The 72,089-nt window shown below is 46.8% G+C and overlaps 2 protein-coding genes across 5 annotated transcripts; one reads left to right on the top strand and one right to left on the bottom strand.

Moving 5' to 3' along the window:
* Nucleotides 1-27,274: 27,274 nt before the first annotated feature.
* Nucleotides 27,275-49,198, bottom strand: ZNF317 (zinc finger protein 317). Of its 4 annotated transcripts, XM_054250734.2 has the most exons (9): nt 49,000-49,198; nt 38,990-39,326; nt 38,749-38,862; nt 34,968-35,084; nt 34,274-34,410; nt 33,628-33,754; nt 32,970-33,065; nt 31,822-31,904; nt 27,275-30,693 (listed from the first exon to the last, which is right to left on the bottom strand). In XM_054250734.2, the coding sequence occupies exons 4-9, from the start codon at nt 34,990-34,992 to the stop codon at nt 29,374-29,376; spliced, it is 1,788 nt and encodes a 595-aa protein (XP_054106709.1). In that variant the 5' UTR covers nt 34,993-35,084; nt 38,749-38,862; nt 38,990-39,326; nt 49,000-49,198; the 3' UTR covers nt 27,275-29,373. The 4 variants fall into 4 exon arrangements, with proteins under 4 accessions (XP_054106709.1, XP_017823465.3, XP_035140021.2 ...); XM_017967976.4 differs by lacking the exon at nt 38,749-38,862; XM_035284130.3 differs by lacking the exon at nt 38,749-38,862 and having other exon boundaries at nt 38,990-39,194.
* Nucleotides 49,199-61,322: 12,124 nt separating this feature from the next.
* On the top strand, nt 61,323-62,261 carry OR7G3 (olfactory receptor family 7 subfamily G member 3). Its single transcript, XM_008987171.5, has one exon. The coding sequence runs from the start codon at nt 61,323-61,325 to the stop codon at nt 62,259-62,261; it is 939 nt and encodes a 312-aa protein (XP_008985419.4).
* The last annotated feature ends 9,828 nt before the right edge of the window (nt 62,262-72,089 follow it).

Below are 72,089 nucleotides of genomic sequence, written 5' to 3'. Positions count from 1 at the left end.
CAGGTACATCTCAGGTGCATTTTGAAAGTTTCCAACTTTCTGAATAGGACTGGAACCCAAGACCCTGATTTTATGTCTCCTTGAGAAGGTGGAGAGCTGTAAGGAAATCCAGGGACAGGGGCAAGGGAGAGATGCGCGCTGAGAGTTCCTGTGCCACTCTTTCTGGGATCTTTGATATGATCTCAGCTGCCCTTTCTACACTTGATACAGTGAACGTGGCACCCACTGGTCTAGCTGTGGTCTACCAGGAACCCTCAAAGGGAGAAGCAAAGTTAGCAGAGGGCATCTACCAGGAGTGACAGGCATTTTTCTTCTTCTTCTTCTTCTTTTTTTTTTTGAGATGGAGTCTCACTCTGTTGCCCAGGCTGGAGTGCAATGGTGTGATCTCAGCTCACTGCAACCTCCTCCTCCTGGGTTCGAGTGATTTACCACGTCTCAGCCTCCCAGGTAGCTGGAAGTACAGGCATGTGCCACCGTGCTCAGCTAATTTTTTGTATTTTTAGTAGAGACAGGATTTCACCATGTTTGCCAGGTTGGTTTCAAACTCCTGAGCTCAGGTGATCCACCCACCTTGGTCTCATATATATTTTTTTGAGATGGAGTCTCCCTCTGTCACCCAGGCTGGAGTGCAGTGGCATAATCGTGGCTCACTGCAGCCTCTGCCTCCCAGTTTCAAGTGATTCTCCTGCCTCAGCCTCCTGAGTAGGTGGGATCACAGGCTTACCACCACACCAGGCTAATTTTTATATTTTTAGTAGAGACAGGGATTCGCCATGTTGACCATGCTGGTCTCAAACTCCTGGCCTCAAATGATCCGCCCACCTCAGCCTCCCAAAGTGCTCCTTCAGATTCTCTCCTCAGACCCTGAGACCCTCCCCTCAGACCCTCCGATTTTCTCCTCAGAACCTCTCCTCATACCTTCAGACCCTCTCCTGAGACCATGCCTCAGAACCACACCCCCTCCTCTGAGACCCTCTCCTCAGACCCTCTCCTCAGTCCCTTAGATCCTCCTCTCAGCCCGAGATCCTCTCATCATACTCTCCGAAGACTCAGACCCTCCCATCTGATTGTCCCCTAGGACCCTTTCTTAAGACCTTCAGACCCTCACCTTAGATTCTCTCCTCAGATTTTCTGATCCTCTCCTCAGACCGTCAGATTCTCTCCCCAGACCCACAGACCCTCCTCTCAGACACTGTCCTTAGACCCTCAGACCCTCCTCTCCCATCCTCTCTTCAGACCCTGAGACACTCCTATCAGATCCTCTCCTGAGACCAACAGAACCACCTCTCGACCCTCTCCTCAGACCCTCCCTTCAGACCCTCTCCTCAGACCCTCCCTTCAGACCCTCCCCTCAGACCCTCTCCTCAGACCCTCCCTTCAGACCCTCCCCTCAGACCCTCTCCTCAGACCCTCTCCTCAGACCCTCTCCTCAGACTCTCCCTTCAGACCCTCCCTTCAGACCTTCCCCTCAGACCCTCTCCTCAGACCCTCTCCTCAGACCCTCCCTTCAGACCCTCCCCTCAGACCCTCTCCTCAGACCCTCTCCTCAGACCCTCCCTTCAGACCCTCCCCTCAGACCCTCTCCTCAGACCCTCTCCTCAGACCCACAGACCCTCTCCTCAGACCCACAGACCCTCCCCTCAGACCCTCTCCTCAGACCCTCCCTTCAGACCCTCTCCTCAGACCCTCCCTTCAGACCCTCTCCTCAGACCCTCTACTCTCCCCTCAGACCCTCTCCTCAGACCCACAGACCCTCTCCTCAGACCCACAGACCCTCCCCTCAGACCCTCAGACCCTCTCCTCAGACCCACAGACCCTCTCCTCAGACCCACAGACCCTCCCCTCAGACCCTCAGACCCTCCCCTCAGACCCACAGACCCTCCCCTCAGACCCTCTCCTCAGACCCACAGACCCTCCCCTCAGACCCACAGACCCTCCCCTCAGACCCTCTCCTCAGACCCTCTCCTCAGACCCTCAGACCCTCTCCTCAGACCCTCTCCTCAGACCCACAGACCCTCCCCTCAGACCCTCTCCTCAGACCCTCTCCTCAGACCCTCAGACCCTCTCCTCAGACCCTCTCCTCACACCCTCAGACCCTCCCCTCAGACCCACAGACCCTCTCCTGAGACCCTCTCCTCAGACCCACAGACCCTCTCCTCAGACCCTCCCCTCAGACCCACAGACCCTCCCCTCAGACCCTCTCCTCAGACCCTCTCCTCAGACCCTCAGACCCTCTCCTCAGACCCTCTCTTCAGACCCACAGACCCTCCCCTCAGACCCACAGACCCTCTCCTGAGACCCTCTCCTCAGACCCACAGACCCTCTCCTCAGACCCTCCCCTCAGACCCACAGACCCTCTCCTCAGACCCTCCCCTCAGACCCACAGACCCTCTCCTCAGACCCTCAGACCCTCCCTGTCTGGTGGTGGACCCTTGGGCCTCTCTTAGCCCCCCACCCCCACCCAGGGCCCAGCCACATGGAAGGTATTTTACTTTCACATGTGGAAAGTCCCTCTCCGCTTATATGGGAAGTTCCCATCTTGCCCTGCCCGGCTTCCCGGCTCAGCTCTCCGAGACCCCGACTGGCGCAACTCCAGCTACCTCCCACCCAGCGACCACCCAACCAATCACCACCCGCCCCATCAGCTCTCCCCCAACTTCCCGTCCGGCAGTTTAAACAGACCAACCGCTACCCGCCACCTCGGCTCTCCCTCTCCCTCAGCTCCACTACCCCTATAAAAACCGCAAGACCGTCCCCTCAGACCCTCCCCTCAGACCCTCCCTTCAGACCCTCTCCTCAGACCCTCCCTTCAGACCCTCCCCTCAGACCCTCTCCACAAACCCTCTCCTCAGACCCTCTCCTCACACCCTCAGACCCTCTCCTCACACCCTCAGACCCTCTCCTCACACCCTAAGACCCTCTCCTCAGACCCTCAGACCCTCTCCTCAGACCCTCAGACCCTCTCCTCACACCCTCAGACCCTCTCCTCAGACCCTCTCCTCAGACCCTCAGACCCTCTCCTCACACCCTCAGACCCTCTCAGACCCTCAGACCCTCTCCTCACACCCTCAGACCCTCTCCTCACACCCTCAGACCCTCTCCTCACACCCTCAGACCCTCTCCTCACACCCTCAGACCCTCTCCTCAGACCCTCTCCTCACACCCTCAGACCCTCTCCTCACACCCTCAGACCCTCTCCTCACACCCTCAGACCCTCTCCTCACACCCTCAGACCCTCTCCTCACACCCTCAGACCCTCTCCTCACACCCTCAGACCCTCTCCTCACACCCTCAGACCCTCTCCTCACACCCTCAGACCCTCTCCTCACACCCTCAGACCCTCTCCTCACACCCTCAGACCCTCTCCTCAGACCCTCTCCTCACACCCTCAGACCCTCTCCTCACACCCTCAGACCCTCTCCTCACACCCTCAGACCCTCTCCTCACACCCTCAGACCCTCTCCTCACACCCTCAGACCCTCTCCTCACACCCTCACACCCTCACACCCTCAGACCCTCAGACCCTCTCCTCACACCCTCAGACCCTCTCCTCACACCCTCAGACCCTCTCCTCACACCCTCAGACCCTCTCCTCACACCCTCAGACCCTCTCCTCACACCCTCAGACCCTCTCAGACCCTCAGACCCTCTCCTCACACCCTCAGACCCTCTCCTCACACCCTCAGACCCTCTCCTCACACCCTCAGACCCTCTCCTCACACCCTCAGACCCTCTCCTCAGACCCTCTCCTCACACCCTCAGACCCTCTCCTCACACCCTCAGACCCTCTCCTCACACCCTCAGACCCTCTCCTCACACCCTCAGACCCTCTCCTCACACCCTCAGACCCTCTCCTCACACCCTCAGACCCTCTCCTCACACCCTCAGACCCTCTCCTCAGACCCTCAGACCCTCTCCTCACACCCTCAGACCCTCTCCTCACACCCTCAGACCCTCTCCTCACACCCTCAGACCCTCTCCTCACACCCTCAGACCCTCTCCTCACACCCTCAGACCCTCTCCTCACACCCTCTCCTCAGACCCTCAGACCCTCTCCTCAGACCCTCAGACCCTCTCCTCAGACCCTCTCCTCACACCCTCAGACCCTCTCCTCACACCCTCAGACCCTCTCCTCACACCCTCAGACCCTCTCCTCACACCCTCAGACCCTCTCCTCACACCCTCAGACCCTCTCCTCACACCCTCAGACCCTCTCCTCACACCCTCAGACCCTCTCCTCACACCCTCAGACCCTCTCCTCACACCCTCAGACCCTCTCCTCAGACCCTCAGACCCTCTCCTCACACCCTCAGACCCTCTCCTCAGACCCTCAGACCCTCTCCTCACACCCTCAGACCCTCTCCTCACACCCTCAGACCCTCTCCTCACACCCTCAGACCCTCTCCTCAGACCCTCAGACCCTCTCCTCACACCCTCAGACCCTCTCCTCACACCCTCAGACCCTCTCCTCACACCCTCAGACCCTCTCCTCACACCCTCAGACCCTCTCCTCACACCCTCAGACCCTCTCCTCAGACCCTCAGACCCTCTCCTCACACCCTCAGACCCTCTCCTCACACCCTCAGACCCTCTCCTCACACCCTCAGACCCTCTCCTCACACCCTCTCCTCAGACCCTCAGACCCTCTCCTCAGACCCTCAGACCCTCTCCTCAGACCCTCAGACCCTCTCCTCAGACCCTCTCCTCACACCCTCAGACCCTCTCCTCACACCCTCAGACCCTCTCCTCACACCCTCAGACCCTCTCCTCACACCCTCAGACCCTCTCCTCACACCCTCAGACCCTCTCCTCACACCCTCAGACCCTCTCCTCACACCCTCAGACCCTCTCCTCAGACCCTCTCCTCACACCCTCAGACCCTCTCCTCACACCCTCAGACCCTCTCCTCACACCCTCAGACCCTCTCCTCACACCCTCAGACCCTCTCCTCACACCCTCAGACCCTCTCCTCACACCCTCAGACCCTCTCCTCACACCCTCAGACCCTCTCCTCACACCCTCAGACCCTCTCCTCACACCCTCAGACCCTCTCCTCAGACCCTCAGACCCTCTCCTCACACCCTCAGACCCTCTCCTCAGACCCTCAGACCCTCTCCTCACACCCTCAGACCCTCTCCTCACACCCTCAGACCCTCTCCTCACACCCTCAGACCCTCTCCTCACACCCTCAGACCCTCTCCTCAGACCCTCAGACCCTCTCCTCAGACCCTCAGACCCTCTCCTCAGACCCTCTCCTCACACCATCAGACCCTCTCCTCACACCCTCAGACCCTCTCCTCACACCCTCAGACCCTCTCCTCACACCCTCAGACCCTCTCCTCACACCCTCAGACCCTCTCCTCACACCCTCAGACCCTCTCCTCACACCCTCAGACCCTCTCCTCACACCCTCAGACCCTCTCCTCACACCCTCAGACCCTCTCCTCACACCCTCAGACCCTCTCCTCACACCCTCAGACCCTCTCCTCACACCCTCAGACCCTCTCCTCAGACCCTCAGACCCTCTCCTCACACCCTCAGACCCTCTCCTCAGACCCTCTCCTCACACCCTCAGACCCTCTCCTCAGACCCTCAGACCCTCTCCTCACACCCTCAGACCCTCTCCTCACACCCTCAGACCCTCTCCTCACACCCTCAGACCCTCTCCTCACACCCTCAGACCCTCTCCTCACACCCTCAGACCCTCTCCTCACACCCTCAGACCCTCTCCTCACACCCTCAGACCCTCTCCTCACACCCTCAGACCCTCTCCTCACACCCTCAGACCCTCTCCTCACACCCTCAGACCCTCTCCTCACACCCTCAGACCCTCTCCTCAGACCCTCTCCTCACACCCTCAGACCCTCTCCTCACACCCTCAGACCCTCTCCTCACACCCTCAGACCCTCTCCTCACACCCTCTCCTCAGACCCTCAGACCCTCTCCTCAGACCCTCAGACCCTCTCCTCAGACCCTCAGACCCTCTCCTCAGACCCTCTCCTCACACCCTCAGACCCTCTCCTCACACCCTCAGACCCTCTCCTCACACCCTCAGACCCTCTCCTCACACCCTCAGACCCTCTCCTCACACCCTCAGACCCTCTCCTCACACCCTCAGACCCTCTCCTCACACCCTCAGACCCTCTCCTCAGACCCTCTCCTCAGACCCTCAGACCCTCTCCTCAGACCCTCAGACCCTCTCCTCACACCCTCAGACCCTCTCCTCACACCCTCAGACCCTCTCCTCAGACCCTCAGACCCTCTCCTCACACCCTCAGACCCTCTCCTCACACCCTCAGACCCTCTCCTCAGACCCTCAGACCCTCTCCTCACACCGTCAGACCCTCTCCTCACACCCTCAGACCCTCTCCTCAGACCCTCAGACCCTCTCCTCACACCCTCAGACCCTCTCCTCAGACCCTCAGACCCTCTCCTCACACCCTCAGACCCTCTCCTCACACCCTCAGACCCTCTCCTCACACCCTCAGACCCTCTCCTCACACCCTCAGACCCTCTCCTCAGACCCTCAGACCCTCTCCTCAGACCCTCAGACCCTCTCCTCACACCCTCAGACCCTCTCCTCACACCCTCAGACCCTCTCCTCAGACCCTCAGACCCTCTCCTCAGACCCTCAGACCCTCTCCTCACACCCTCAGACCCTCTCCTCAGACCCTCAGACCCTCTCCTCACACCCTCAGACCCTCTCCTCACACCCTCAGACCCTCTCCTCAGACCCTCAGACCCTCTCCTCACACCCTCAGACCCTCTCCTCACACCCTCAGACCCTCTCCTCACACCCTCAGACCCTCTCCTCAGACCCTCAGACCCTCTCCTCAGACCCTCAGACCCTCTCCTCACACCCTCAGACCCTCTCCTCACACCCTCAGACCCTCTCCTCAGACCCTCAGACCCTCTCCTCAGACCCTCAGACCCTCTCCTCAGACCCTCAGACCCTCTCCTCAGACCCTCTCCTCAGACCCTCAGACCCTCTCCTCAGACCCTCTCCTCACACTCTCAGACCCTCTCCTCAGACCCTCAGACCCTCTCCTCACACCCTCAGACCCTCTCCTCACACCCTCAGACCCTCTCCTCAGACCCTCTCCTCACACCATCAGACCCTCTCCTCACACCCTCAGACCCTCTCCTCACACCCTCAGACCCTCTCCTCACACCCTCAGACCCTCTCCTCACACCCTCAGACCCTCTCCTCACACCCTCAGACCCTCTCCTCACACCCTCAGACCCTCTCCTCACACCCTCAGACCCTCTCCTCACACCCTCAGACCCTCTCCTCACACCCTCAGACCCTCTCCTCACACCCTCAGACCCTCTCCTCACACCCTCAGACCCTCTCCTCAGACCCTCAGACCCTCTCCTCACACCCTCAGACCCTCTCCTCAGACCCTCTCCTCACACCCTCAGACCCTCTCCTCAGACCCTCAGACCCTCTCCTCACACCCTCAGACCCTCTCCTCACACCCTCAGACCCTCTCCTCACACCCTCAGACCCTCTCCTCACACCCTCAGACCCTCTCCTCACACCCTCAGACCCTCTCCTCACACCCTCAGACCCTCTCCTCACACCCTCAGACCCTCTCCTCACACCCTCAGACCCTCTCCTCACACCCTCAGACCCTCTCCTCACACCCTCAGACCCTCTCCTCACACCCTCAGACCCTCTCCTCAGACCCTCTCCTCACACCCTCAGACCCTCTCCTCACACCCTCAGACCCTCTCCTCACACCCTCAGACCCTCTCCTCACACCCTCTCCTCAGACCCTCAGACCCTCTCCTCAGACCCTCAGACCCTCTCCTCAGACCCTCAGACCCTCTCCTCAGACCCTCTCCTCACACCCTCAGACCCTCTCCTCACACCCTCAGACCCTCTCCTCACACCCTCAGACCCTCTCCTCACACCCTCAGACCCTCTCCTCACACCCTCAGACCCTCTCCTCACACCCTCAGACCCTCTCCTCAGACCCTCTCCTCAGACCCTCAGACCCTCTCCTCAGACCCTCAGACCCTCTCCTCACACCCTCAGACCCTCTCCTCACACCCTCAGACCCTCTCCTCAGACCCTCAGACCCTCTCCTCACACCCTCAGACCCTCTCCTCACACCCTCAGACCCTCTCCTCAGACCCTCAGACCCTCTCCTCACACCGTCAGACCCTCTCCTCACACCCTCAGACCCTCTCCTCAGACCCTCAGACCCTCTCCTCACACCCTCAGACCCTCTCCTCAGACCCTCAGACCCTCTCCTCACACCCTCAGACCCTCTCCTCACACCCTCAGACCCTCTCCTCAGACCCTCAGACCCTCTCCTCAGACCCTCAGACCCTCTCCTCACACCCTCAGACCCTCTCCTCACACCCTCAGACCCTCTCCTCAGACCCTCAGACCCTCTCCTCAGACCCTCAGACCCTCTCCTCACACCCTCAGACCCTCTCCTCAGACCCTCAGACCCTCTCCTCACACCCTCAGACCCTCTCCTCACACCCTCAGACCCTCTCCTCAGACCCTCAGACCCTCTCCTCACACCCTCAGACCCTCTCCTCACACCCTCAGACCCTCTCCTCACACCCTCAGACCCTCTCCTCAGACCCTCAGACCCTCTCCTCAGACCCTCAGACCCTCTCCTCAGACCCTCAGACCCTCTCCTCACACCCTCAGACCCTCTCCTCAGACCCTCAGACCCTCTCCTCAGACCCTCAGACCCTCTCCTCAGACCCTCTCCTCACACCCTCAGACCCTCTCCTCAGACCCTCTCCTCACACCCTCAGACCCTCTCCTCAGACCCTCTCCTCACACCCTCAGACCCTCTCCTCAGACCCTCTCCTCAGACCCTCTCCTCAGACCCTCAGACCCTCTCCTCAGACCCTCAGACCCTCTCCTCAGACCCTCAGACCCTCTCCTCAGACCCTCTCCTCAGACCCTCAGACCCTCTCCTCAGACCCTCTCCTCACACCCTCAGACCCTCTCCTCAGACCCTCAGACCCTCTCCTCACACCCTCAGACCCTCTCCTCACACCCTCAGACCCTCTCCTCAGACCCTCAGACCCTCTCCTCAGACCCTCAGACCCTCTCCTCACACCCTCAGACCCTCTCCTCAGACCCTCAGACCCTCTCCTCAGACCCTCAGACCCTCTCCTCACACCCTCAGACCCTCTCCTCACACCCTCAGACCCTCTCCTCAGACCCTCAGACCCTCTCCTCACACCCTCAGACCCTCTCCTCACACCCTCAGACCCTCTCCTCACACCCTCAGACCCTCTCCTCAGACCCTCAGACCCTCTCCTCAGACCCTCAGACCCTCTCCTCACACCCTCAGACCCTCTCCTCACACCCTCAGACCCTCTCCTCACACCCTCAGACCCTCTCCTCACACCCTCAGACCCTCTCCTCAGACCCTCAGACCCTCTCCTCAGACCCTCAGACCCTCTCCTCACACCCTCAGACCCTCTCCTCACACCCTCAGACCCTCTCCTCAGACCCTCAGACCCTCTCCTCAGACCCTCAGACCCTCTCCTCACACCCTCAGACCCTCTCCTCACACCCTCAGACCCTCTCCTCAGACCCTCTCCTCACACCCTCAGACCCTCTCCTCACACCCTCAGACCCTCTCCTCACACCCTCAGACCCTCTCCTCACACCCTCAGACCCTCTCCTCACACCCTCAGACCCTCTCCTCACACCCTCAGACCCTCTCCTCACACCCTCAGACCCTCTCCTCACACCCTCAGACCCTCTCCTCAGACCCTCAGACCCTCTCCTCAGACCCTCAGACCCTCTCCTCAGACCCTCTCCTCAGACCCTCAGACCCTCTCCTCAGACCCTCTCCTCACACCCTCAGACCCTCTCCTCAGACCCTCTCCTCACACCCTCAGACCCTCTCCTCACACCCTCAGACCCTCTCCTCAGACCCTCAGACCCTCTCCTCAGACCCTCAGACCCTCTCCTCAGACCCTCAGACCCTCTCCTCAGACCCTCTCCTCAGACCCTCAGACCCTCTCCTCAGACCCTCTCCTCACACCCTCAGACCCTCTCCTCAGACCCTCAGACCCTCTCCTCACACCCTCAGACCCTCTCCTCACACCCTCAGACCCTCTCCTCAGACCCTCAGACCCTCTCCTCACACCCTCAGACCCTCTCCTCACACCCTCAGACCCTCTCCTCAGACCCTCAGACCCTCTCCTCACACCCTCAGACCCTCTCCTCAGACCCTCTCCTCAGACCCTCTCCTCAGACCCTCAGACCCTCTCCTCAGACCCTCAGACCCTCTCCTCAGACCCTCAGACCCTCTCCTCAGACCCTCTCCTCAGACCCTCAGACCCTCTCCTCAGACCCTCTCCTCACACCCTCAGACCCTCTCCTCACACCCTCAGACCCTCTCCTCAGACCCTCTCCTCACACCCTCTCCTCAGACCCTCAGACCCTCTCCTCAGACCCTCAGACCCTCTCCTCAGACCCTCAGACCCTCTCCTCAGACCCTCAGACCCTCTCCTCACACCCTCAGACCCTCTCCTCACACCCTCAGACCCTCTCCTCAGACCCTTAGACCCTCTCCTCACACCCTCAGACCCTCTCCTCACACCCTCAGACCCTCTCCTCAGACCCTCAGACCCTCTCCTCACACCCTCAGACCCTCTCCTCAGACCCTCTCCTCACACCCTCAGACCCTCTCCTCAGACCCTCTCCTCACACCCTCTCCTCAGACCCTCAGACCCTCTCCTCAGACCCACAGACCCTCTCCTCAGACCCTCAGACCCTCTCCTCACACCCTCTGACCCTCTCCTCAGACCCTCAGACCCTCTCCTCAGACCCTCAGACCCTCTCCTCACACCCTCAGACCCTCTCCTCACACCCTCAGACCCTCTCCTCACACCCTCAGACCCTCTCCTCACACCCTCAGACCCTCTCCTCACACCCTCAGACCCTCTCCTCACACCCTCAGACCCTCTCCTCAGACCCTCAGACCCTCTCCTCAGACCCTCAGACCCTCTCCTCACACCCTCAGACCCTCTCCTCACACCCTCAGACCCTCTCCTCAGACCCTCAGACCCTCTCCTCAGACCCTCAGACCCTCTCCTCACACCCTCAGACCCTCTCCTCACACCCTCAGACCCTCTCCTCAGACCCTCAGACCCTCTCCTCACACCCTCAGACCCTCTCCTCAGACCCTCAGACCCTCTCCTCAGACCCTCAGACCCTCTCCTCACACCCTCAGACCCTCTCCTCAGACCCTCTCCTCACACCCTCAGACCCTCTCCTCACACCCTCAGACCCTCTCCTCAGACCCTCAGACCCTCTCCTCAGACCCTCAGACCCTCTCCTCACACCCTCAGACCCTCTCCTCACACCCTCAGACCCTCTCCTCAGACCCTCAGACCCTCTCCTCAGACCCTCAGACCCTCTCCTCAGACCCTCAGACCCTCTCCTCAGACCCTCTCCTCAGACCCTCAGACCCTCTCCTCAGACCCTCTCCTCACACTCTCAGACCCTCTCCTCAGACCCTCAGACCCTCTCCTCACACCCTCAGACCCTCTCCTCACACCCTCAGACCCTCTCCTCACACCCTCAGACCCTCTCCTCACACCCTCAGACCCTCTCCTCACACCCTCAGACCCTCTCCTCACACCCTCAGACCCTCTCCTCACACCCTCAGACCCTCTCCTCACACCCTCAGACCCTCTCCTCACACCCTCAGACCCTCTCCTCACACCCTCAGACCCTCTCCTCAGACCCTCAGACCCTCTCCTCAGACCCTCAGACCCTCTCCTCAGACCCTCTCCTCAGACCCTCAGACCCTCTCCTCAGACCCTCTCCTCACACCCTCAGACCCTCTCCTCAGACCCTCTCCTCACACCCTCAGACCCTCTCCTCACACCCTCAGACCCTCTCCTCACACCCTCAGACCCTCTCCTCAGACCCTCTCCTCAGACCCTCTCCTCAGACCCTCAGACCCTCTCCTCAGACCCTCAGACCCTCTCCTCAGACCCTCAGACCCTCTCCTCAGACCCTCTCCTCAGACCCTCAGACCCTCTCCTCACACCCTCAGACCCTCTCCTCACACCCTCAGACCCTCTCCTCAGACCCTCAGACCCTCTCCTCACACCCTCAGACCCTCTCCTCACACCCTCAGACCCTCTCCTCACACCCTCAGACCCTCTCCTCACACCCTCAGACCCTCTCCTCAGACCCTCAGACCGTCTCCTCAGACCCTCAGACCCTCTCCTCAGACCCTCAGACCCTCTCCTCAGACCCTCTCCTCAGACCCTCAGACCCTCTCCTCAGACCGTCTCCTCACACCCTCAGACCCTCTCCTCAGACCCTCAGACCCTCTCCTCACACCCTCAGACCCTCTCCTCACACCCTCAGACCCTCTCCTCACACCCTCAGACCCTCTCCTCAGACCCTCAGACCCTCTCCTCACACCCTCAGACCCTCTCCTCAGACCCTCTCCTCACACCCTCAGACCCTCTCCTCAGACCCTCTCCTCACACCCTCAGACCCTCTCCTCACACCCTCAGACCCTCTCCTCAGACCCTCAGACCCTCTCCTCACACCCTCAGACCCTCTCCTCAGACCCTCTCCTCAGACCCTCAGACCCTCTCCTCACACCCTCAGACCCTCTCCTCAGACCCTCTCCTCACACCCTCAGACCCTCTCCTCAGACCCTCTCCTCACACCCTCAGACCCTCTCCTCAGACCCTCAGACCCTCTCCTCACACCCTCAGACCCTCTCCTCAGACCCTCTCCTCACACCCTCAGACCCTCTCCTCACACCCTCAGACCCTCTCCTCACACCCTCAGACCCTCTCCTCAGACCCTCTCCTCAGACCCTCAGACCCTCTCCTCACACCCTCAGACCCTCTCCTCAGACCCTCTCCTCAGACCCTCTCCTCACACCCTCAGACCCTCTCCTCACACCCTCAGACCCTCTCCTCAGACCCTCTCCTCACACCGTCAGACCCTCTCCTCACACCCTCAGACCCTCTCCTCACACCCTCAGACCCTCTCCTCACACCCTCAGACCCTCAGACCCTCTCCGCAGATTTGAATGCCCAGGTTGCACGGGTCAGATTTTTGGTACCAGCCTTCATTACGTGCTGCATCTGAGCCGCGGGACGACCTCGGGCACGGGTGTTTCCATTTCCCCCAGGACGGGACACCAATCCTGAAGGAATGCGTGGCACGTTGGCCCTATACCAGGACAGGGATGCATGGGGAAGCGAGACTTGTAGAAGTCTGGCGTTGCTCTTTCCTGTGCTGCGCAGGTCCGATCCCCGAGCAATCCCTTCACTCTCTGTGGGGAATATGAAGCACTCCTCTTGCCTCTAGGCAGGGGACAGAGTTCAGTACACCCGTGGGAGAACTCTCGACTTGACCCTACATTCTAAACGCCACTGTGAGTCAAGGGATGGCAGTTACTCAGCTCTCCACATACCCTGGGCTGGTGTTCGATGTTATTGTGGGAAAAGGATCCTCTGTAACCTGTCACCATCTGTGGGACCGGTGGGACTTGTGGTTTAGTCCAAGTGGCCATTTCCTTCACCCTGGCGTTTCATAAAATATCTGAAAACACACATGGCCACAAAAACTGGAGAGATTTGACCATTTCTTTTGATTCCAATTGACTTTATGGGAGGCCCTAGGGGAGTACCTAATGAATTTAAGCAGCCTGAAGCCAAATAGCTGCTGAGTGTGAATCAGCCCTCTTCAGGTGAGGAACTGTTAGTAAGAATGTGGCTCATGCCTGTAATCCCAGCACTTTGGGAGGCCAAGGTGGGCTATTCACCTAGGTCAGGAGTTCAAGACCAGCCTGACCAACATGGAAAACCCCCGTCTCTAGTAAAAATACAAAAATTAGCCGGGCATGGTGGCGCGTGCCTGTAATCCCAGCTACTCAGGAGGCTGAGGCAGGAGAATCGCTTGAACCCGGGAGCTGGAGGTTGTGGTGAGCCGAGATCACACCATTGCATTCCAGCCTGGGTGACAAGGGCAAAACTCTGTCTTAAAAAAAAAGAATCTGGCCGGGCATGGTGGCTCTAGCCTGTAATCCCAGCACTTTAGGAGGCTGAGGCGGGTGGATCACGAGGTCAAGAGATCGAGACCATCCTGGTCAACATGGTGAAACCCCGTCTCTACTAAAAATAAAAAAAAAAAAAAAAAAAAAAAAATTAGCTGGGCATGGTGGTGCGTGCCTGTAATCCCAGCTACTCGGGAGGCTGAGGCAGGAAAATTGCCTGAACCCAGGAGGCGGAGGTTGCGGTGAGCCGAGATCGCGCCATTGCACTCCAGCCTGGGTAAGGAGCAAAAACTCCGTCTCAAAAAAAAAAAAAAAAAAAAAAGAAAAAGAAAAAGAAAAAAAAGAATCTGGATTGGATTAACTAAATCTATTATAATCAACAGAGATTCATCACTTATATTTGGGACACCCTCAAAGGGGTGGCTAGACAGATGCCACCAGCCGAATGGCCTGGGTAAACATGTTTGTGTTAGACACGATACTTGCGGAAAAAGAGGACGTACGTATTATGCTGGGTGGGAAATGTTGTACTTTCATTCCCAACAATACTGTCCCAGATGGGAGCTTCACAAACCCTTCACAAGGACTGACAACTCTAGCTAACAAACTGGCAGAAAACGCTGGAACTGGTTGGTTAGAAGGTTGGTTTGGAAAATGGAAAGGCATGGTAGCTTCAGTACTTACATCTCTTATAATTGTGGCAAGAGTCTTAACAGCATTGGGATGTTCTATTTCCCCTTGTGTGAGGGGGCTGGCACAGAGATTAATTGAAACAGCTGTTAATAAGCAAATGTCCATGACTTACCAGTGAAATAACCTGCTTCTATTAGAAACCAAATTAAACTCATTCTCCTATGAGGAAGAAAGTAAACAACTTCTAGAGCGATTTGAGAACCAAAAGGGTTTAGATGAAAATGAGACCAAAGGAAATAAATAGAAAAGGAAATTGGTGAGAAAACATTTTAAGAGGTCCATGAACCACACAGCTCATGCACCTAGAAGGTAACAATAAGTGAACAGAATGTAGAGAGGGGTCAGCCCATAAAAGGGAGGAAAGTTTCATTACTGGGATCAAAATTTAAGTGGGAAAGGGGACCAGGGTATAACCTTATAGGAGGGAATAATAAAACTTAGGCAGCACCCAGGAAAACTGTAACCCTGTGGTACTCAGTCAATGAGGAACTGGGGGAGAAACTGGTGTGCTAGGAGATAAATCACCTGTTGCCACTGCCCCAGATGTGCCTGCCCACCAGACACCCGATCTTGCAAGACCGCTGTTAAAAGTCTCAATTTCACTGTTCTTCATGCCTCTAAGTCCATTATTTGGATTTGGATGGGTGAGCGTGTTTCTCATATTAAATCGATTTTTTTTTTTTTAAACAGGGTCTTGCTCCATCACCCAGGCTGGAGTGCAGTGGTGCAATCATGGCTCATTGCAGCCTCTACCTCCCTGGGCTCAGGTGATCCTCCCACTTCAACCTCCCAAGTAGCTGGGACTACAGGCATGTGCCACCATTCCCAGCTAATTTCTGTATTTTTTTTGTGTAGAGATGGGGTTTCACCATGTTGCCAGCTGGTCTCAAACTCCTAGGTTCAAGTGATCTGCCCACCTTGGCCTCCCAAAGTATTGGGATTACAGGCATGAGCCACTGCACACAGCCAGAAAATTAATTTAAAACTTTTCTTCAAAGTCACATAGTTTTGTCTGGGAGAATTAATTGTCGACTGAAATTAAGTCTGTGAAGCAGAAATGATTTGATAAAAGTTTATTCAAAACCAAATGTGAAGATTGACCCAGAAGATACACCAACAAAGTTGAATGCATTTAGAGTCTGGTACAAGTTGTAATGTTTTTATAAGTGGAGTGTCAGTTAGAATGGTGATCATTAAAAAATCAGGAGACAACAGATGCTGGAGAGGGCATGGTGAAATAGGAACACTTTTACACTGTTAGTGGGAGTGTAGATTAGTTCAACCATTGTGGAAGACAGTGTGGTGATTCCTCAAGGATCTAGAAATAGAAATACCATTGGACCCAGCAATCCCATTACTGGGTATATACCTAAAGGATTATAAATCATTCTATTATAAAGACACATGCACACGTATGTTTATTGTGGCACTGTTCACAATAGCAAAGACTTGGAACCAACCCAAATGCCCATCAATAATAGACTGGATAAAGAAAATTTGATACATATACACCATGGAATACTATGCAGCCATAAAAAGGATGAGTTTGCGGGATATGAATGAAGCTGGAAACCATCATTCTCAGCAAACTGACACAAGAACAGAAAATCAAACACTGCATGTTCTCACTCATAAGTAGGTGTTGAACAATGAGAACACATGGACACAGGAAGGGGAACATTACACACTGGGGCCTGGGGAGGGATAGCAAAGGGTGGGAGGATTGCAGAGGGATAGCATTAGAAGAAATACCTAATGTAGATGATGGGGTGATGGATGCAGCAAACCACCATGGCACTTGTATACCTATGTAACAAACCTGCATGTTCTGCATATGTACCCGAGAACTTAAGGTATAATAATTTTTTAAAGTTTTCTAGTTTCCTAAGCACCATTTTTTTAAACATAATTTGCATTTTCTGACTTGACTTGTGATGCATCTGTATTATGAACTAATATTATGTTGGTGAAAAGAATCAAATTCTGTAAAACATTTGAGGAGATTTATTCTGAGCCAAATGTGAGTGGCCAATGGCCCGTAACACAGCTCTGGGAGATTCTGAGAACATGTGCCCCCAAAGTGGTCGGGCTACAGCTTGGTCTTATACATTTTTGGGAAACATCAGTCAATACATGTAAGATGTACACTGGTTCAGTCCAGAAAGGTAGGACAACTGGAAGTGGGGCTTCCAGCTCATACGCAGATTCGAAGTTTTTCCAATTGGTTGAAAGAGTGTGTCTATAAGAACTGGAATCAGGCCGGGTGCGGTGGCTCATGCATGTCATTCATCCTGGCACTTTGGGAGGACCAGAGGCAAGGACTGCTTGAGCTCAGGAGATCGATACTAGCCAGGGCAACATGGCAAAGCTCCATCTCTACAAACAATACAAAAATTAGCCAGGCACGGTGGCAAGTGTCTGTAGTCCCAGCTACTCAGGAGGCTGAAGCAAGAGGATCACTTGAGCCTGGAGGTCGAGGCTGCAGTGAGCCATGATTTTGCCACTGTACTCCAGCCTGGGCAACAGGGTAAGGCTGTGTCTCAAAAAAAAAAAAAGAAAAAAAAGTTTCCAGGGCAAGTATTATGATAGAGAGAAGGGAATTTAGCAGGTTGTATACTTTAAATATGTGAATTTCCCACGTGAATCACATTGCAATAAAGCTGTTCCCCTTACTTAGACTCTTGCAATAGTGCACTGGCCTTGGGGCCAACCATATGAAAGAACGGCCACTGTGTCTTTTCTTTCCTGTACCCAAGCCCCTTCTGTGTAGCTGGGTGCCCTTCTACCCTGGGCTCACCCACAATTGCACTGGCTGATGGGGTATGGGCATACCCAACGCAAGCTCTGCTGGAACACTCCAGCAATGTGTGAACAGGCCTTACCTGGATGGCTTGGGGGATGAGACCTTGAGCGAAGAACAGTAAACCCCCAACCCACCTAGAAAATGACTGCAGAAGCCAGTCCAGAGAACTCTCAGGCCAAGCACAGCCCAAGTTTTCAACCAACAAACTCTAAATTAATGGTGGTGGGGTGGTGTTTGAGAGACGGTTTCACCATGTTGCCCAGGCTGATCTTGAACTCCTGGACTCAAGTAATCCTCCTGCCTGGCCCCAAAAGTGAGATTATAGGCATGAGCCACTGAGCCCGGCCTGGTGGATGTTTTAAACCACGTGATGTTTTGGGTGGCTATGAAATACAAGTTCATAGAAACAGGACCCTTCATTCCATTCCCCAATTGTCACTCTCGCTCAACTGCAAATTTCATCAATTTCCAACTAACATTTACATTGAAACTGACAGACTAACATATAGATATATGTGTGTGAGTTGGGCACAGTGGCTTATGACCGTAATCCCAGCACTTCGGTAGGCTGAGGTGGGAGGATTGCTTGAGCCCAGGAGTTTGGGACTAGCCTGGGCAACATAACAAGACCGGATCTCTACAAAAATAAAAAATAGCATTAGTCAGGCATGGTAGTGTGCATCTATAGTCCGGATACTTGAGAGGCTGAGGTTGGACGATGGCTTAAACCCAGGAGGTTGAGGCTGCAGAGAGCTAGATCACGCCACTGCACTCCAATCTGGGTGACAGAATGAGAGTCAGTCTTTTTTTTTTTAAAAAAGAGGGCTGGGTGTGGTGGTTTACCCCTGTAATCCCAGCACTTTGGGAGCCTGAGGCGGGCAGATCATGAGGTCAAGAGATTGAGACTATCCTGGCCAACACAGCGAAACCCTTTCTCTACTAAAAATGCAAAAATTAGCTGGGTGTGGTGGTGTGTGCCTGGAGTCCCAGCTACTCAGGAGGCTGAGGCAGAATTGCTTGAACCCAGGAGGTGGAGGTTGTAGTGAGCCAAGATTGCAACACTGCACTCCAGCCTGGTGCCTGGCAACAGAGCAAGACTCTGTCCCAAAAAAAAAAAAAAAAAAAAAAAAGCGTGTGTTCTATAATCTGTCCCATATTACCTTTCAAATCTGCCTCCTACTCCAAAGATTGTCTTTTATCTACAGAATTTAACATACTGTCATTTTTCACACTCAGGATTAGCATGCTTATTTAATTCAGCTCCTGAACTCTTAATAATCCTTCTAAACTTAACTTGCATCATCTCTTCTACTTAGATTTTCTTGATGGCCCCAAGTTCAACATACTCCCCATTTGGGACCTCTCAAATGCATTCACCTGCCATACTAGGTATCTTATGTACTGTTGCTATCTCTCTTCTCCTAGACCTTTACTCCCTGAAGGGCAGTACTCTGTCTTATTCATCTTTCTTCCCTAATTAAAAGTGTAAGGGACTTAGCTGATATTCACTGGGTGTAAATAGTAGGTTCCCTAGCAAGGAAGAATTCCCAAGTGGATTGGATGTTACCCAAATGTTACACAAGACAGAGATGGTCCCTGCTGGAGAATGTCCAAGAACTGAAAACAAGACTCAAGACGAGAAGATTGTGTTCCTGTAATCAGAAGCTCCCCCCAGGGGCTGTGTGAGAGTTTGAGAATTGGCAGGGAAGTGCAATGAGATGAAACTGTCATGGGCCACTTAGGTTGTCCATGGAATTCATTATCAGGATGGAGAAATTGGGCACAGAGGGACCAGTTATGCTGGGTTCCCAAGGCTCATTTTAAAAATGGCCGATTTTACTCAATGCTGAGAGAAAGTCCTCTTTTCCCTTTGGGCCCGGCCTCTAGGGTACACATTCTTTTTTCTCAAACCCAGCAACAGCCAGTGAGTAATTGCTGTTTCTTCACTAATGAGTCTAGGAAAACTTTTGACCAAGGCTCACTGAACATTCAGCATTTTCACACAGGGATGTAAACTGACCTGACTACACACTCAAAGTCCTACGTGGAAGCACCGCAAGGGGAAAGGGAGGGATTTCAGGAAGCCAAAGACAACACCATGAGCCCCTCTATCACACACTCTGAGCCCAACAGATACACTGGTTGATGCAGGCATGCAAAGGGTCAACAGGTGGAGCGAGGGCTGAATGTCAGAGTAAGCACTTGATACTGGTCCCAGTTTCCAGCTGGTAAGTTGATTCTTTGCACCTGTCTCTTTCTCTGCAGAAAGTAAATGACTCCCCTCCAGTGCTGCTGGGAAGACTGGTCAACCTAAGTAAGAGGAGCTCCAGTCCGCCATCTTCTTGGGTGAAGTGGAGAAAAATTCTCACCAATGTTAGGTAAAAATAACTGTCAAGGTCCAAGACTGGTATAATCCTAGCACTTTGGAAGGCCCAGGCAGGTGGATCACTTGAGGCCAGGAGTTCAAGGCCAGCCTGGCCAACATGGCAAAACTCTGTCTCTACTAAAAATACAAAAATTAGCCAGGTGTGGTGGTGGGTACCTGTAATCCCAGCTACCCCTGAGGCTGAGGCAGGAATCCCCTGAGCCTGGGAGGCATAAGTCACAGTGAGCCGAGATCACGCCACTGCACTCCAGGCTGGGTGACAGAGCGAGACTCTGTCTCAAAATTATAATAATAAATAATAATAATCAGCTTTTATTCTTTTTTTTTTTTTTTTGAGACGGAGTTTCACTCTTATTACCCAGGCTGGAGTGCAATGGCGCGATCTTGGCTCACTGCAACCTCCGCCTCCCGGGTTCAGGCAATTCTCCTGCCTCAGCCTCCCGAGTAGCTGGGGTTTCACCATGTTGACCAGGATGGTCTCGATCTCTTGACCTCGTGATCCACCCGCCTCGGCCTTCCAAAGTGCTGGGATTACAGGCTTAAGCCACCGTGCCCGGCCTCAGCTTTTATTCTGAAATCAGAAAAGTAGCAGTGGGCTCAAGACAAATCAAGGAACTCATACTGCTTATATGGAAGGGTTTTCTTGGGCAAAAGATTAAGATCTTGGAACCCAAACCAGATAGAAGTGAACGGACTGGAAGAAAATTCAGATCAAACTGCCCTTGAAAACAGAAATAACCATCAAATTTTGACAAATCTTGCAACCAGAATACCAAATAGAGTGAGAGAAACAGGGTCTCATGGAACAAACTGGAATTGCTCTTGTCATGACAGAGGAAATGCTGGGATGATTCCTCAGCAAGCGTTCCAAGCCGTCTTCTCTTTTAGGAGAATCTGAAATGTACAGGAAGGCTGCGTCTTGATTTCTGTGATGATTTTATTTCCTAAAAAGGTAAAGTGGTCAAAAATGAGTATATGCTGTGTACTGCACAGGCTGATTGGGTCAATCCTATCTGTCTATACCTCTGTGTGGGAAGTAGAAAAGTTCCTTTTTAAAGTTTCCTTTCTTGTTAAAGAATAAGTGTGCTAATAACTTTGTTAAGCCCTCTGTTACACATGCCATGCTTACAGGTACATAGTACCTTCTATGTCCTTGTACTTTAACCGATATCTCTGCTGAATGTGCTCATAGGCATATCCCAGCTCTCCATTGCTTTTACCTGTTTAGAAAAGTTTTAAGTTTTTAGCCAATCGGGTTTTGGTTTAAATTGTGAGGTCTGGCTCCAGCCAACGGAGATCAGACATAGCAGTAAGGACGACCTCAAATGCATAAAGGATAAATTTGTGTTTTCCTTTGTTCATTGTACTCTCGTGGCAAGATGGCTATTGAGAGTACCCTTCCGCAGTCCAGGAAGTAAAAATTGCATTGCTGAAAAATCCTTTGTCTCAGTGCTAATTTTTCTTTGTGGCACCGAGCATCTATTTCCAATACCCTGCTCAACTATACTTTTCCTCAACTGTACTCTTCCTCATAGAATTTATTCTTCCCTGCATTTACTTTTCTTCCTAGTGCTTATATATTTGCCTGTACTCTGGCTCCAAAGTTTAACATCAAGATTACCATGAATGTGACTTGTTTTGTGTACTGCTACATTGCCAAAGCCTGTAAATACCTGGATGAGAAAGTCGTCAGGTAATTCCTAGTATTTATGAGAATGTAGTATGACACTGGTGGCATTTTAATGTAGCGGATAAAAGTAGTTTTATAAGAGATGGAGGCCAATTGGGTGTTCCATTCTGACGCGGTCTCTAAGTACAACACACCCTGCCACCACATGGATGGTAACTCTCAGACCTTCTCAAGAAACACAAATATCCTCATACTCACAGCTTCAAAAGGCCTAGAGATCTCTGGTCTAAAAAACCCAAACCCAAGCTCAGACACACACTTAACAGTCATGCAAGGGCTTTTACAAAGAAGAAAGTTAGCACAATACACAAATATTTTGCAAGTATGACTGCAAACTCTTGGCCTCTCTACTCCAAATTCCCAACCCAGGTCTCCCAGGACACAAATATTGGGAATGCATGGATGTGTTCACTCAGGTGAGGAACAATGCCCGTAATGGCCAATACGTGCAGAGTAAGAATGTAAGGTCCGGGTGAGGTGGCTCATGCCTGTAATCCCAGCACTTTGGCAGGCTAAGGTGGGTGGATCACTTGAGGCCAGTAGATTGACATCAGCCTGGTCAACATGGTGAGACTCCATCTCGACTAAAAATACAAAAAAAAAAAAAAAAAAAAAAAAAAGAAAAAGAAAAGAAAAGAAATTAGCCAGGCATGGTGGGGAACACCTGTAATCCCAGCTACTTGAGAGGCTGAGGTACGAGATTCATTTGAACCTGGGAAGTGGAGGTTGCAGTGAGCTGAGATTGTGCCACTGTACTCCAGCCTTGATGACAAAGTGAATTTGTCTATAAAAAATAAATAATAATTTAGAAAAGAATGACATTTTCCTTCCAGTTCAGGGAGGACAACTCTCACATGTGTATCTCGCCTCCTGCTTTTAAGAACCAGCAAAAAGGTCAGAGTGACCTTCCTGTACCTGCTTTTATTCAAATGGCTTGGACTTAAATGATTGATGTACTCAAATGGCATTTAAAAAAAAACTCCATTGGCCAGGTGCAGTGGCTCACACCTGCATCACAGGGAGATACAGAATGAGGAGACTCTTCCAGAATCCACACAAAGACAGACAGAGGGAGGGAGGGAGGGAGGGAGGAAGAGAGAGAGGGAGTGGAGAAAAAAGACATATGGAGGAAGGGAAGGAGGGAGGGAAGAAAGCAGGGAGGGAGAAAGGAAGGAAATAGAGAAAAGAGACAGAATTTTAAAAATCTAGAGAAAAATATAAAGAAAGAGAGAGATGGGGCTGGGCGCGGTGGCTCAAGCCTGTAATCCCAGCACTTTGGAAGGCCGAGGCGGGTGGATCACGAGGTCAAGAGATCGAGACCATCCTGGTCAATTTGGTGAAACCCTGTCTCTACTAAAAATGCAAAAAATTAGCTGGGCATGGTGGCGCGTGCCTGTAATCCCAGCTACTCAGGAGGCTGAGGCAGGAGAATTGCCTGAACCCAGGAGGCGGAGGTTGCGGTGAGCCGAGATCGCGCCATTGCACTCCAGCCTGGGTAACAAGAGCGAAACTCCGTCTCAAAAAAAAAAAAAAAAAAAAGAAAGAGAGATGGAAAGAGAAGATGAAAAAGAGAATGAGGAAAGAAATGAAGGAAGGAAGAGAACAAAGAAAGAAGAGAATAAAAGAAAGAAAAAGAAAAGAGAACAGAACAGAGCAAAGAGGGCAGGCCATGGTGACTCACACTTATAATCTCAACACTTGCGAGGCTAGCTGAGAGAATCGCTTGAGCCCAGGACTTTGAGACCAGCCCTGGCAATATAGCGAGACCCCATCTCTACTTAGAAAAAAAAATAGCCGAGCGCATCACTTGGATTCGGGAGGTCGAGGCTGCGGTGAGCCGTGGTCAGGCCAGTGCACTGCAGCCTGGGTGACAGAGCGAGACTCCATCTCAAAAACTTGAATGAATGAAGGCTGTGAGTGCTGCAAGAAAAAGATAAAAAAGAAACAAAGGAGATTGAGTTCTGCAAGGAAATAGTATTTTAAAAGTAAGAAACAAAAAGAGAGAAAGGAGGAGGAAATATGGAAAGAGATAAAGAAAAAGAGAAAGAAAGATTAATAAAGAGAAAAGAAGGAAGAAAAAGAAAGAAGGAAAAGAAAGAAGAAAGGAAGGCAGAATGGGAGAGGCTGAGCGTGGTGGCTCATGCCTGTAATCCCAGCGCTTTGGGAGAATGAGCTGGGTGGATCATCTGAGGTCAGGAGTTCGAGACCAGCCTGACCAACCTGGTGAAACCCCATCTCTACTAAAAATACAAAAAATTAGCTGGGCATGGTGGTGGTGGGGCACCTGTAATTCAAGCTACTCAGGAGGCTGAGGCAGGAGAATTGCTTGAACCCAGGAGGCAGAGGTTGGAGTGAGCCAAGATTGCACCACTACACTCCAGCCTGGGTGACATGACAGAGCAAGACTCTGTCAAAAAAAAAAAAAAAAAAAATACACACACACACATATATATATCTCAGCATGATCCGCAATAGCCAAGAGGTAGAAACAACCCATATGTTCGATAGATGGATGAATAAAACGTGACACATATATGCAACATAGTATTATTAAACCATAAAAGAGAATGAAATTCTGATATATACTACAACATAGATAAGCCTTGAAAACATTACTTTATGGAATAAGGCAGACACACACAAAAATACATATTTTATGATCCTGCTTATGACAAAATTCATGGACACTACGTACAAGTTAGCAGGAGTTGAAGGCAGAAGTGCTGAGGAGTGATTGCTTAATGGGTACAGAGTTTGTTTGGAATCAAAAGCAAGAGCTGAAAAATGGACAGTGGTGGTAGCCAATATTGTCAATGCATTGTCAGTTGTCTGGAAGTTACCACTCCTTTTCTAGAGCTAGCTGAATAACCCACCCCTTAACTTGCATGTAATTAAAAGTGGGTAGAACTACTGCTAGCCAACTGCCCATATGCTGCTGCACTGGGCATATAACCTGAGTCAGCCCTGCTCCATAAGGGGCAGCCACTCTGCTGTGGCCTGCTGCTTCAATAAAGCCAATTTCTTTTACCGCTGGCTGGCTCTTGAATTCTTTCCTGAGCAAAGTCAAGAACCCTCCTAGGCTAACCCCCAATCTGAGGGCTCATCTGCCCTGCATTATCAGCAGAAAAATGGAAACTCAAAGAATCAGAAGGAAATATTAGAAATCAAAGCCACCATAAAGAAATGGAAGAATGCCTTTGATAAGCTAATCAGTCATCTGAACATGGCCAAAGAATCAGTGAACATGAAGAGGCATGCCACAGAGTGGGAGAAAATATCGACACAACATATATCCACCCAAAGGGCTCACATGCAGATTACACAATCAGTAAGACAAGGAGGGCAATATGAGTATCGTCTTGTCTAACGCCACACAAGTTGGTTGGAATATAAACTGTCGAAAACTGGCAGCGTCCACTGAATATGAACAAATGCATCTCATAGGCATTTTCTGGTCAGGAACCCAGCAATTTCTATCCAGGGTATGCACCTCAGAGAAATACAGGCACTGTGCACAACCAGAAATATTGAAATGTGCTCATAGCAGTATTCATCACAATAACCCCGAACTGCAAAGTCCGATGGTCATCAATATAAGATGCTTAGATGAATTGTGGAATATTCAAAGAAACAGAATAAAACGTACTACTTAGAGATATTAGAAACAGTACGTGTCATTTCACAAAAAAATACTGGGCAAATTAAGACAGGCAAAAGGAAAAAAGAAAGAATGTATGCTGGATGGCAGGATTTGCACAGGGCCTCAGAAACAAAAATCCAGGCCAGGTGCAATGGCTCATGCCTGTAATCCTAGCACTTTGGGAGTCCGTGGCGCATGGATCGCTTGAGGTCAGGAGTTCGAGACCAGCCTGACAAACATGGTGAAACCCCATCTCTACCAAGAATACAAAAAGTTAGCTAGGTGTGGTGGTATGCACCTGTAATCCCAGCTACTCGGCAGGCTGAGGCAGGAGAATCACTTGAACCTAGGAGGTGAAAGTTGCAGGGAACTGAGATTGTGCCGCTGCACTCCAGCCTGGGTGACAGAACGAGACTCCATGTCAAAAAAAAAAAAAAAAAAATCCAAACCACACTGTTAGAGTTGGAATACTAGTTACCTACACAGTAGAGTGTGTAATTTGGAGGGAAAAATGAGGAGGTATCTGGAATACTGGTAATATTCTTCCTTGACTTGGTGGTTACGTGGAAGTGTTCATGTGATAAAGGTTTGTACACTTATGAATTAAGCATATTTCTACGGGTATGTTACATTTCAATAAAATGTTTGAAAACACATACATGGTATTATTACACCATATTCTATTATATTTTACACAGTAGGAAAAACCTACCAGCGCTCCAGAGGGCATGTACACCTTACAGCAGTACTGTTCATAATTGAGAAAAAGGAGAAAATCCGACTATTCATTAGCAGTTCACGGCATAATAGTGGGAGAACAATAATAGGGTCAGAGTCCGGACACGAAAATGAAACTGTGATTATATTCATCAACATGACTCTCACACCACTCCTCCTACTTCATCTGGCCGCCATTACATTTCACTTGAATTCTGCAATGGCCTTCTATCTGGTTTCTGTTCGTATCTCCTCCCTCTCTAGCCTATCAACCCCGAAGCCACTGTGATCCTTCTGAAAACTGAAACTGGATAGATGTCACTCTTCTGTTCAAGATCTAGTTAACCAGCCAGACGCCCCTGTGAACAGCCTCTGACCTCATCATCTTCTACGATGCCCAAGCTTGGCTCACCCCACCCCACCACACCAGCCCCTCTGCTGCTGCATGGCTGCCCTAAGCACAGTTCTTCATGGCCTTTGAGCTGCCAAGGGTGGTTTTCCCCAGATTAAGGGCACATGCATGCAATTCCCTGACATCTCTGCTTAAATGGAAGTCTTTCCCTACCCATCTTATATTCCTTCAACCCACATGCTCCCTCTCATCACCATGGTTGTTTCCACTGCATTTACCACCATCTGATACACAGTATATTTACTAGTTTATCAGGTGCCCCACCCCAAATACAGTGTAAGCACCACCAGGGCAAAAATCTACAATCACTGCTGTAGACCCTGAAGACCACAAAACAGTGCCTGTGCCTGGCATCAGGGACGTATAAGCTCCAGAGACAACAGGGTTCAAAGGCAAACCTGCTACCAGCTAACAGCCCCACCACAGATAAGTCAACCTCAGCTTTCTTGCCTGATTCCCCACATGCAAAACTGAGATGCTCACAGGACCTGTCCTTTAGCTTTTGTGAAAACTAATACATCTCTATCAGTAAATCAAGAAAATATCAAGATATAACAAAGAGTTGAAATACAATGTAAAAGGTTGGTTTAACCCAATGAAAAAACCTGTATCTCACAATTAAAAGTAGACATGTTATACCCACATGTTTAGGTACTACTTATAAAACTCACCAATGACCAGGTGCATGGGCTTCAGGCAGCATCTAGCTGGGTGTAGAAATCCCTCCCACCAATAAATAAATAAATAGAAAAACAAGTCAGGTGTGGTGGCTCATGCCTGTATTCTCAGCTACTTGGGAGACTGAGGCAGGAAGATCGTTTGAGCCCAGGAGTTTGAATCTAGCCAACACAGGGAGACCCCTATCTTGAAATAAATAAATTTAAAAGAAAAACAATGAAATATCCATTGCAGCTTAAACCAATAATCAGTTTTATTTTTTCTCATGTGATAGAAGTCTGGAAGTAATGAGTCCAGGGCTGGTGCGGACACTCACAGGACCCAGAGGGGAGGCCAGGGGCACTGTGGGCTTTCTGTAGCCACTTCTTTAGACCCTGACATTCATCCGCATGGTCATAAGGTGGATCTTCCAATACTACATAATGGATCTCCTGTTCAAGAGCTTTCTCAGAAGCCCACGTGGTGACATCTGCTGACACAGCCAGTGCTGTGGGACACGGATGGTACTAGTTGCAAGAAAACCTGTCAGAAATTTTTAAAAATAGCACACCTTACTAATCTGAAAGAACCTGGATTCTCTTGGTATTGGAAGATGAGAGTGGATACTGGGGAAGCCAGTAGAAGTATCTGTCACTCTTGCCTGTAATCCTAGCACTTTGGGAGGTTGAGGCAGGTGGATCACGTGAAGTCAGGAGTTTGAGACCAGCCTGGCCAACATGATGAAACCCCATCTCCACTAAAAATGCAAAAAATCTGGGCATGGTGACAAGCACCTGTCATCCAAGCTACTCAGGAGGCTAAGGCAGAAGAATTGCTTGAACCCAGGAGGTGGAGGTTACAGCAAGCCAAGATCGTGTAATTGTACTCCAGCCTGGGAAATAAAAGCAAAACTCAGTCTCAAAAAAAAAAAAAAAAAGTATCTGTCACTCTTGGCTAGATAGCAAGCTGCAAAAATACCACCACTTGATGGAGACATGATGCTCTGGTCACAATGCTTGTGAATCAGGTGCCAGGAACAAACCAGTACTGAGAAACACCCTCGTGTCCCACAGATAAATATGCCACTGGTCAAGGAGGTTGTCCAAAAGGAAATTAGGATGTTATCAAGGATGAAGCTATAGTAAAAATATTATATACAAACTTTTCTTGATGAGGCTTAAGAGTTTATTTAGAAGAGTGCAACCTTAAAAATAAAGATAAAAAATTTATGAGTGGGGTTGGGGTGGGGGAGTGTCTGTTTTCATGATTAGAGAGTAAGTGCAATTCTGTATTCACTGGAAAATCTCACTGGGGCTTCTCTCCCATTGAGAATATTCACATGCACAAGTGAGGGGACCATGGCTAGAATCATTTCCACATAGGAATTATCAGCACTGATTGTATTTTAAAAGTTTTGTAGAAGAAATTTCTCCTGGCATAAGTGCTCATAAGATTCATGAAAACTCAGGGGTTGCTGCAGGCAGCAGCTGAGGTTTTCAACCTCAGCAACAGTGACATTTGGGGGCACTGACTCTTGTTGTGGGGGGCTCCTATGTACTGGAGGGGACATAGCAGCATCCCTGATGCCTTCTTACTACAAGTCAGGAGTACCTTTCCCCAGTTATAACCACCAACAATGTCTCTAGACATTGCCAATTGATGCCCGGATAGCAAAATTGCTGCCCAGCTGAGAACCCGTGCTGTAGACCAAGGGTTGGCCAAGTTTTTCTGGAAAGGGACAGATGACTGGAAGTATTTCAGACTTTGCTGGCCACAAATGTTCTCTATTGTGCACATTCTTCCTCTTTAAAGATGGAGCAGCTGTTGTTAGCTTGCAAGCCACAAGAAGACAGCTGGCCATGGTGTGCGGACCCATTCATGACCTTCCCACATTCCTTATTTCGCTCATTTCTCTCTTCAGTGTGATTTCTGTCAAGAGGAACTGAGGGAGACCAGGAGTCGAGTTTTCCCACCCACTGCGTGTAGAGATTCTCCCTAGTGTGCTTATTATTACTCATGGGCCCAGAAGGCTGCAAATGGTGCTGAAGCCATTTTGGCATTAAATGCCAAGCTGGGGTTTCTCGCCTTAGTGTTTGTTAAGAGCCGAATGTACCCAGAGGGCTTCTCCATGCTACAGATGTACATTTTTACCCCTAGCGTGAGTGCTCACAAATCTCCCATGGGATGCAGACACCTCATTTTCCCACAGTTTTTATAGGAATTGGATTCCTCCCAAATTATGTGGATTCTTTTGCACTCAGTAAGGTGCCAGCTCACAGAGGCTTCCTCTTACATCCATGAGGTCTGTTTCCCATCTGAGTAATCCTGTGTCTTTAAAGCAGCCGCGTTCACTGGAGCCTTTTCCACACGGATGACACAAAGAGCTTCTCTCCCCGGTGGGTTTTCACGTGGCTCCTGAGAGATGAGTGGTCGCTGAAGGCTTTCCCGCAGACGAGGCATTCGTAGGGCTTCTCCCCGGTGTGGATCCTCCTGTGCACATTGAGGTTGGAGCCGATGCTGAAGGCTTTCCCACAGTGATCACACTCGTACGGCTTCTCTCCAGTGTGGCTTCGCATGTGTGTCTTCAGCGTGGACTGGTTCCGGAAGGCTTTGCCACACTGCCTGCACTCAACACGCTTTTTTACAAGGTGGATGCTCATGTGCCTCCGCCGGGATAAATAATCTCCAAAGACTTTTCCGCAGGCGGTGCACTCGTAGCGCCTCTCCTGTGTGTGTATCTTCCGGTGTGCTGTGAGGTTTGAGCTTGCGCTGAAGGCTTTCCCACAGAGGTCACACCCGTACGGTTTCTCTCCGGTGTGAGAGTTCATGTGAGTCTTAAGGATGGACTGGTTTCGGAAGGTTTTCCCACACTGCCGGCATTCCACGGGTTTCTTGACGATGTGAATTCTCATGTGTTTCCTCCGGGATACAACATCACCAAAGGACTTCCCACATTCTTTACATTCGTAGGTCTTCTCCACCATGTGGTTCTTCTTGTGCAAATTAAAGTTTGACTTCCAGCGGAAGGCTTTACCACACTGCGTGCACTCGTAGGGCTTCTCCCCGGTGTGGTTCCTCACATGCTCTTTGAGGTGGGATGGGTGCTGGAAGGCTTTCCCACAGTCGTGACACTCGTAGGGCCTCTCTCCGGTGTGCGTTCTCTTGTGCGCGATGAGGTGGCAGCTCCGGCCATACGCCTTCCCGCACTGATCACACTTGTATGGCCTCTCACCGGTGTGAACCCTCATGTGGATTTTCAGGGCCGAGAGGGTCCGGAATGCATTTCCACACTGGCTGCAGTCAAAGGGCTTCTCTTTGAGGTGAGTCCTTGCATGGCTCCTGAGGGCAGAAGGGTCGTTGAAGGCTTTCCCACAGTCGCTGCACTCATAGGGCTTCTCCCCGGTGTGGATTCTCCGGTGCCGTGTGAGGGACGCGCTCGTAGTGAAGGCTTTTTGGCACTGATGACACTCGTGCATTTTTCTCCCATCGTACATACTCATGTGCTGAGTGAGGTGTGGCCTGCCCTTGAATGCTATCCCGAAGTCGCGGCGGTGATAGGGCCTCTTGCCAGCATGCCTTCCCATTGGCTGAGTAAGATGAGTGCCCATGCTGAAGACTTCAAACAAGTGAGCGTATTCAGTGGGCTTCTCTCCAAGACCGGCTCTTTCCTATTGGTTAAGACATGCGTGCTGACTAAGGCAATTCTCCTATTCATTGCAACCCTAAGCATCATCCCCACATACACTGCTGTAAACAGATAGAAGCACATTATTATGACTAGAGGTGTCATCATCTGCAGTGCAGAAGTGCTGTCCCTGCCCTGTTTGAGCTCCATGAAAGACAATGCCAGGCCACAAGGCTCCACCTGGGTTACTTTTTCAAAGCTTTTTGCATATAGCATTTCTTCACTGTTTAAAACTGAATTCAAGCCTGTAATCCCAGCACTTTGGGAGGCCATGGTGGGTGGAACACCTGAGGTCAGGAGTTCAAGACCAGCCTGGCTAACATGGTGAAACCCCATTTCTACTAAAAATTAGCTGTGCGTGGTGGTGCACGCCTGTAATCCCAGCTACTTGGGAGGCTGGGACAGGAGAATCACTTGAGCCTGGGAGATGGAGGTTGCAGTGAGCTGAGATCATGCCATTGCATGCCAGCCTGGGCGACAACAACAGGAGTCTGTCTCAAAAAAACATGCTGAATTGAGGCTGGGCATGGTGGGTCAAGCCTGTAATCCAGCACTTTGGGAGGCCAAGGTGGGTGGATCACTTGAGCCCAGGAGTTTGAGACCGGCCTGGGCAACATGGTGAAATCCTATCTCTACAAAAAATAGAAAAATTAGCCAAGTGTGGTGGCACATGCCAACAGTACCAGCTGCTCAGGAGGCTGAAGTGGGAGGATGGCTTGAGCCTGGGGGGCAGAGGTTGCAGTGAGCCAAGATGGTGCACTCCAGCCTGGGCAACGAGACTCTGTCTACCAAAAAAATAAATAAACACCACCAAAATTGAATTGATAAGTCAGTGTAAAACATAAATATAAAATAAAGCAAAACTGCACTGAGCCCCAACACTCAATATCTGAGACATAGCTATAAAAATCTTTACTCAGACACACTCTAGGTGAAGTAGTCTGAGGTTAGGTTTAGGTTTCCCCCAACTTGGTAATACCCAGTGTCTCTGAAACACAGCTTCCTCTGAGGGAAGCTGCTTGCCCTGGTGTTTGAACTGCTTTTTCTAAGCTAGGCTGCCCCAGTCTGCTCAGATGTGGCAGGAAGATCCAGAATCATAAGGAAATCTTACCATTGTCACACCACTGGGCGTTTCCTTCCCAAAAATATCTTCCATAAGAAGTGACCACTTGGTTTTAGATGGAGTCTCCCAATCTAAAACAAATTGGAAATTATTAATTTGTTGGAAAAGGAAAATGGTGGGATGATGGTGATAATGACAGGTGGATTTCTTGACAGATCCTAAGGCTATGTAAGGAAAAGTGGTGCAAAAGCAATTGTTAAAAAATCTGGGCCAGGCGCGGTGGCTCACAGCTGTAATCCTGGCACTTTGGGAGGCCGAGGCGGGTGGATCACGAGGTCAAGAGATCGAGACCATCCTGGTCAACATGGTGAAACCCCGTCTCTACTAAAAATACAAAAAATTAGCTGGGCATGGTGGTGTGTGCCTGTAATCCCAGCTACTCAGGAGGCTGAGGCAGGAGAATTGCCTGAACCCAGGAGGCAGAGGTTGCGGAGAGCCGAGATCGCGCCATTGCACTTCAGCCTGGGTAACAAGAGCGAAACTCCGTTTCAAAAAAAAATCTGGTCGTGTGAGATATATGGCAATCCCAGGTAGAAATTTAAGTCACTTCGGGCTGGGTTTGGTGGCTCACACCTGTAATCCCAGCACTTTGGGAGGCCGAGGTGGGCGGATCACTTGAGCTCAGGAGTTCAAGACCAGCCTGGCCAACATGATGAAGCCATCTCTGCTAATAATGCAAAAATTAGTTGGACGTGTGGTGCACACCTGTAATTCCAGCTACTTGGGAGGCTGAGGCACGAGAATCGCTGAACCCAGGAAGCAGAGGTTTCAGTGAGCCAAGATCACACCACTGCACTCTAGCCTGGGCGACGGGAGCGAGCCTCTGTCTCAAAAAAAAAAAAAAAAAAGAAAAAGAAATTTAAGTCAATTCAGATAGATGTTGATAACGACAGAAAGCGGATGATCAGGAACATCAAGGATGAAAGAATGGGACAAAAAGCCCAGTAATGAGAATGTGCAAGTCAAAGATGAAGGAGTGTGCGGACCAAAAGATCTGTCAGAGAATGGGTGGGCAAAAAGAGGGAAAGAGCATTTCTCAATTTCTCTGGGTGACATTCCCTCACCACCCTCCCTCCACCCCAATCACAGAATAGAGGTGGAGTCACTGCACTGCTCTTTGCCTGGGGCTTGCTCACCTGCACATGCGCCCTGGTGTGTGCCCCTCTCCTCTGTCCTTGGCTCCTCCTCTTGCTCCAAGTGTGAGATGAGGCTGGGTTTGCCGACCTGATACCCTACACTCATGGGAAAGACACAGGTTGAGGGAGGGCCATGCAGAGGACAACCCCTTCCATAGCCTGGGCTCAACGTTCTGAAGGTGGACAAGTCTGACTTAGGAGCAGCAACATGATGATGCCAACATTTCTAAGGAACACAGTAAAAGTTTTTGATTGATAGAAAACAAAGTCACAGGGCAGGCACAGTGGCTTGTGCCTGTGGCCAGGAGTTCATGATCAATCTGGGCAACACAGTGAGACCCCTTCATTACCAGAAGTAAATAAAAGAAAACGAAGTAGGAAATAAGATCAAAAATACCCACACACTGACCCTCCAAAAGAATGGAGATTTTGTATCGCAGAAGCCCATGCCCAAGCTCAGACACATACCAGAGAACCCCCAAGGTCCTTGTGATGGACGGGCCTCAATACCCAGGAGAGGCCCCACGAACATGGGTGCCAGGGCTGCTTGTTCATAGCTGTGTTCTGAACCCCTGCATAGTTCCTGGGTCACAGGACATACTCAAACAAAAACATCTAATTCATGAATAAATAAGAGAAGGAATGACGCGGGCCTTACCCAGCGAAGTGAGGTTGCTGTAGTTCTCCAGCATTACATCTTTGTACAGCTTTCTCTGAGAAGAATCCAGCAGGGGCCACTCCTTCTCAGTAAAGTCCACAGCGACATCTTGGAAAGTCACTGATTCCTAGAATGGGATACAAACTTGGGGTCAGCGAGGAACTGGCTGAACGGTGTTCATGGTAAGATGGCTGAGGCTGAAGACCCGGTATGAGACCCAACGCAGGATTTCCAGATGGCCTGCTAGAGATCTCAGCATTTTCTCCAGGTGCCAGTCCTTAGACATTGTCTCTCCCTGATGAGGCCATCTTGTCCTGTCCGTCACTTCAAATGCCACCCTGACAAGAGACTACTCTCCCTCCACTTCCAGCCCACTCTGAGAGCTTTTCGCTTTATTTCCGCCTAGTCTCTGGGGTTGAGCATGTGCCTGAGCATTTTGCAAGCATGAGGGAAACAGGTGCTACATAAATCACTTCCCCTAACTTCCCCAATGCCAGGACAGTCCCAATATTCCTTGGCTCTCTCTCAGGCCCCGTTCTGGCATCCATTGGCTGATGTGAAGTTTGGAAAGAATTCCAGCATGCATGGCTGAGGGTGTTCTAGGAAGTGCCTCTCTTGATTTAGGGGCCTGGAGATCTTAGCGCACCTGGGAACCAACACTGGGTGTGTGAGGCTCCAGACCACTGCATGCGAACAGGTCCAAATTCTGGGGACAGGAACAGTCTTTTGAAGAAAGAGGAAATTCTGACTCCTGGAGATAGGTGGAGTCCTGGGTGGACATGGCTGGAGGAGAAAAGAGGGTTCATAAGAATCAGAGCCTACCCCTGCCTCATAACATTTGCAAACTAGGAAACTGCTCCACACTGACTCTGAGTGTTCACATCTACAATCCTCTCTCTCTCTATCTCTCTTGCACACATCACTTGTGTAACAAGTCAGAACAGCCCTATTCCACTAAAAGCACAAAGAGGGTGGTGGGCGACATACTCATAAGAAGTGACATAGACCCAACTCATGAGTGAAGAAATGCAAGTTCTGAGAGGTAGAGTTGTGACCTTGCTGAAATTGATCAAAATAATAAATGGGATAATGCAGGGTTACCCATTACCTGCACCCTCTTCATGAATCAATGACATGGACATTCCCCCACTCCCAGATCCACCAAGACCCTCATCAGATACAGTCACTGGGGTGGCTGCTGGGGTTCTGTTCCTACCCCTTTTCCGCTCAGCCATCCTCTCCCAGCAGCCCTCTGCAGTGTACATATCTTTTACCCCACCAAGTGGCAGGGGCCACTTCACATTCACTTTCTCAGGGCACGCACTGACCCAAGAACTTACCAAGTGTTGGGGACAGTGCTGCCATCCTCAAAGAATGGCAGTCGGTTTGCCTGAACAGGGCACCAGGACAACCAGAAAGCTACTCTCGTGCTCTCACGGGCCTCTCCAAGCCGGCATCTGTAGCGAAGGAAAGAACACCAGGAGTAGTCCAAGGCTGTCTGCCTCTCCTGCTCACCGAATAAAAATCCAAGTTTTGTCTTTTGGCATTTCCTCTTCTGAGCAGCAAGGTCTGGCTGATTCTGGACTTTCATCTTTCTTAGGTAAAGTCTCCCAGCAATGTAGTCGGGGGACAGCCCCTGATCTGCTATAAGTGGGTTCAGAATCACTCTTCCTAAGTGATTTGCCACCAAGCACAACTATATTCAACCCCCTCACTCATTAAACACTCTGGTCCTAGACTTCTGCTCTTCCTTCACCTTCAAGGCCTGTGATCATTAAGGATATCCATGAAGATGGTCCACCCAGGCCTAACCATGAGTTCCAACCTCCAATGCCCTTTGCACCCACATTGCACACTAATATACACATCCTTGGGCCACAGCCTGGACTGCATCACCACTAGAATCAGCCTCATCTCACAGGCAATGATTTGGAAATCTGCTCTCTGGGCAAAATCTCCGACGCAACCTTCTTCTCACATCAACTCTCCCACTTTAGTGATTTGCGGCCCCGGCCACCTGTGCTTCTGCCAACTTGCTCCCTAACGGCCCCCTCCTCTGCTCACTGAATTTGAATTAAAAAATCTTTTGAGATGAATCAGACACTAATAAATTAATAGAGAATAGCTGCAGTGAGCTATGATCATGCACTCCAGCCTGGGCAATAGAGTGAGAGCCTGTCTCTAAAAACAAAAAAAGAAAAAGAAAAAAGGAAAATGAACAGTGAACCAGAGATTGTGGGGAAAAAAAAAAATGCAATGCATACACCTGAAAAAGAATTCATATTCAGATCATATAAAGAACTCCTACATAAGAGTGCAAAAGGCTTATTGAAAAAAAAAAAAACAAGTATAACTCCTTCAAAACAGAAAGAAAAAAAGAACATCAACCCAACAAAAAGGGCAAAACACTTTAATAAACAGACATTTCACAAAATGTAAGTAACCAAGAAGAATCACGTCCAGTGGTGTCCAACATCATAGTCATCAGAGATATGCAAATTAAGACTAGAGCAGCCAAAATAAAAAAGACTACCAATACTAAATGCTGCTGAGTTTGGGGCAATCTCTCATATACTGACAGTAGGAGTGTGAAATAGTTCCACTACTTTCAAAAACACTTTGGCAGTTTTTAACAAGCACACCGACCATCTGACCCAACAATTCCACTCCTAGATATTTACATAAGAGACATTTTAAACAATTTATATCCACAAAGGCTCATACAAAAATGCCTGTAGCAATCTGATTCCTCATAGCCAAATGCTGTAAATAATCTAAACCTTTATCAACCAGAGAATGGGTATACATAAAAATTGGGATATGCTTACAGAATGAAATACTACTCAGCAATAAAAGGAAACTATGCAGACATGCAACATGGAGAAATCACTACGGTGCTGGCCAAAAGAAGCTGGACACATAAGAAACACTCTGCTTCCACCAATATGATATCCATGAATAGGTGAAACTTAATTAAGTTGATAGAACCGGAAAAAAAAAAAAGGTTGCTTCAACGGAGGATCACAAGACAGGGACAGACTGAAAGAAACAAAGGGAACTTTCTGGGGTGACAGAAATTCTGTTATTTATTTTCAGCTAATGGAAATTTTATTTATTTATTTATGTATTTATTTGAGATGGAGTTTTGGTCTTGTCGCTCAGGCTGGAGTGCAGTGATGTGATCTCGGCTCACTGCAACCTCCGACTCCTGGGTTCCAGTGATTCTGATGCCTCAGCCTCCCAAGTAGCTGGGATTACAGGCACGCACCACCAAGCCTGGCTAATTTTGTATTTTTGATAAAAAAAAAAAAATTTAGCCAGCTGTAGTGGTGCACACTTGTAGTTTCCAAAGCTGCTTGGGAGGCTGAGGAAAGAGGATCACTTGAGCCAGGAAGTCAAGGCTGCAGTGAGTGGGGACTGTGTCTCCGCACCTTAGGCTGGGCCACAGAGTAAGATCCTGTCAGAGAAGGAAAGAAAAAGGAAGCAAAGTAGAAAGAGAAAGAGAAAGAGACAGGGAGAGAGAGAAAATGAAAGAAAATCAACTTTTTAAAAAGGATCAATGAATTACACCTCCCATATATCTCTGAATCATTTAACTTTCTCCAATTCAACAGCCAAGAGAACCAGGATTATATATGCTGGACCATAAAAAATAAAGTTTCAATACATTTCAAAGGACAGCACATGTATTAAATTGAAACTAGAACATTAAAGAATCTAGAAAATTCCTAAATATTTATTAGTCAAACACAAAAAAACTCTATGTAAAAGATGGAACAAGGTAAAATTAATAAATATTTTGCGATACATGAAAAAAAAAAAAAAACAACTTGTGAGATGAGGTTAAACCCATTCTCAGGAGGAAATGGTTAAGTGCCTACATTTAAAAGTGGACAGGTTCTCTTTCAACCATGCACGCATACAGGGAGAAGGCAGTTGTCTCCAAGCAAGAAAGAGAGCCTCTACCAGGAGTCAGACCAGCCAGCACCTTCATCTTGGAGTTATCAGACTTCAGAATGGTGAGAAATACATTTCTATTGTCTAAGCCTCAAAACAAACACATAAAAACCCAAACAGATGCAGCAAAACCCAATAAACTATGCTTACAAAAAAAAAAAAAAAAAAAATCAAATTATACCCAAATTAGGGTTATCTAGGATAGACCATAAGTTAGGCTATAAACAATTATTAACAAATTTTAAAGGAATGAAATCACGCAAAGTATTTTATCTCCATGAATAAAACTAAAAATCAATAGAAGAAAAATTGGAAAACTCACAAATATATGGAAATTAAACAACATGCTCTTAACCAGTGGGACAAAGGAATCACTACAGAGATTAGAAAACACTTTTAGACAAATGAAAACACATCCAAACTTATGGGAAGTGGCAAAAGTAGCTCTCAGAGGAAAACATACAGCTGTAAATTCTTACATTAAAAGAAGAAAGCTCTCAATCAGAAATCTACCTTGACACATTAAAGAACTAAAAAAGAACAAACTAAACTCGGAAAGTAAAAAATAAAGAAAGATGAAAGCAGAGATAAATGAAATCGAGACTAGAAGGAGAAGTAATCAAAACAAAAGCTGGTTATTTCAAAAAGATCAACAAAAGTAAAAGCAAAAAAAAAAAAGATCAACAAAAGTGACAAAAGTACAGTTAGAATTACTAAGAAAAAGAGAAGACGCAAGTAACTAAAATCAGAAGTGGAGCTGGGACATTACTACTGCTCTTACGGAAATTGGAAGGGCTGGAAGAGAATGCCGTGAACAACTGTACCCCAACACAGGAGATCATGGAGACTGGCGGTTCCCAACCAGTTTGGCACTGAGACCGGTGTCATGGAAGACAATTTTTCCATGGACGGTAAGATGAGGGGGGATGGTTTTGAGATGATTCAAGTCCATTACATTTATTGTGTACCTTATTTCTATTATTACTATGTTATAATATATAGTAAAATAGGCCAGGTGCAGTGGCTCATGCCTGTAATCCCAGCATTTTGGGAGGCCGAGGTGGGTGGATCATGAGGTTAAGAGTTTGAGACCAGCCTGACCAACATGCTGAAACCCTGTCTCTACTAAAAATACAAAAATTGGCTGGGCGTGGTGGCACGCACCTGTAATCCCAGCTACTCAGGAGGCTGAGGCAGGAGAATCGCTTGAACCTGGGAGGCAGAGCTTGCAGTGAGCTGAATGCCACTGCACTCCAACCTGGGCAACAGAGTGAGACTCTGTCTCAAAAAACATATATATAGTTACTATACATAGTAATTATTTTACTATATATACATAAATTACTACATATAGTAATTATCTTACTATGGTAAAACAATACAGTAAAATAATTATACAACTTACCATAATGTAGAATCAGTGGAAGCCCTGAGCTTGTTTTGGGAGGCAATGACAGATCATCAGGTATTAGATTCTCATAAGGAGTGTACAACCTAGATGCCTCCCATGTGCAGCGCACAATAGGGTTTGCGCTCCTGTGGGAATGGAATGCCGCTGCCGATCTGACAGGAGGTGGAAGCCAGGTGGTAACTCGAGTGATGGGGAGCCACTGTAAACAGAGATGAAGCTTCACTCGTCCACCCTCTGCTCACCTCCTGCTGCGCAGCCTGGTCTGTGGCCCAGTGGCTGGGGACCACTGCTCTAGATGTAACAAATTCCTTGAGACATACCCAGACAGACTCTGGAATAAAAAGAAAATTGGGAGACCTATAACAAGAGACTGAGTGGTTCATCGAAAGCCATTAAACAATAAAAAGTTTAGGACCAAATGGCTTCATTGGTGAACCCTACCAAACATTTAGAAATAACATCAAGAAAGTGAATGAGACACAGAATGGTGGAAAATATTTGGAAATCATGTATGTGATAGGGGATTAATACCATTATAAACTCAACAACGAAAAGACAATCCAATATAAGAGTGGGCAGGGGACTTGAACAGAACAGACATTTCTCCAAATATATACAAATGTACTGTAAACACATGGAAAGAAGATTAACAACATTAGTCATTAAGGAAATAACATCAAAACCACAATAAATTAGCTAGGGATGGCGGCCCACACCTCGGGACGGGATTTAATTTGCTTCTTATGAACATGTCTCCTTTCTGCACTTTCCACCGTGACTCTCTCAATGGCACTGAGGTAAGAAGAACTGCGACACTGCTACTGTAACATCTGACTCAGGTCAATTATACATATTACCACTTTTAAACATTACAAGGCTTATAATTATCTTTTTCTTTATTTTGAGGTGAAGTCTCTCCTTTGATGCAAGCCCCCGGTTCTGCCCATTTCCCTCCCAAGAGTGTTATCAAAACTGTTTTCTCATCTGGAAATTGAAGTCTCTGACACTGGGCTATGTATGGAACTCTATAGGCTCAGTTAAACAAACATTCACTCTAAAATGCCATTATCATTAAAATAAACTGACCACCGATGATTTCACAATTACTTAACAGAACTGTTCAATGATAGTGGGTTCCACTCTCTGCTCCCTGGCACCTGCCCCACCCAGAATGACCCAGAGTGAAAGGCAGCCGACTGGCTACTTAGTATCCCCACTGCATCAGCCAACAGGACCCCACACTAAACCCCTACAGCTGTGCTGCCACCAGCCTCCCTACGCTGATGGCAGCTCCAGCCTCCCCGGGGCTCAAGTCAAAAGCCTTGCTGATCATCACCTTCGACTCACCTCTTTTTTTTCCATACTCCACCTCTGCATCACCAGCAAATCCTGCCTTATCTTTAAAACTTAATCCAAAACTCTGGTCTTCTTACCACCTACACTGCCACTGCCTTGGCATAAGGTATTGCTTCTCTTCTAGAACATTCCAACCACTTCCTAACTGGTTTCCCGGCTGCTGTCCCTGACTTCCCTTAGCTTCTATGACAGCCAAAACTTTATGAGTAAAATGTAGATCACATCACTCCTCTGCTCAAGATCCTCTGATGGTGTCCCATCTCACTCAGACCAAGGGACCAGGTCCCTGTCACCTCACCCACAACTCCCTCTGCCACTGGTCCCCTCACCCAAGTCACTCGAGCCTTCTGCTGTGCATCAGGCCTCACCAGCCATGCTCCAACCTCAGGGTCTCTGACTTGCTGCTCCTCTGCTTGAAATGTTTCCCCCCACATTCTCAGTGTGTCTGGCCCCCTCTCATCCTTCAGGTCTTTATTCAACTTTAACTGTCCTGATCTGGCATTCACTGGCCACTCTTTTTTTTTTTTTTTTTTTTGAAATGGAGTCTCGCTCTGTTGTCCAGGCTGGAGTGCAGTGGTGCAATCTCAGCTTGCTGCAACCTCCACCTCCTGGGTTAGGTAGGAGAATCACTTGAACACAGGAGGCAGAGGATGCAGTGGAGACTACACCACCGCACTCCAGCATGGTGACAGAGTGAGACTCGGTCTTAAAAAAAAGAAAATGCAAACCTCTCCTTTCAATCCCAATTCCCCACTACTTTTCTTTTCCCCAAAGCACTAATCTCCAATTAATATTCTGTTTAAGTAAGATTAGGCTATATTTTACTGCAGAAACAGAGAAGCCCAAATCTCAGTAACTCGATAAAATGGAAAGTTGATGCCTTGCTCATGTCACTTGTTCAACCCAGGCTGGTGTCGAAAGTTTTCCTGTTGTTCAGGGATACTTGTCTCTGAACCAACTGATACCCTTGGCCATCTTGGTCATAGAAGATGAGCAGGAAGTGGACAACTGTGCATTCTGTAGCCTATATTTTGACCCTGAAGCACTCACAGCCCATTGGCCAGAACGAGTCACATGCCCCTGCCAGCTCCAAGGATCCTGGGAAATGCAGGACGCACAGGGAACACTGGGTAAGCATTATTATCTCTCTGCTGTCTCTTCCACACACTATGTAGTTTACTTGTTTTGATTTCTTGTGCGCCCAACTAGAAAATACATTATAGGTAACTAGAGGTTTTTCAAGTTCTCTGATATTTCGTTCACCATTTCAGTGCCTGATATAAATATGACAATAAGTAGGGAATGAAAGAATGAATGGATGATGAGCAAACTGATCCACGTTTGCCTTCGTATTGAGACAGACACCCAGGGGATGGCATCTTGGGAGGACCATAAGGCAGGGGTATATGAAATGTAGGGGGTCTGGGATCTCCTCAGAAAGTCCTGTGAAATTAAACAGTAACCCAGGCACTAGGACACAGCCCTATGGCTTGGCCCAAAACCCACGGGCCAACATCCACCACCACTCTCCATGAGGGACAAGCCGTCCAGAGGGCTGGAGCGTAGTGTACCCATATCAATTAAGGGTCTGTGAAACCTTGTCGATGTTTTGCAATGATGCAAATCAGAGCTCAGAGTGGAGCTTGTGGCCAATTTCTCACCTGAGTGATTCTATCGCTTTGAGTCAGTGCTGGGTGATGGTGTATTAGTTCATTCTCAACTGCTATAAAGGAATACCTGAGACTGGGTAATTTATAAGAAAAGAGGTTTAATTGGCTCACAGTTGTGCAGGCTGTACAGGAAGCATACCTCCCCAGGTATCTGCTCCTGGGGAGGCCCTAAGGAAGCTTCCAATCACAGCAGAAGGCAAAAAGGAAGCAGGCAAGGCACACAGTGAAGCAGGAGCAAGAGAGCAAGGGTGGAAGGTGGGGAGGTGCCACACACTTTTTAAAGGACCGGATCTCAGGAATACTCACTCACTGTCACAAGGACAGTACCAAGGGGGATGGTACTAAACCATTCATAAGAAATCCCCATAATCCCATCACCTCCCCCAGGCCCCACCTCCAACATTGGGAATTACATTTCCATATGAGATTTGGGCGGGGATATACATCCAAACCGTATCAGAAGGTTTCAGAGAATGGGTGGCCTGGAATACAAATGCAGCAGAAGATTTCAGCATCAAAGTGACCCAGCAGGATGTGGAGCAGGGAGTCTAGGGCAGGTGTAGGATCTATGAACTCAGAGGCGTTCTGCCGTTTCAACACGATACACGAAGCGAAACCAGGATCATCGGAACGCTGTCACCATGGATAGGTTAGAATGGACCAGTTAATTTTTCAGAGCTGTTGAGGTTGCTTAATTTCTCTTTTAATTTTCTTAGCAGCATGGTGAAAGCAGTTCTATTTTTCTACTTCTACAAATCTTACTCTATTTTCATTGGGATCTCTTTTTCTCCTCAGCAGGGCCAGGACGGGGATATGGCAACTGAGGCAGCTAGACAACTGTAGTATTTAAGGAGGCATTTCCGATGTCCAACAAGCACATACGAGGCTGGCTCAGAGCGAGTGGCTGCTCCCTGGCCCTGCACTCACAAACCTCACCCTCGCCCCAGCCCTGCTCCTCAGTTTTAGATCTGCCTCCTCCACAAGTTTGTGGTTCAAAACAAATGCTGCCCAAAACTGTTCCATGAGGAGCTCTCTTGGGATCATAATTCTCCCAATATTTGATTTTAACCCCACATTCAACTTAATCACAGTGTCCCAGGATATTCAGAATTTGCAGATGTAAATATTGTAAAGAGAAGAAGTCTTTTCTTACTTTTACTGACTGGTATTTCTGCCCTTGCTATTTCTACCAGTCAATTCACGTAAATATAGGCTTGGCACAGTGGCTCATGTCTGTAATCCCAGCACTTTCGGAGGCTGAGGCAGGCAGATCATTTGAGGTCAGGAGTTCAAGAATGGCCTGGCCAACATGGTAAAACCCCATCTCTACTAAAAATACAAAAAAATTTACTGGGCATGGTGGTGCACTCCTGTAGTTCCAGTTACTCGGGAGGCTGAGGTGGGAGGATCAGTTGAATCCTAGAGGCAGAGGTTGCGGTAAGCCAAGATCATGCTACTGCACCTTCAGCCTGGGTGAGAGAATGAGAATCTGTCTACACACACACACACACACACACACACACACACACAAACATATATGAAGAAAGACAGAGAAGGCAACAAAGGTTGTGAGAACATCATAGGCCATTTACACTAGTAAATCAAAAATATACCCTTCCTTTCAACCAACTAGATGATTTGTCCCAGCGGGTAGAGAGCAGGGTAAGATTTCTGTTTCCAACAAGCAACTTAGGTGCCCCAAATAAACATTCCACACATAAGTATTTCAAATGCAGCACAAAGTACCAACAGATGGTAGCTTTCAAATTCATGAGCTGGCAAGAAATGAACATGAAGAAAATTAATAATTTATGATTTCTAAAGGACAGTTACAATTCCTAAAATAAAAGCAAAATGGAAACCGACAACAAAAGCTCTAATAAATAGCTTTTAGATTACACATAGCCCCCCCCCCCGAAAAAAAATTGTTCTTTTTTTTTTTTTTTTTGGTCACTCTTCGGATATGCTTAAGTTACTAAAAATTTGTTTCTTAAATATCTTCTCCTACATAAACATCCCCTGGAGCACTTCAGGTAATTCTGACACCCAGATCATTATCTCAATTAAATTAAGTAACTCTCTTTGGGGGGGCTACTGAATCAGTACTTTAACAAACTCTACATGAAATTTTTATGCAGGCTGAAGTTTAAAAGCTAGTTGTAGCAATAAATGAATGCAAGGGAAGCACAGAAAAGAGTTGAGGAACATAGAAATACAGCTAAGAATCACGCAGGGACAGAAGATAAGGAAATGAACCATTTCTAACTGGAGTTACTGATGAGAGACAGAGAAGGAGCCCAGGCAATTACTGTAAAATATAGTGGCTATAGACTTTTCATTTTGGAAGGAAAATATAAACAGATAAAAAGAAATCTTAGGCACAATGAACCAGAGAATTACCAATGGTAAAAAGAATATCTTAACAGCAGCCAGGGAAAAAAGACAGGTTACCTTTTAAGCAATAGTTCTCAAACTTGAAGTTACATGAGAGTCACCTGGAGGTCTTGTTAAAACACACTGTAAGAAACAAACCAAGCCTGGGGATGGTGGCTCACACCTGTAATCCCAGCATGCTGGGAGGCCAAGGCAGGTGGACCACTTGCACGTTTGAGTTTGAGACCAGCTTGGGCAACATAGTGAGACCCCATCTCAAAACAAAACAAAACAAAACAAAAAACACATTTCTAGGCCCCATCCCCAGGTTTCTAATTCAGAAGATCTGAGGTGTGGGGTCAAAGAGTATGTATTTTTAACAAGTTTCCAGGTGATACTGATGCTGCTGGTTAGGAGACCAACCCCCAAGAACCACTACCTGGCCAACATGGTGAAACCTGTCTCTACTAAAAATACAAAAAGTAGCAGGGTGTGGTGGTATGTGCCTGTAATCCCAGCCACTTGGAAGGCTGATGCAGGAGAATTGCTGGAACCCAGGAGAGGCAGAGATTGCAGTGAGCCAATAATGTCATTGCACTCCAGCCTGGGCAACAAGAGGGAGACTCTATCTCAAAAAAAAAAAAAAAAAAAAAGGGAAAGAAACAATCATTAGATTGACAGCTGATTCCTCATTAGCAACAGTGGAAGCCAGAAGAAAATGGAACATCTTCATAGTTCTGAAATAAAATATAAAATCCTATAACTACCAAAAATGTCCACTGAGAAAGAGGGAAAAACAGTATCTTTGGGCTTGCAATCCACAGAAAAAAGACATCCTAAAAGACATATTTCAGGGAGAAAGAAGTAATCAAAGAACCAAAGCAAAGAGTGTAAGAATCAAAGTGCTCAAAGTGGCAAATGTGTGAGTATAATGAAATAAGAAATGACGGTATGTAATAATAATAATTTCCTGAGGTTTAAAGAAAGAACTAAATATGTGCAACTATGATGTAGCCATAAAAAACCAAAAATGCATATAAGAAAACCATGTAAATCAGGAGAGTAACATATATCCAAATCTAGATTTAATGAGCAAGCATGCGTAAGAATTGTTTAGAACAACCACTGCAATAAGAGAGTAAATTCAAAATGTACAGAAAATAAAAAAGGAGGATGACAAAAATAAGCAAAGAAGCCAGAGAAAAGAAAAAAATAAAAGACAAATGTCGCATTCAAATATATTGATACAGAAAATATTAATGGAATAAATGCTTTAACTAAAATACTAATATTCACAGAATAGATTAATCCAATTATATGCTATGTATGAGACATCTAAAATACAAGAATGCAGTAAGAATGGAACTAAAAGAATATATAAGGCAAGTGAAAAAAAAGTAAGCTGGTTAGTATCAGAATAGATTAAGGCAAAAAGGCTCATAGAGAAAAACGAAGTATTACGTAATGAAATTATAAACCAAGAAAGAGGTGTGTGTGTGTGTCTATAAAACATAGCCTCAAAAAAAAAAAAAAAAACCCAAAAACATAAAAATAAAAAATAAAGGGACAGAACACTAAGGAGAAATGGATGAAGCCACCACCAGAGCTCTCACAAATACAGTTCAAGCAGGCAATTCAATAACTACATGCAGATTGAACATGATGAAGTAACATTTCCTAACCATAAATTCCAACCACACGAGGCCACGTTTGTCTCAGAAAATGCTTGGCCACAGAGCAATGCAGTTAGCAAACAATGACCGAAAGATAATAAGGAAAAAAGTCACAGAAATGAAAATCAGAAAAAAAATTCTAAATCTGCACGCCAAAGAAGCCATATTTGATATTTAGAATTAAAATACAATGAAGTATGATACTGCAATTCTTTGGGATGTGACAGGCATTCCCCATAAGAAACTGGAAAGAAACATCCCAAGAAGGAAGAAAATGATACCAATCAGAAAGTCATAAAATAGAAAACATATATATATCATAAAATGGTTCAATCAAGCCAGAAGTTCTTTAAGAAGGAAACTGACAACATTCAGATGGAATTTATTTTTGTAAAAAGCAATATATAATCATTACAAATAAAAAAGTGGGTAACATTACAAATGTGGCAAGCATTAAAAGTATGAGTATATTATGAACAACTTTGACTATACAATTTAAACCTCAGATGGAATAAATTCCTAAAGAAATTTCACTCATCATAACACAAAAAACCTGAATGCCCCACAACCCTTAAAAGAACAGAAACAATAGCTTTAAAACTTTCCACAAAGAAAACTCCAGACCCAAATGGTTTCTGCAGGTACCACGCCCGTTCTAAAGGTACAAATGATTCTATTCTTATGTAAAACATTCCAGAGTTTAGAAAAGAGAACACTTCTCATCCCATTTTATGAGGCTGGCATAAATCTGAAATAGAAAAGGAAAATTTCACTCAAGCATAGATCCAAAAACACCGAACAAAATATTAGCAAACTGAAACCAAAAATAACAAATAGTAACATGTCCTTTCCAAATTCGTTACCAATACAAATTTAATGTAACAACAGAAAATCAATTGGTTTAATTTGCCACACTAAAGGATAAAAAACAAAATTGTATTATTCACTCGTTCATTCATTACACAGCAGTACCAAGTGCTATCATTTAAAGTACTTGAAATGTATCAGTAAACAGATACAAAAGTAGATGGTGAGAAAAAAAAATCGCTTGCTAAAAGCCCGCAGCAATTCACAAGAAAAACTCAACCAGGAAAAGAGGGAAGCTTTTTTGGCCTAATAAAAACTATCTTAGAAAAGTCTTCGGCAAACAGAAATGTCAATTCCCTTTGAGATCCGGAAAAAAAAAAAACAGGTCTGCCTAGAGTGTGCCATCCAAACTCCAGTCAACGACAATGGAAGTCCCCAGCCAGTCCAGCAAAGAAAGAAAATAAACAATTTATCTTCTGTATAAAATATTTACATTTCCTTTTGAATTGGGTACATTTTCTTATCTACGAAGAACTTCCAAAAAACTACATAAATGTTAGACTTTTCTGAGCACCAAAAAAACAAAGCTCCTAAGAATAAATATAACAAAAACAACTTAAATCCGTTTTGAAGGTACTTATAAAACTTTATTGAGCTCACCCCTGTAATTCCAGCACTTTGGGAGGGCGAGGCAGGTGGATCACCTGAGGTCAGGAGATCGAGACCAGTCTGGTGAACATGTTGAAATCCCGTCTCTACCAAAAATGCAAAAATTAGCTGGGCGTGGTGGTGGGCACCTGTAATCCCAGCTACCTATGAGGCTGAGGCAGGAGAATCGCCTGAACCCAGGAGACAGAGGTTGCAGTGAGCCAAGATTGTCATTGCACTCCAGTCTGGGCTACAAGAGTGAGACTGTCTCAAACAACAACAACAAAAACAAACAAAACTTTATTGAAAGGCATCAAAGAAGATGTAAATAAATGATGTAAATCAATTAACTGCAACTCAACGGCATAAAAACGCCAATATTCTCTAAGTTGAAATATAGATTCACCACAGCTTGAAAACTAAAGCCCACTATGTGGAACTTGGTGAACTAACTCTAGAATTTAAGCCATGGCATTCCTGAAAAAGAATGGCTAGGTGTTAAGTACTTCATCTACAAGATATTTAGAAATTTCTAAATTACAAAGGTGTGCTTGCATCAATATGGAAAAAGATTGTTTCCAAAAATACTGCAGAGCCTGAGTTCATTCACTAATAATTACCAAAATCAGGAAATTTGTTTTCTGGAAAAGATGTATAAGCAGTCAAATCCACAGCAGATACTGGTGGGAGGGGAGGATGCAGTTTAGAAAAGGCACACAGCTTCCTGAGATTTAATAATCTCTTTCTTGGCTTAGTTTGTAGATTCACTTTACGGTTGTTTTTTTTAACTGTTCGTGTGTATGTTTGTGTGTGTGTAATCATACTTTTGTTTTGCATGTATGTCCTATTTTCCAGTGTTAACATATTTTCACAGTAAAGGACACAGCACAAAATAACACGGTAAAATTCAAGTATGACTGGACTAACTCCAGAGTTAATTAACGAAATGTTGAACTGAGTAGTAAATCTACGTATAGGCTATTTACAAGAGTCCACTAAAATTAAAATAAATAAAAAAGTGCAACCAGAAGGACTTAAAAGTACAAAAGGTACTCAAGGTAAATGCTAAAAAGAACACCAGTGTGCTGACACTCACGTTAAGATAAAATTGACTACAGAGCAGAAAGGTGGTTACTCTTCTCTATGTCCACATCCCGACGACCCCCAATCTCCTGAACTGCTCCCAAAGTCTTGAACTCACTTCTGCCCGGCTTTTCCGCCCCCACCCGCAGAGACTCAGGGCTTTTCAGGATCAGGTGACCAATGCCTCTCTCATCACTAACTGCAGTGGTCCAATTTCATCCTTCCCGTGCCCAGCGTTTCATATCGCTGATCGCGAGATCTAAAATGCACCCCTCGTCTGGCTGCCTGGCTCCTTAGTGTCCGACCGTTGTGCCCCCTTAGTCCTCTCCGCCAAATAGGCCTCCCGTGACCCCAGGAACTGAGGGGGAAAAGGGTTAAGGAAAGCAGGGCTTACACGACTGGGAGTAGGATCGGGGAGCGGAGGTGACGGAAGCTGCTGCCGAAGCGAAGAGAAGTTCATACGGGAGGTCCCGTCTGGCGTGGGGAAGCGAGGGGCCCCCAACAGGTCGAAAGAATTCGCCGCGAACCCCCTCCTTGGCCCATGTGTCTCGGGGCAATCGACTCCAGAGAGTAATGGCTTCCGCTTCACTGCCGCCTTCCAAATCTCGCGGGACTTCATTGGCTGCGTCTAATACGGAAGCAGGGACGAAGAGGATGCTGGGAAGTGTAGTTTTGAAGCTTGGATTGGCATGACGGCCGTGACCAGGTGAAATCTGACGGTCCAGCATATTTCTTCAATTTCTGCTTGTTCGAGTGTCCCGGGACTCCGTCCTCAGCCTTCTACTCGTTCTATAATCATTCACTTTGAGTTAGCAGCGAATCTCATCTCTTTAAGTACTATCTGTACACCCAAAACTCAAAATTTCAGCCACAATCCACAGCATTTTGTAGGCATCACAGTGGTAAAGATTGAACCAGGCAAGAATTGTCGTCTACATGACATAACTAGGGGACATTTGCATGACAAGCAGAATATTTGTATTGCCTTAAATGTCTCTCTATAAACTGCTCATATGTTGGAATGGAGAAAAAGATCATAGAAATTGTACAGCGAAGAAATTGGACAACATCTGGACCAGGTGATCAAATCACTATCACCAGTGAGAGTCAGATGGAGACCACGTGCTTCTGAATGACACCTTAGGAAGGGCGTTAACATTACTATCACCTGTGTGGTGTTCATATACAGATCTGCTATTTTGTATTTTTTGACCCACATCTCCCCATTTCCTTCTCCAACCCTCTTGCCTGTGATAACAGTGGTCTCTTTCTTTGTTTCTGTGCATTTGAGCTCTCTTTCGATTAAAAAAAATTCCTCATGTAAGTGACATCATGCAATATTTTTCTTTTTGTGTTTGGTTTATTTCACTTAGCATAATGACCTCCAGGTGCACTCATATCGTGGCTCCTTCTATTTCAAGGCTGAATAATATTCCATTATATATTACATGTTATATACAATGGAATATATATTATACATATTATAACTATTGATAATGTACATTATATAATATATGCCAACATAATATATAATATGTAAAACATAGTACAAAATATATGTATGTATGTTACATATGTTATGGAATATATATTACATATTATATATATTATTTTAACAGGAGGAGTCTGCATATACAAAATTCCAGAATCAGGCTGGGCACAGTGGCTCCCACCTGTAATCCTATCACTTTAGGAAACCAGCGTTTTCCATGTAACCAGTTGGGGCAGAATTATGTAGGCAGGAGAAACAGATGGTTAGAATTATCCAGGGCAGGTATATATACCACGGTCCATTCCCTCAACAATATATTTTCCAAAACCTCAAATTTCCTTCTTATATATTTTATGTCCATATATATTCCATACATATATTTTATGTAGGAAAATATATGTATGGAATATTATGTATGGATATATGTATGAAATATGTTTATGAAATATATGTATGAAATAAATATATGAAACATGTATGAAAATATATGTATGGAATATATATGGATATAAAATATGCTTACATAATATATATAATCTATATTTAATATTACATAATATATTTCATAATATATAACATATACTCCATAATATATAACATATATAATAATACATATGTAATAGTACATAATAGGCATGTCATATAGTATATGACATACATATATTACATATATGTTACGCTACATATAATGGGGATATCATATATGCAACATATTAATATAAATATGTTAATCATATAATATTTAATACGATATAATATTAAACAGTATATGATGTTAATATTGACATCACAAGAGGACAAAATGGGAAAAAGATAGCCTCTTTATAAATGCTGCTGGGAAAACTAAGTTTCCACATACAAAAGAATGAATTTTGACTCTTATCTTACATCATACACAAAAATCAACTCAAAATGGATAAAAGACCTAAATGTAAGACCGGAACCCATAAAACTCCTAGAAAATAACATTGGGGGAAAGTTCCTCAATTTTGGTCTTAGCAAAGATTTTTAAAAATATATTACACCAAAAGATTTTATCACAAAAACAAAAATTAGTGAATAATAGGGACAACATCAAACAAAAAAGCTTCTTCATAAAAGGAAACAGTCAAAAGAATGAATCGGCAACCCATGGACTGGGAAAAAATATTTGCAAACCACATGTCTGAAAAGGGGTTAATATCCAAAATTTATAAAGAATTCTTTCAAGTCAATAGCAGGAAAACAAATAACCTGATTTTAAAATGGGCAAAGGGTCTGAACAGATGTTTCTCCAAAGAAAGCATAAAAAAGGCCAACAGGTATAGGAAAAGGTGCTCTACATCACTAATCATCAGGGAAATGCAAATTAAAACTACTATGAGATATCACCTCGCATCCTTAAGGAGAGCTATTATCAAAAAGTTAGGAGATGAATGTTGGGGACAGGGTGGAGTGCAATGGGACGATATCGGCTCACGGCAACCTCCGCCTCCCTCCAAGAATTGCTTTAACTCCCAGGTTCAAGCAATTCTCCTGTCTCAGCCTCGCAAGTAGCTGGAATTACAGGCACGGAGCCTGTAATTAGCCACTACACCTGTCTAGTTTTGTAATTTTAGTAGAGACGGGATATCACCATGTTGGTCAGGCTAATCTCAAACTCCTGACCTTAAGTGATCCAGCCGCCTCCGCTGTTTTGATTCTTAACAGGGGCAATTGTGCCACCTGGGGGTATCTGACAATGTCTGGAGACATTTTTGTTTTTACCACTACCCGGGATACTACTGCCTTCTAGTGATTAGAATATAGAATGCCCTACTCCCTCTAACAAAGAAATATCAGACCCTGAATGTCAGTCGCGCCAATGATGAGAAATCGCGGCTTTAGGTAAGAAGGCAGATATCTCATGGTTGCAGAGTGAAAGAAGAAAGAAACCGTGACGTTGTTGTTGGATTGTTTTGCACTAGTGTCAAGAACGTGAGAAATCTCTCGAATCTAGGATAAGAGAAAAAAATAGAGAAATCTTTCTAATTGTTGTTACTGTTTCTCTCTGCAGTAAGCTGTAAAATCATTCGTTAGAAGCCAGGCGCGGTGGCTCATGCCTGTAATCCCAGTACTCTGAGAGGCTGAGGTGGGTGGATCACCTGAGGTCAGGAGTTTGAGACCAGCCTGAAAAAGATGGTGAAACCCAGTCTCTACTAAAGATACAAAAATTAACCGTACGTGGGGGTGGGTGCCTGTAATCCCAGCTACTCGAGAGGCTGAGGCAGGAGAATCGCTTGGACACGGGAGGCGGAGGTTGCAGTGAGCCGAGATTGCACCATTGCACTCCAGCCTGCATAACAAGAGTGAAACTCCGTCTCAATAAATAAATAATAAATAAATAAAGAGGGAAGTGGAGACGGTGTGAGTTCAAAATCCTGGAGAAACTGTGAAAAGATCTTTGCCCATTGGAAATTTCCTGTACTGTTGAAGGCCCATTTAGAGTAAGTGACCTCCAATTTTTAGTGATTCCCATATCACCAGTGGGGGCAGAATTATGTAGGCAGGAGAGACAGATGTTAGAATTTTCTAGGGCAAGTGGATTTGAGGTTTTGGAAAATACACGATTGAAGGAATGGACCATGGCATGTCAGTCACCTAAAGAAATGAGGTTATCAATAACAACATAGTTGAAGAATAGATGGCTTGGGGGTCTCTACGAATTAGGAGAGGAGATACAGTAAAGCCAAAAGGGCTAAGAAGTTGGGCCCCGTGCAGTGGCTCATGCCTATAATCCCAGCACGTTTTGGAGGTGGAAGAATCACTTGAGGTCAGGAGTTCGAGACCAGCCTGGCTAACATGGTGAAACCCCGTCTCTACTAAAAATACAAAAATTAGCCAGGTGTGGTGGTGCACACCTGTAATCCCAGCTACTCAGGGAGGCTGAGGCAGGAGAATCACTTGAACCCAGGAGGTAGAAGTTGCAGTGAGCCGAGATTGCACCACTGCACTCCAGCCTGGGTGACAGAGCAAAACTCTGTCTCAAAAATAAAATAAATCAAAGTATCCCGAATCATGGCAAAAGCTGGGAGTTTACAGATTGGGAGTCAGGTGCCAACGATTTCAATGCATTAGGTCTATGTATTGGTTCCAATTCAGATGAGAAGCCAGAGATGTGTCAGGGCAGGATGGGAGTTTTGATAAACGGTGAGCAATGCAGTTTGATGATGTGGATACACGTTAGAGATAGAGAAGGTAGAAAACTTTCGCCATGTTGCTTTGAGGTCATACATGCCGTGCAAAATCATGACTCAAGATCAAAAACACCTTGAGTTCAGAAGGAGAAGATACTGGATGTGTCACGGTAGAATTGCCTTCAGTGCAACAGAGAAACAAAACTTGTGAACTCTCTTGCTAATATGTCTTGATTTTAGGCTGGGCATGGTGGCTAAATGGTGGCGATTCCAGCTACTTAAGAGTCTGAGATGGAAGAATCTAGAGTTTGAGACCAGCCTGGGCAACATAGTGAGCCCCTATTTTTGCACATACACAAAAACAGCAGAATGCGGTGGTGCATGTCTCTAGTCCCAGTTAGTTGGGCAGCTGAGGCTGGAGGATTCCTTGAGTCCTGGAATTCAAGGCTGCAGTGAGCTATGATTACACCACTGCACTCTTGCCTGGGCGACACAGCAAGACCCTGACACTAAAACAAAACAAAACAAAAAACTTAACGGGAAAGCAGAGAACATTTGCTCTGAGTTTCCTCGCATCGCTTCAGCTTTCCCTATCTTTTGCTTTTTACCTATAATTTCCTACTTACCAAGGATCTTAAACTTTTTTTTTTTTAATGGAGTTTTACTGTTACCCAGGCTGGAGTGAGTGGCACAATCTGTTTACTCTAACCTCGGCCTCCACCTCATTTCTTTATCAGCTTTCTTAAAGAAATGAGAAACTACATATTCATTAGGAAAATGTTAAATACATCTTATTTTATTATTTTCTTTTTTAATTTATATCTTTTATTATTTTTTTATTGCATTTTAGGTTTTGGGGTACATGTGCAGAACATGCAAGATAGTTGCATAGGAACACACATGGCAGTGTGTTTTGCTGCCTTCCTCCCCTTCACCCACATTTGGCATTTCTCCCCAGGCTATCCCCCCCTCTCCCCGCTGTCCCTCCCCTATTCCCCCCAATAGATACCAGTGTGTAGTACTCCCTTCCCTGTGTCCATGTGTTCTCATTTTTCATCACCCGATGAATCTGGAGAACATCATTCTCAGCAAACTGACACAAGAACAGAAAATTAAATACATTTTAATCCTAATAAAGTGCTTTTAGAGTTATCAGGATTTATATGGGTGAGGAATCCCAACTGATACAATGATACTATATATACAGTGAATGGCAAGAAGAACCAAAGGCAAGAATTGATACAATGAATATGATTCCTTCTGTGGTCATTACTCATATTAAGTTAAATTAATTAATTAAATTATTTTTGAAACAGAGTCTTGCTCTGTCGCCCAGGCTAGAGTGTAGTGGTGCGATCTCAGCTCACTGCAACCTCCATACCTCCTGGGTTCACATGATTCTCGTGCCTCAGCCTCCCCAGTAGCAAGGATTACAGGAGTGCGCCACCACACCCAGCTAATTTTTGTATTTTTAGTAGAGACAGGTGGGTTTCACCATGTTGGCCAGGCTGGTCTTGAACTCTTGGCCTCCCAAAGTGCTGGGATTACAGGCGTGAGCCACCCTGCCCTGCCCACTACTCATATTTTAATCAACAGGGACAAATTTATGAAGGAAAACCCATTGAATGTAATAAAATTGTTGAAGCCTTGAATATGAAATCTAGCATTATTCAGAATAAGCGACTTCATACTGGAGAGAACTGTTATCAATACCTTGACTTTGGGAAAGCTCTCAGAGGGGCAAATTAAATGGTTTTTAAAGTATATTTACAGAGTTCTATTACTCCTGTACCTACTATGTATAATAATTTGTCTGGTTTCTTCTATTTAATATTGTATTTGAGATGCATCCATATTGTTTCATTACCAGCTTATTTTTTTTTTTTTCTTTGAGATAGGGTCTCACTTTGTTGTCCAGGCTGGAGTGCAGTGGCACAATCTCAGCTCACTGTGATCTCCACATCCTGGGCTCCAGTGATCCTCCCATCTCAGCCTCCCAAGTAGCTAGGACCACAGGCATGCACCATCATGCCAGTCTAATTTTTTGTAAAGACAAGGGTCTCACTATGTTGCCCAGGCTGGCCTCAAACTTGTGAACTCAAGGAATTTGACTACTTTGGCCTCCCAAACTGTTAGGATTACAGGTGTAAGCCACTGCACCCAGTCATCAGGAGTTTATTTTTATTGCTGCATATTTTTCTAGTATATAAATATGTCCAGTTTGTTCAATCAACTGATGAGGGCATTTGTTGATGAATGCATTCCACAAGTTGTGCTGCTGTGGACATTTGCTTCTGTTTTTTATTTATTTTTTAAAAATAGAAACAGGGTTGACTGGGCACTGTGGCTCATGCCTGTAATCCCAGCACTTTGGGAGGCTGAGGTGGGAGGATCACCTGAGGTTGGGAGTTTGAGACCAGCCTGACCAACATGCAGAAACCCCATCTCCACTAAAAATACAAAATTAGCCAGGTGGCATGGTGGCGCATGCCTGCAATCCCAGCTACTTGTGAGGTTGAGGCAAGAGAATCTCTTGAACCCAGGAGCCAGAGGTTGCAGTGAGCCAAGATTACGCCATTGCACTCCAGCCTGAGCAACAAGAGCAAAACTCTGTCTCAAAAAAAAAAAAAAAGTAGAAACAGGGTCTAGCTAGTTTCCCAGGCCAGTCCTAACTCCTGGCCTCAGGCCATCCTCCCACCTTGGTGTCCCAAAGTGCTGGGATTACAGGTGTGGGCCACTGCACCCAGCCCATGAATATTCTTGTACTTGTTTTTTGTTTGTTTGTTTGTTGGTATACTTGTAAAGTTTTTTTGGCGGGGATGTATATTTAGGACGGAGTTTCTAGGTCATAGGAAATACCTGTGGTCCCATTTATTCAGTACTACCGAGCAGTTCTCCCAGGGCATATCACGTTACTCTCCTATTACCTTGCCAACATTTCATACTGCACATCTTTTTCATTCTGGCCATTATGATGAGTATGTAGTAGTACCATGATTTTGATTGTTAATTTTTTTAACTTTTTATTTTAAACTAATTTTAGACTTAAAGAAAAGTTACATAAATAGCACACAGACTTCCTATATACCCCTCAGAGGTTCCCAATATTAATGCAGTCAACTTGTCTACCTTTCCTTTATGTCTTGTCTACCTCTACCTTACCTTTCCTTTCCTTTACAAAAACAGAGTCTCTCTCTGTTGCCCAAGCTGGAGTGCAGTGGTGCGATCTCAGCTCACTGCAACCTTTACCTCCCAGGTTCAAGAAATTCTTATGCCTCAGCCTCCCACGTAGCTGATATTACAGGCATGTACCATCATGCCCAGCTATTTTTTTTTTTTAATTTTTAGTAGAGACAGGGATTTGCCATGTTGGCCAGGCTGGTCTTGAACTCCTGACCTCAAGTGATCTGCTTGCCTTGGCATCCCAAAGTGCTGTGATTATAGGCATGAGCCACCTTGCCCAGGCAGGTCAGGCTTTTTTGGTGCTCTCTTTAAGAAGGTTGGTTTTTATGCCTATTTTTCAGGCAACCCCTGAAAACCTGTCCAAGTAACCAGCAAATTGTCTGGTTTCTTTGCTATCTCTTATCTATAATTTATCTAGCCTTATTCATGCAGGGGTTTTAAGAGAAACATTTCTTAGCCTAACTTTCTGGACATGATCTCATGGTACACTCTCTGCATCCCCAAGTGTCTCCATGGAGCCTTACACTACTTTGGTTTGCTAGTCCTTCAATAGCAATCTCTGGGCTGGGTATGGTGGCTCACACCTGTAATCCCAGCACTTTGGGAGGCTGAGGCTGGTGGATGACTTGAGGTCAGGAATTTGAGACCAGCCTGGCCAACATGGTGAAACCCCATCCCTACTAAAAATACCAAAATCAGACAGGCGTGTGGGGATCGCTCCTGCGAAGGGCCCTTGACAGGACCCTCGCCATCTTGAGCTTGAGCCCATACACGTTTCTCCTCTCCTGGAGGCTGTTGAGCTAAGGGAAAGGAGGAAGTCTGGTTGCACTGATTTTATAAACATCAATCTTTGCTTCTGACATTTGCAACAGAATGGCTGAGCTCAGGCCTTGTGGTCTAATGAGACATTGTATGGGTAGACATTGTGTGCCTCCTAGTTCCTTTTCTGCACAATAACTGTATGACTTCATTTACCTCTGCTAACTCAATCATATTGTTTGCATATGATCCTATATGAATAGGCAAGGTTAGAATGACATTTAGAAAGGTCCAGCTATACCTTGTTAACAATCTTACTTGCTTGCTTAACTGATTTTAGAAAAACACAATTTAGATTTATGATCCCCTTTTTGCAAGCTTTATTGTCCCTTTGCTGTACACCCTTTGATTAAGAGTCATACTTTCTGTACCCCTTTTCTTGTGATTTTTGTTCTTGATTTTATTTCAAGATACAATGGAATGTACGTCACTCCTCAAACACTGAAAGGTATATAACCTGTAGTTTGCACAGATGAACTTGCTGTCTTGGCACTTCTTGCTCCGGCATTGCCTGGCAGTCCTCCAGACCCTGCTCTCTATCTATCTTTTCTTCCGCGCACTCCCTCTTCCAGGTTAAGAACACTTGAGTGGGGCTGAGGCTCTCCGCTGGTCGGAAGCCCCCCAGCAGACGTGCTGGACCCCCACACAGGTGCGGTGGTGAGCACTTGTAATTCCAGCTATTTGGGAGGCTGAGGCAGGAGAATTGCTTGAACCTGGGAGGTGGAGGTTGCAGTAAGCCGAGATTGCACCACTGTACTCTAGCCTGGATGCAGAGCAAGACTCAATCTAAAAAAATAAAAAAATTAAAAAAGCAATCTCTGACTCAGAGAAAGGTAGGATTCTCTCTAAGGAGGATTTCACCAGCTCCCCTGAGGTCAGATCCTAGGGTCCAAGAATGAGATACCCTCAGGGTAAGAGGAAATGTGGTAGGAAGAGGATGACACATGGCTTGTCTCTTGGGATCAGGAAGTCAGCCATCCAGGAATTCCCCCTTTGTGTTCACATCTGATCTGTGCTCACTCATTAAAGATTCGAGCTGCATTAGGGGAAGCAATAAGAGTGCTGTACACATTTGGCTAATGAGCAGCTTTGAAAATTAAGCTCCTAGGGGCCACAGAGACTGCAAATAATCTACCTGTGACCACACCACTCAACAGCCCCACTCAGTCAGGAAACATCACACCTGAGTATTGTTCCAGAGATGATCCCTCTTGCCCAAAAGTGTGTTGCCTTACTTGGTTCATCTGCCCTTCTTGGGGACAGATCTTCCATTTCTTCTTTCAGTTTTCCAAGAAAAAATGGAGAATTCCTCACTGATGTCTTCAAGATAATCTGAAATGCCCCAAATAAATGCTGTGAGAAATAGAACAAGTTTTTTTTTTCTTTCTTCCCATGCTATCTGGAGGACAACCATAAGGTAAGAGACCCTTCAGTGGAATTGTAAGTGAGATTCCAAACTAATCTGTGACCCTTTTCTTGATATATTTACTTCCTTGTTTTCATATAATTTGCAACCAGATTTCGTTATTTTTAGCTCTCATTCTGTCTTTTAAATTCAAGGGACGTTTTCCCCACCTAGGTATGAATTAGTCCCTTCAAAAGGAATCTGGCCAAGCATGGTGGTTCACGTCTGTAATCCCAGCACTTTGGGAGGACAAGGCGGGTGAATCACCTGAGGTCAGGAGTTCAAGACCACCAGCCAGGCCAACATGGTGAAACCCCGTCTCTACTAAAACTACAAAAATTAGCTGGGGGTGGTGGCACACACCTGTAATTCCAGCTAATGGGGAGGCTGAGGCAGAGATTTGCTTGAATCCAGGAGGTGGAGGTTGCAGTGAGTCGAGATCACAGCATTGCACTCCAGCCTGGGCGTCAGAGCAAGGCTCTGTCTCAACAAGTAGTAATAATAATAAAGTCACTGCAGGTCCCCTGAGCGCTGTGTAGGATACATCTATCCTAGCATCTACTCATTTTTCATCCCTGCAACACCCCCGTACATTTTTATAGCAGTTCCCATTAGAGAAGTGAGAAACTTGAGTCTGCTAGAGAGGTTCATGGACCTTCCGATGTCACAGATCCATTCACAATTGAGGCATTCATGACTGAACTGACGACTCTCTGAGTCCACGTTTTGTTTTCTTCCTTTCTTTGCTTTTTGAGATGGAGTTTCATTCTGTCACCACCCTGGAGTGCAGTGGCAAAATCTCAGCTCACTGCAACCTCCACCTCCCGGGTTCAAGCAATTCTATTGCCTCAGCCTCCCAAGTGGCTGGGATTATAGGCACCCGCCACCACGGTCTGCTAATTTTTGTATTTTTTTAGTAAAGACGAGGTTTCACTATGTTGGCCAGGCTGGTCTCAAACACCTGATCTTGTGATCCATCCGCCTTGGCCTCCAAAAGTGCTGGGATTAGAGGCATGAGTCACCACACCTGGCCCTGAGTCCAAATTTTATGCACCAATGGTTGAAGCTTTTATAATCGCTTGTCTTTCTCCAGTGAAAGCCAACTCTTGGTTGGGGGCCTGGATTTTGTTTTTGTTTGTGTGTTTATTTTAAGAGGCAGAGTCTTGCTCTGTTGCCCAGACTGGAGTACAGTGGCCCTATCAAAGCTCAGACAGCCTCCAACTCCTGGGTTCAAGTGATCCTCTCACCTCAGCCTCTCAAGTAGCTGGGACTACAGACATGTACCACTGTGCCTGGCTATTTTTAAATTTAATTTTTTTTAATTTTAAGTAGAGATGGGGGTCTTGCTATTTTGTTCAGGATGATCTCAAACTCCTGGCTTTGAGTGACCCGTCTGCCTCAGCCTCCCAAAGTGCTGGGACTATAGGTGTGAGCCACTGTGTCTGGCCAGGGCCTCCATTTGTGAAGCGAAGGGCTGAGCTGGGCTCACTGTACCATTCAACTGTTCACATGTTGTGATTCTGTAATTGGTTTGCCCCAACTCTTGAGTCATTATTACAGAATTTCCTTAACTTATGGGTTTATGAGAATAGCAGGCAGATGTTTTGACATTGCCAGCATGCATCAATTCTTTACTTCCTGTTTTGGGGGCACCAGGGTCAATTTTCAAGAATCTGGATAAGCCAGAGAGAATAGGAAAGGCTTGGTGCTAATTCACGTGGGACACCTCCAGGAATCAGTGCCGAGGCTCAGGGTTTGCCTGCACCAGGGGCTGCACCAGAAATAATAGGAAGGGTGGGCATGGTGGCTCGGGCCTATAATCCTGGCACTTTGGGAGGCTGAGACAGGAGGATTGCTGGAGCCCAGAAGGATGAGGCTACAGTGAACTATGTTCATGCCAATTCAGAGACTGCAAAGAAGAAAGAGAGAAAGAAAGAAAAGAAAGTAAAAAAAGAAAAGAGAGTAAAGAAAGAAAGAGGAAGAAGGAAGAAAGGAAGAAAAAAAGAAAGAGAAAAGGGAGGGAGGAAGGAAGGAGAAAGAAAGATGAAAAGAAAGAAACAGAAGGAAAGAAAGAGAAGGAAGGAAAAAAGAAGAAAGGGAAAGAAAGAAAGAGAGAAGGAAGGAAGAAGAAAGAAAGAAAGGAGGAAGGAGAAAGAGGAGGGAGAGAAGGAGGAAAGAAGGTTTGCATTTTTTTTTTTTTAAGACAAAGTCTCACTCTGTCACCAGGCTGGAGTGCGGTGGTGTAGTCTCCACTGCATCCTCTGCCTCCTATGTTCAAGTGATTCTCCTACCTAAGCCAGGAGGTGGAGGTTGCAGCAAGCCAAGATTTCCCGGAAGGGAAAGAAAGAAAGAAGAAAAAGGAAGGAAGAAAAGAAAAAATAAAGAGAAAGAAAGAAGGAAAGGAAGGAAGGAAAAAGGAGGGAGAAAGGGGGGAGGAGGTAGGGAGAGAGAGAAAGAAAGAGAAAGGAAGGAAGGGAAAGAAAAAAGAAAGAGAAAGAAGGAGAAAGAAAAAAGAAAGGAAAGGAAAGAAAGGAGAAAGAGGCAGGAAAAAAAGTATTTAATTTCTAACCATTTTGGATTTGATGATACAGACAAGATTAAAGACTTTACTCTTGTTTTGTTTTCTTAGCACTCCCATCTTTTCCATCAGACTCATCAACAACATGAAGGCAGGAAACTTCTCAGACACTCCAGAATTCCTTCTCTTGGGATTGACAGGTGATCCAGAGCTGCAGCCCATCCTCTTTGAGCTGTTCCTGTCCATGTACCTGGTCACGGTGCTGGGGAACCTGCTCATCATCTTGGCCGTCAGCTCTGACTCCCGCCTCCACACCCCCATGTACTTCTTCCTCTCCTTCCTGTCCTCTGTCGACATTGGTTTAACCTCCACCACAGTGCCCAAGATGCTGGTGAATATCCAGGCACAGACTCAATCCATCAGTCACACCGGCTGTCTCACCCAAATCTGCTTTGTCCTGGGTTTTGCTGGATTGGAAAACGGAGTTCTGGTCATGATGGCTTATGATCGATTTGTGGCCATCTGTCACCCACTGAGGTACAAGGTCATCATGAACCCCAAGTTCTGTGGGCTGCTGCTTCTGCTGTCCTTTATCATTAGCCTTCTGGACGCTCTTCTGCACACGTTGATGGCACTACGGCTGACCTTCTGCACAGACCTGGAAATCCCCCACTTTTTCTGTGAACTGGCTCATATTCTCAAGCTTGCCTGTTCCGATATCCTCATCAATAACATCTTGGTGTATTTAGTCACCAGTCTGCTAGGGGTCGTTCCTCTCTCTGGGATAATTTTCTCTTACACAGGAATCGTCTCCTCTGTCGTGAAAATTCCATCAGCCAGTGGAAAGTATAAAGCTTTCTCCATCTGCGGGTCACACTTGATCATCGTTTCCTTGTTCTATGGAACAGGGTTTGGGGTGTACCTTAGTTCTGCAGAGACCCACTCCTCCAGGAAGGGTGTGACAGCATCAGTGATGTATACCGTGGTCGCCCCCATGCTGAATCCCTTCATCTACAGCCTGAGAAACAAGGACATGTTGAAGGCTTTGAGGAAACTGATACCTAGGATACCGTCTTTCCATTGATGTCTTTCTGCTTTCGGCCAACACTACTGGAATATGTCAGGGAGAAAGAAGTAAAGAGAAGCCTAGAAAGCCTGGCCAATGTCTTTGTTTTTTTTTGTTTGTTTGTTTTGAGATGGAGTTTAGCTCTTGTTGCCCAGGCTGGAGTACAATGGCACAATCTTGGCTCACTGTAACCTCCACTTCCTGGGTTCACATGATTCTCCTGCCTCAGCCCTGAGTAGCTGGGATTACAGGCGCCCAGCACCATACCCAGCTATTTTTTTTTTTTTTTCAGATGCAGTTTCTCTCCTGTTGCCCAGGCTGGAGTGCAATGGCACAATCTTGGCTCACTGTAACCTCCACTTCCTGGGTTCACATGATTCTCCTGCCTCAGCCCTGAGTAGCTGGGATTACAAGCGCCCAGCACCATACCCAGCTAATGTTTTTTTTTTTTTTTGAGATGGAGTTTCTCTCCTGTTGCCTAGGCTGGAGTGCAATGGTGTGATCTTGGCTCACCACAACCTCCGCCTCCCAGGTTCAAGTGATTCTCCTGCCTCTGCCTCAAGAGTAGCTGGGATTACAGGTGCCCACCACCATACCTGGCTTATATTTTGTATTTTTAGTAGAGACGGGGTTTCTCCATGTTGGTCAGGCTGGTCTCAAACTCCCAACCTCAAGTGATCCACCCACTTCGGCCTCCCAATGTGCAGGGATTACAGGCATGAGCCACTGCGCCCACCTAAGTTTTGTATTCTTAGTAGAGATGGGGTTTCACCATGTTGGCCAGGCTGGTCTCAAACTCTTGGTCTCAGTTGATCTGCCAGTCTTTGCCTCCCAAAGTGCTGGGATTACAGGTATGCCACTGTGCCCGGTATGACCAATATCTTCGAATACCTGAGACCAGAGATCAAATGGTTCAGGGTGATTGTTTTGGAATCAGACCATCTGGACTTGAATTCTTTTTGGATTGATTGACTAATTGATTTTTGAGACAGTCTCTCTGTCACCCGGGCTCAAGTGCAGTGGTATGATCACAGCTCACTGTAGCCTCGAACTCCTGGGCTCAAGCGATCCTCTCGACTCAGCCTGCCAAGTAGCTGGGACTACAGGTGCATGCCACCACACCTGGCTATTTTTTATTTTTGTATCGATGCATAAAAGATGGACATTGTTTCAGGATACATGTGATAATGTAATACATTTGTATAATGTGCACAGATCAAATTGGTGTCTACTAAAAATACAAAAATTAGCTGGGCGAGATGGCATGCACCTGTAATCCCAGCTACTTGGGAGGCTGAGGCCGGAGAATCACTTGAACCCAGGAGGCAGAGGTTGCAGTGAGCTGAGATCTCACCACTGCACTCCAGTCTGGTGACAGAGCAAGACTCCGTCTCAAAAAAAAAAAAAAAAAATCTCATCCCTCTCGCATCTCCCCAGAGGTTCAGAGTCACTAGTTCCTCGGTGACAATATATACAAAGGCTTCAGGTGATTCATCTCTGCAGGTGTTCTATAGGCATCAGTAGAAGAAGTTGTGCACTAGAGGACACCTTGGATGTCAGACAGGGAGCTGTATCCTAGACATGGTGCTAAAAATAACCCCTGTCAGCCTCCAATAATGACCAGGACAGAGGCTCTCCAGTCAATCCTTTCTTTACCTTTGAGACCTCTGCTATTTATATTTTTGTTGTTATTGCTTTTACTTACACATTTTCTGAAGCTTTTTTTTTTTTTTTAAGAGATGGGTTCTGTTCGTGTTGCCCAGGCTGGAGTGCAGTAGCACAATCATAGCCCACTGCAGCCTCGAGTTTCTGCGTTTGAGCAATCCTCCTGCCTTAGACTTCTGAGTAACTGGAAATATGGGTTTGCACCACCACTCCTGGCTGAGACCTCGGCCGGCCGTTTTAACCCCGGACCTCCAGAGACAATTCAGACCGATGGCTCCCCTCTTTTCAGCTTCTGTAGAGAGTGACAGCTTTAATCTCGTCAACCTGACTCTCACTCGTCTTACCCTACGCTCAGCATCTCCTTCTCAAAGGAAATTACTTCTGCATGGACTAACCTTCCTACAAAGGTGAATGTTTCTTATTGCATGTGATCACTGAAATTTGTGTTCCTTAGTGTTCAGTTAGTGCTTTGGCAAAGATTTTCCTGAATGTTAGACGCTAATACAAACACACAAATAGCACATCTCTCTGTCTAGCTAAACACAGAAAAATTTTTACAGAAAGTTTTTATTCCTTTGGCGAGTTCATATTATATGAAATCCACTAATAGACAATTGTCATACAAACAAAAATAAAGGTGAGTATAAGTGGTTTTTTAATACATTAAAAACACTTTGGGAGGCTGAGGTGGGCAGATTACCAGGCCAGGAGTTTAAGAGCAGCCTGACCAATATTGTGAAACCTTGAATCTACTAGAAATACAAAAATTAGGTGGGCGTAGTGGTGCACACCTGTAATCCCAGCTACTCAGAAGGCTGAGGCAGGAAAATCAGTTGAACCCAGGAGGTGGAGGTTGCAGTGAGCCATGATCATGCCACCGCACTCCAACCTGGGTGACAGAGCTAGACTCTCTCTCTCAAAACAAACAAACAAAAACAAAACAAAACAAAACAAAGTATCTGGTGGAGGTGGTGGGTTTGCTATGCTGCGCGGGCTGGCCTGGAACTCTTAGGCTCAAGTGATCCTTCCGCCTCTGCTTTCTGGGGTGCTGGGATTACAGGTGAGAGCCATGTGCTCCAGCCTCTTTTTCAAAAGCATGCCTCTTCTCCCTGAGCCCTCAGTCCCCTCCTTCCTCCTCCACTGCCTGCTCTGCCGTCCTCCCACAGTATTCACCTGTTTATTTTTCCCTCTCCTTCCCTCCAACGGCTTGTTTGCACATCTGATGAAGAAGGATAATAAAGCAATTTTTCTCAGTTGTTGTGACTAGGAAGCTCTCGAATATCACACCTGGCACCTTCAGGGGTGCTCAGCGTGTGGCATTTGTTTGTATTAATAATAATATACGATGGGGTTGGTGGCTCACATCTGTAATCCCAGCACTTTGGGAGGCTGAGTGGGTTGAATTATGAGGTCAGGAGTTCAAGACCAGACTGGCCAATATGGTAAAACCCTGTCTCTACTGAAAATACAAAAATTAGCTGGGTGTGGTGGCGCGCGCCTATAATCCCAGCTACTCAGGAGACTGAGACAGAAGAATCACTTGAACCTGGGAGACGAAGGTTCCAATGAGCTGAGATCGTGCCACTGCACTCCAGCCTGGGCGACAGAGTGAGACTGAGACTCCACCTCAAAAAAAAGAGAGAAAACTGAATGATGTACACCTGGCCTCTATTGCCTCTAGGGTCAGGGCAGCAGCCATCCTGAATTTCTTCCTTATTCTTCAAGGATTTGGATTTGAGTACCCTGGGATTACAGTGCCAATACAAGTTCCTTGGCTAATGAGGAGCTTTGGCAATTGAGCCTCTAGGGAGACAGAGGCTGCAATGTGCCTGTGACCCCCTCATTCAACAGTCATTCCTCAGAAAAGAAATAGCTCACTCGAGTCACTTCCCTCAAATGATCTCTCCTGCCCAAAAGCCCACTGCCTCACTCAGTCCCTCTGCCCTTCCTGAAGACAGGCCTTCTCTGTGGTACATCCAGAGGTGTCAAGCATCACTCTTCCGTGATGTCAGCCAGGTACACCAAGGTCCCTTAGTAAATGCCTGGAAATGTGAGGAGCCCAGGAGTTGCAGGATGCAGTGAGCTATGATTGCACCACAGCCTGGACAACAGAACAAGATCCTGTCTCTTATATCATGCCTGTAATCCCAGCACTTTGGGAGGCCAAGGTGGGTGGATCACCTGAGTTCAGGAGTTTGAGACCAGCTTGGCCTGGGGTTCTGTAGAGGAACCCCGTCTCTACAAAAATACAAAAATTAGCTGGGTGTGGTGTTGCACACCTGTAATCCCAGCTACTCGGGAGGCTGAAGCAGGAGAATTGCTTGAACCTGGAAGGTGGAGGGTGCAGTGACCCGAGATTGCACCACAGCACTCCCGCCTCCTGCGTGACAGAGCAAGACTCCATCTCAAAAAACAAAGTTTGGAAATGAGGGCAGGTGTTTTGCTACAATTTCATTCAGGGGAAGTGGTGAAGACAATGAAAAGACCAGATGATTAGACTCGGGTCACCCTGGGTCTCCTGCATAACTGTGTATCTTTTTTACATGTTTCCTCTTACTTTGGCACAATATTCAATTTATTCTCATCTAGTGATCTGAGGAACAGTCTCTGCCATGGCTAGGAGCATCTTTCTCTTGAGCAGAAAGCTGCCTCTTCTAAAACAAGATGGCTGTTATCAAATTCCTTGACATTTACATTTACTTGCAATCTTGCATTGGTGGGGGACAGAAAATTTTCTAAACTTCAGCTCATCTTTTCTTTCCTGATTCTTGATATATCTTTGTATTGTCCCTGGGCAACCAGGCTGAATGTTCACGGTGTCCTGCCTCCTTAGTCTATCTGCTTCTCTATAAAACTACCAAATGGCGGCCGGGCGCGGTGGCTCAAGTCTGTAATCCCAGCACTTTGGGAGGCCAAGGCGGGTGGATCACGAGGTCAAGAGATCGAGACCATCCTGGTCAACATGGTGAAACCCCGTCTCTACTAAAGATACAAAAAATTAGCTGGGCGTGGTGGCGTGTGCCTGTAATCCCAGCTACTCGGGAGGCTGAGGCAGGAGAATTGCCTGAACCCAGGAGGTGGAGGTTGCGGTGAGCCGAGATCGCGCCATTGCACTCCAGCCTGGGTAACAAGAGCGAAACTCCGTCTCGAAAAAAAAAAAGAAGAAAGAAATGTTGACCATAATATACTCAAATAATAAAGAGAGCTACATTTCTTTGCCAATACATCAGAGGGAGGGAATGTAGAGAATAATCCATAACTCACTTACATCTCCAGCTCGTGGCTTCCTTGTTTTTATTTTTGGAGACACCCTCACTCTGTCCCAGGCTACAGTGGCACAATCTCAGCTCACGGCAGCCTCTGCCTTCTGAGTTCAAGCGATTCTTCTGCCTCAGCCTCCCAAGTTGTTAGGATTACAGGCGCTTGCCACCATGCCCAGCTAATTTTTGTATTTTTAGTAGAGACAGGGTTTCACCATGTTGGCCGGTCTGTGATCTGCCCACCTCGGCCTCCCAAAGTGCTAGGATCAGAGGCATGCGCCACCATGCCCAGCTGTGGCTTTCTTTTAGGGCTGGTTCCCCTCATAGATCCAGACGGCTGCAGCAAATACAGACATAATACCCAGACATGATGCCCAGAGACGGAAATCTGTTTTTTCCTAGATCTATTGATAAATGGGATTGCATAGAGTAATCCAGAAGCTATCTCCTTTAATCTCATTACAGAGAGATCTTACTTTTTTTTCTTTTTCTTTTTCTTTTTTTTTTTGAGACGGAGTTTCGCTTTTGTTACCCAGGCTGGAGTGCAATGGCATGATCTCGGCTCACCGCAACCGCCGCCTCCTGGGTTCAGGCAATTCTCCTGCCTCAGCCTCCTGAGTAGCTGGGATTACAGGCACACGCCACCATACCCAGCTAATTTTTTTGTATCTTTAGTAGAGACGGGGTTTCACCCACCATTTTGACCAGGATGGTCTCGATCTCTTGACCTCGTGATCCACCCGCCTCGGCTTCCCAAAGTGCTGGGATTACAGGACTGGCGCCTGGCCTTTTTTCTTAATCTAATTCCTGGTGAGGGGAAAACGATTAGTATGAGAGCTTAGACTGACCATATATAGTATCGTTCCTGTGGGAAGTCCACTCTGGTATTTTTTGTTTTTGTTTTTAAGAAGGAGTCTCATCCTGTCACCTGGGCAGGAGTGCAGTGGCTCCATCTCGACTCACTGCAACCTCCACATCCCCAGTTCTAGAGATTCTCCTGCTTCAGCCTCCTGCAGAGCTGAGATTACAGGCACCTGCCACCACACCCAACTAATATTTCTATTTTTAGTAGAGACAATGTTTTGCCATGTTGCCCAGGCTAGTCTCGAGTTGACCTCAGATGATCCACCCACCTCCGCCGCCCAAAGTGCTGGGATTACAAGCATCAGTGACTGCACTCCGTCTCAAAAAAAAAAAGAAAAAAATTCGTTTCTTACTCTGTTACCCTGTTTTGTCTTGAGTCTAAAGCGAGTCTCTTATAGAAGCGTTGGTTTCCGTTTTTAGTATTCATGCTGACAAACACTGCCTTTTGTTTGAATAGTTTAATCCTCTTATTTTTTAAAGTGATCACTGATTAGGAGAGACTTAATCCTGCCATTGCTGTGTTCTGTGTGTTTTATACTTTTTAGCCTCTATTTCCTCAATTACTGCCTTTTTTTGTGTCTAGTTGATTTTTCCGTAGTGAACCCTATTTTCAGTCATTCGGAGATATTCCCTGTCGTGGGATTACTGGATCACATAGTAGTTCCGTTTTTTATTTTGTGAGAAACTTCCGTACTGTTGTCCATAATGGCTCTTCTTTGTGGTTCTTGTCCTGTAAATGACTAGGAGAGACTGGAGACCAGACCTCCCTGCTTCCAGTCACTGACCTTGGTAGTAGATAGCTGCCTCCTTTACTCTCCTGTACCTAACTCAGACCAGATGGTACCCAGGACACCATGAGTGTTCTGTCTTCAGCGTAAAATGTTAAATTTACCTTTTCTGAAAGAAAAAGACTACCTGGACTAATCAGTTGCATTAAAATGCCACACAATGTAATTGATATTGTTTGGAAGAATAATACCAAATATTGTAACTATTAAGCCTTAAAGTTGTTGATATTCTGCTAAACTGGGCTGGGTGCAATGACTCATGCTTGTAATCCCAGTGCTTTAGGAGGCAGGTGGATCACTTAAGGTCAGGAGTTTGAAGACTAGCCTGACCAACATGGCAAAACCCCATCTCTACTAAAAATACAAAAAATTAGCCAGTTATGGTGGTGCATGTCTGCAATCCCAGCTACTCGGGAGGCTGAGGCACAAGAATCACTTGAACCTGGAAGGTGGAGGCTGCAGTGAGCTGAGATCACACCACTGCACTCCAGCCTGGGTGACAGAGCATGACTGTGTCTCAAAAAAAAAAAAAAAAAAAAAAAAAAAGAAAAAGAAGAAAAGAAAGAAAGAAAGAAAAAGAAAGAAAGCAAAAAGAAATTTTGTTAAACTTTCCAAAACTTTGCCTACATAAACCATCCCAAACTTTTGTACTTTGAAACACTCACTTCCCTTCTTTGGAAGCTGTGCTTCCCTGGTGACTTCCTCTAAGACATTATGCTTGAATAAATACTCTTTAGACTAGATTCTGACTGGGCATGGTGATGCCTATAATCCCAGAACACTGAGAGGCCAAGGTGGGAAAATCACTTGAGCCCAGGAGTTCGAAGCCAGCCTGACTGACATAGAGAGACCCTATCACTATGAAAAAATAAAAACAGGCTGGATATGGTGGCTCACACCTGTAATCCCAGCACTTTGGGAGGCTGAGGCAGGCAGATCACCTGAGGTTGGGAGTTTGAGACCAGCCTAACCAACATGGAGAAACCCGGTGTTGGAAATAGATGTTTGGTGCTGCAAAGAAAAATCAGCACTGAGACAAAGGATCTTTCAGAAACACAATTTTTACTTCCTGGACTGCAGGAAGGGTACTCTCGCTAGCCTTCTTGCCACAAGAGTACAAGGAATAAAGGAAAACACACAAATTTATCCCTTATGCCTTTGGGGTCGTCCTTACTGCTGTGTCTGATCCCTGTTGGCTGGAGCCAGACCTCACGATCTAAACTAAAACCCGATTGGCTAACAACTTGAAACTTTTCTGAACAGGTAAAAGCAATGGAGAGCTGGGACATGGCTGTGAGCACATCCAGCACAGACATCTTGGTTAAAGTACAAAAACTGAGAGTGCACTATGTGCCTGTAAGCATGGCATGTCTAACAGTTACATAGGATGGGGCTTAACAAAGTTATTAGCACACTTACTCTTTAACAAAAAGGGAAACTTCAAAAAGGAACTTTTATACTTCCCACACCCCATCTCTACTAAAAATACAAAATTAGCTGGACATGGTGGCGCATGCCTGTGATTCCAGCTACTTGGGAGGCTGAGGCAGGAGAAGTGCTTGAAGCTGGGAGGTAGAGGTTGCGGTGAGCTGAGATCATGCCATTGCATTCCAGCCTGGGCAACAAGAGCGAAACTCTGTCTCTAAATAAATAAATTAAATTAAAAAAATAAAAATAAAAAAATTAGCCAGTCGTGTTGGTGCACATCTGTATTCCCAGCTACATGGGAGGCTAAAGTGGGAGGATCTCTTGGGCTTGAGAAGTCGAGGCTGCAGTGAGCTATGATTGCACCACTGCACTCTAGCCTGGGTGACAGAACCAGATCCTGTCTCTAAAAATAATAAAACAAACTAGATTCTGACCCTTTCGATTATTTTATGCTGACAAATCAATTGAGGGAACACAGATTATTATTATTGACATAATGAACACAACATCTTGAAATTTCTGGTTGAATACTGTGTCTTGCCAGATACTACCTGTGTGGTCAGAGACTGAAGGACCTTAAAAGCCAGGGCACCAAGCAAGGAAAATTGGGGCAGCTTACACATAAGACCCAAACTTGCAGATTGCTTATAGGTAAGGGGTTTTAAAGGCGGGAGGCATCCTGGGTTCAAGAAATCCTCCCACAGTTCTGGATTACAGGCATGAGCCACCTGGCCCGACATCAAACCCCATCTCTACTAAAAATACAAAAATTAGCCAGGCGTGGTGGCACACGCCTGTAATCCCAACTACTCGAGAGGCTGAGGCACAAGAATAACTTGAACCCAGCAGTCAGAGGTTGCAGTGAGCCGAGATCATGCCATTGCCTTCCAGCCTGGGCAATAGAGTGAGAGTCTGCCTAAAAAAAAAAGAAAGAAAGCAAAGCAAAGCAAAGCTCCATATTGGTTATACCTGGCTTCTGGCACAGCTTCCGACATTCACCTGTGCAGGCTTCTAGCTGGCTTATCTATGCTTGCAGCTTGATTTTTCAGGCTACTTTTTCTTTGAAAAGAAATTATTTGGGGGCTGCTTTTTATTAAAAGAAAAACCTTACCCAGGACTTCTGTACCCTCACTAACTGCCTAAATAATTTGTTTTTAATTCCCATGTTATTATTAGGTTACTTTATAACTACTTGTGGCAACAACAAGTTTTTTTTTGAGATGGAGTCTTGCTGTCACCCAGGCTGGAGTGCAATGGCGTGATCTCAGCTCACTGCAACCTCCACCTCCCAGGTTCAAGTGATTCTCCTGCCTCAGCCTCCTGAGTAGCTGAGTAGCAGCCACCTACCATAACGTCTGGCTAATTTTTTATAATTTTAATTTTTAGTAAAGACTGGGTTTCACCATGTTGGCCAGGCTGGTCTCGAACTCCTGACCTTGTGATCTGCCCACTTCAGCCTCCCAAAGTGCTGGGATTACAGGCGTAAGCCACCACGACTGGCCAACAACAAGGAGTTTTATTAGATGAATACATAGTTCAAAGGAGGGGGGAGGGTTGTGGTTGCTGTCTCATTTTAATGTCTCTCTGGGGCCTGACAATGAAGAGAAGTCACATTCCTCAGACCAAAGTCCCTTTTACTAGACAAATGGTGTGTGTTGTGGGAGCAAGTTTCATGAAGTGGAGGTGAGCAGAAACAATGGAGAGAAGCGGACCGTGTACACCTGGCCTCCGGGGACAGGGACTCGGCCATCCGAAATTCCTCACTTCTCTCATCTTGGTCTTTAAGGATGTGCACTCCTGGGATCAGAACGAAGGTAAAATAGCCAGGGTAATGAGGAGTG

Source organism: Callithrix jacchus, chromosome 22 (assembly GCF_049354715.1).
Source record: "Callithrix jacchus isolate 240 chromosome 22, calJac240_pri, whole genome shotgun sequence".
Classification (NCBI taxonomy): domain Eukaryota; kingdom Metazoa; phylum Chordata; class Mammalia; order Primates; family Cebidae; genus Callithrix; species Callithrix jacchus.
The sequence above is the reverse complement of the archived record's forward strand: the minus strand, read 5'-3'. Positions and strand labels throughout refer to the sequence as shown.

Bases quoted from the DNA above. Each gene is read 5' to 3' on its own strand.
- ZNF317 (XM_054250734.2), bottom strand. From the start codon at position 34,992: ATGGCAGCACTGTCCCCAACACTTG. The intron at 33,755-34,273 runs GTGCGCTAAGAT...ATCCCATTCTAG, and splicing joins CACCCAGTGTTGGTTCCCAG to GAATCAGTGACTTTCCAAGA. The intron at 33,066-33,627 runs GTAAGGCCCGCG...CCATGAGTGTAG, and splicing joins CAGCAACCTCACTTCGCTGG to GGTATCAGGTCGGCAAACCC.
- OR7G3 (XM_008987171.5), top strand. From the start codon at position 61,323: ATGAAGGCAGGAAACTTCTCAGACACTCCAGAATTCCTTCTCTTGGGA.